Source organism: Perissodus microlepis, chromosome 7 (assembly GCF_051167445.1).
Source record: "Perissodus microlepis isolate ML-2025 ecotype Zambia chromosome 7, ASM5116744v1, whole genome shotgun sequence".
Classification (NCBI taxonomy): Eukaryota; Metazoa; Chordata; class Actinopteri; order Cichliformes; family Cichlidae; genus Perissodus; species Perissodus microlepis.
This window is the reverse complement of record NC_140467.1, coordinates 5,884,436-5,956,524: the sequence shown is the minus strand read 5'-3', so window position 1 is coordinate 5,956,524 and position 72,089 is coordinate 5,884,436. Positions and strand designations below refer to the sequence as shown.

The 72,089-nt window shown below is 39.7% G+C and overlaps 2 protein-coding genes across 2 annotated transcripts in view; both read left to right on the top strand.

Moving 5' to 3' along the window:
- fjx1 (four-jointed box kinase 1) overlaps positions 1–1,846 on the top strand; it is a 4,878-nt gene extending 3,032 nt beyond the window's left edge. Inside the window, exon 1 of the mRNA XM_084933001.1 lies at positions 1–1,846. This exon is cut by the window's left edge and continues 3,032 nt beyond it. The gene's annotated coding sequence lies outside the window, so the exon portion shown is untranslated.
- A 20,830-nt stretch (positions 1,847–22,676) lies between these two features.
- On the top strand, positions 22,677–67,597 carry trim44 (tripartite motif containing 44). Its single transcript, XM_084933000.1, has 6 exons — positions 22,677–22,929; positions 23,688–24,369; positions 26,506–26,583; positions 33,397–33,693; positions 38,917–38,939; positions 66,206–67,597. Exons 2-6 carry the CDS (start codon positions 23,725–23,727, stop codon positions 66,288–66,290), a joined length of 1,128 nt encoding a protein of 375 aa, XP_084789126.1. The 5' UTR covers positions 22,677–22,929; positions 23,688–23,724; the 3' UTR covers positions 66,291–67,597.
- Positions 67,598–72,089: the final 4,492 nt, after the last annotated feature.

The window sequence follows — 72,089 nt, the reverse complement described above, 5'->3', positions numbered from 1 at the left end:
ACAGGCCTACTTCTGTGTCTGATCTCTGGTTCCAGACTTATGAGCACATCTAAGGGAAAGACAGTGATCAAACTTTTGACAGACTAATTCTTTCCAGCCTTTTGCTATCCTACAGCCCATCTGGTTTCTTTTAAAATTTCTTTATATATGTTCAACTCCAGGACACGCCACAAACTGTTTGCGCGACTCCACGAAGAGAGATGAATGCACCTTGTAAAATAGTGGCTCGATTTTTGTACTTATACTTTATTTCATGGTTTATGGCATGTTTCAGTGAATTGTTCTTCTGCCTGCTAGGTCACTGCATAAAGGGAGACAGGCAGCAAAGGTGTAAATAGGTGTAACTGGAGGCATTCTGCTGTGCTTCAGCTGTAATAGGGACTTGGGGATCAATATGTGCACTGACTGGTGTGTAGGCAAAAGAAGGTCATGTTAATGTGCTGCCTTTTCAGTTAAAATAGGAACATGTGTTTCAAGGCCCTTGCAAAATCTACACTTGCAGCTGGGTATGGTGCCCCAGGCATGTCTGTTAATACCAAACTCTGCAAAGAGATTTACAACCGGCTGCAGGCTCTGGGGATTAAAAACAATGCAAAGCTAAGGTCTGCATGTCGAAGACAGACTTGTGACCTTTCCTCCTTTCTTGCCTCGCATGATTTCCCCTTCCGTATTCCATCCACACCATGCCCATCTTTTTGTGCATCTGTCTTTGCTCTTAACATCACTGTCAGCTTCATTTATGACCTAAATTGAAAATGAAAGTTTCATTTTCCTAATTAGTTTTTTTGTGGATTCCTTTGCACAAGAAAGTCATTTTTTAACCCGGGTTTCCTGCCAGCTGTAATCACACTAATGGGGTATTTCAAAGAGGTTGTTGAAACACCCTTAACTGTTCACATATGTTGTTCCTTCACTCTTACCGCCTTGCTTATTTCAGATAACCACACAGACTTCATGAGGTCTTTTTTTTCCCCACCCAACACCAACAAAATCTTCATACAGATAAGTTTGTGTAGTTGTGTAATGAATGCAACCCATCCTAGCTTGTGGCATCAGTGCAGCAGATTATTTTACTTACAAGTTAATACGTGTCAGTTTTCTTCTGTTTCCTGCAGATGTGTTCGTTTTTTTTCTGTGTAAGTACAGACAGCCGGGGGCTAACAGCAGGCCTGAGCACAGACCCCAGGTACTCGAGCCAATCTTGTTCTTCTTTGTGCAAATTGCAAACATTCCTGAGGAGCTGAGGGAGGATCATCTCCACGGACACACCAGCACACACAGACACTTCTCAGGCACTGAAGCGTCCCAGCTGTGTACACAAACCGCTGTCAACGTTGACTCAGATCCTTTTTCATCTTTTTAAAAAAAAAATAAATTACAGCATGCTACATTTTATTAGGAACAGAAAGACATTTCAGTAGATGCTAGTTATTGTTGCTTTCTTGCTGTAAGGTAAGTGAGAGTACCAGTCTAGTCGGTTTGGTGCCAGGAGGCTATACAGCCACAATCTTATTAACTAAAAGGAAAATCTACTCATCAGCTCTTCTAAATCTCACAAATAAACCTTTTACTGTATCTTGTCTGCTGAGTCCATATACATTAAAGAAAGAGTAAAATGATGTGACTGTGCTGGTTTAATAAGATTTAAGATTAAATTTTTCTTTTGGCCAAGAGGAGTGACTCCTCCAAATTCTCAGCCAACTGCCTGGCAAACCTATGGCGACAACAAGACTATGACAACACCTGCCAAGAAATATTCTGGCACACACTACCCTGTAAATTTGCTTGTTGTTTCTACACTTGTTGGTCTGTGCATTTAAGAGTAAAAACGAGGCGTAACATATCAGTTACTGAGTTCTGGAGTTATTTAATAGACTTTAGATATTTTTTCTATTTCATTTATTTCAAGAAAACAGGACTGCTTTTGTCAGACCGTGCCAAAAAAGAAGAGCATTTTCCCAGACACTAGGTGACAAACTGACTGGTGGCCCGTGAGTGGAAGAACACAACTTGCATTGTTTCACAGCTACACAGTACAAGGAACTTCCTGCGCATGACTGAATGATTTCATTATGAAACTCAGGAAGAGTCACTTAGTCACAGCTGAGTGGATTCGGGCCATGATGGTTAAACTGGGGGGGTTGGGGCAACGACTCGAGGGCCTTTGACAATGCAAGCACTGGACATGCAGGCTGTGGTGTGCCTGAAGAGCTGGCACAAAGACTGAATTTGTCCAATCCAGGGCTGGAAGTGCGAGGCCAAAGGCTTTGTGCATTCTTGTACAGCAGAAAGTAATGAGAAACAAACTAAGGCGAGAAGGGGAATGCACATGCATCATGTGATAAATGGAGAAAAAATATGTCAACTATCTGAGAACGTGCAAATTAACTGAAGTAAAAGTTAAATATTATTTTGTGTTATGTTGAACATTTGCTAGTTTTATCACTAGTTAAAAATGTCTTAATTTGCTCTATGATTTTGAAGTTCTTTGGGTAACAATTCATGAGACCTCAGATCCAAGCTATAACCCCTCTGTCCAGGTTTTCCCACCATTAAAACCATGCTAGGTTAATTTCTTCTGCCACTGTGCCCTTGACCAAGGCACTGACTTACAATTTGAGGTGATCCCTGGTGTCTCCATGGTGGCTGCACACTGCTACTACTACTACTTACTAAAGTTTGCTGATCCTGCTTGTTGTTTTTCCACACTTTTAAAATACATTACCACTGCCATTGACCGCTATTGAGCTTTAGGCTCCCAGGTGCTGAAAGACAAGGATTCTTTGTCCCTTTCCAGTCATCTCTGTACTCTCCCGCAGCTGCCACCCTTGCAGATTGTCGAAGAGATTACAGCGAACTTGTTTTTCAATCACAGAAGTGTGTTACCGCTATTGCAAACATCTTTTTCCCCCTCAATCTGTGATGACAAACCCTAAGTCAAATCTTTGATCTCAATAGTTTACGTAGACAGAAATATAGACAAGTCACTGTCTATATATAATGATAGTATAAGGCTTGGAGCAATGTTGTAGCCTACAGAACACAGATGCAGATCTGCAAATAATCCGTTAACAGTTTTAGAAACAAGACCTGTTTAGCCTCAATTTGGTTTCTCTCTATTTTCCCTTAATGCGATTTGCTTCACGCTAGTCATAGGATACATAAAAATAAATCCTGATTAATTTCAGCACTTAAATCCATCCTGTTTGTCATGCTGCGCTCATCAAGCTCTGTCTCCAGAATGTCACACCGTAGCCTGCAGACAGTCATAAGCTTGAGTTGATTTCATGTTCAACATTTATATTTGATATCATAAACACTATGTCTACAGATATGAGAACAGGCAGGAAAGTCTACTGCCCAACATATCTACAGCACATTTATCATAAACGTTTCTTCCCTTCTTCACTTAGCAGATGTGCAAAATGGGAAAAAAGCAATTAAACTAGTTTCACCGTGATGCTTTATGCCAGCATTTTAGCGAGTTTTGTTTTAATTTCAAACCAGGAAGTGAAACTTAAGATTTCTAATCTCTTTCGTTTACTTTGGCATGACATTGGCTCCCTTGTAGGGGGCCTTGTTGTGTTGAACTGTTTTGCTTCTCCCCTCTTGCATAGCATTTGATCAACATCCTTGATAAAGGTCGATATTAATCTAGGTGAAGCTTGTCAGTACAGAAAGCGGACCAGTTTTAAGTAACATGCAGCTTTTCTCATTTGCATCTGGATTAATCTCTATCTCTATGTAAATGTGAATTAGTATGCTCATGGAAATGACTTTTTTCCACCCCAATCTCTTGCTGGGAAGGAATAACTGATCATATCCATGGGGTGATAATCTATCATTTTGTTAGTGAATGTGCATTTCTCATCGCCACCTGCACCTAGCTCAGGCTTTGACCATAATTAAGATATTTCTGTGCAAATGCTATAAATGGGGAGGCTATGAATCAACCCCAGCACCGGACTAATTAGCAAGCTGGACATATGTTTTGAATGGGAGGGATGACTTTTTCTAATTCTGCAAAGCTGTATGTAAATGCTGAAACACGTCAAACAAACTTTGTATCTTATTGTTCAGACTTTAAAGCGCATACTTACTCCTAAAGTAGCCGTTTCTTTTTTACTTGTGTACTTTTTGTCAGTTGAGTATTTTAATGTGTTGTGACCTTGCCATAAGGGCTTTACAGTTGCCATGCCTGAAGCACAGGGAGAATCGATACGCAGAAGGGCACGAGGACGTGTGATACTTGATGACAAAATACCCACAACCTGCTGAAACAACACATTCCTTCCTGCTTGCTGACCACTTGCTCTCTGAATGTTAGTGTTAGCTGGAGGCTATACCCTGTCGGAGATCTGAACTTGGCTACTCACAGTAGTCATTTTGAATTATAGCACTTATTGCCTGTGCTGGGCTCAGTAATCTGGCCATTTCTATGTAAATTGGGCTTTGTGCCACCATAGTGGGCTTTTCTGTTCGCTTATGCAGCGGCTTGCCTCATCCCATAAGGGTCCACCGTTACAATGAAATGATTAAAGCTAACTGTGAGAAAATGTCATGACAGTCAATCAGCTGAGTAGATAGGTCAACATAAGTATAGAAAGAAGAGGAAAGCACTCAGCCATGTGCCGTTGAAGACAGGTATAAGATTCAAGCAGCCATTTTTGGGTTGCATCCAGGTGCTTGCGTGTCTCTTTACATGGGGGAAGAGGGAAGAGCTCACTGGAGACAAACATTAGGGGAGGTTTATGGCTGACTCTGCGGTATCATTGTCATTTGCACAAGATTGGACATGCCTGAACGAAAGAAAAATTACACTGTAGGTTACGTAGTGCTCCTGGCCATCTGGTACAGCCAGATCAGCTGTGAGAACATTTCACTCTCTTATTCTATGCTTATTATCACTTCTAGTTTTGCTCTTATAACTGCCTGGGGACGATTTTCTTTCAGAAAGTTTTTATGTTTTTCGCATAAATTCTGATTTTTTACTCTTTAATACCACCAAACACTCTTTACGCAAGCAAAGCAATCATGTCTCTTACAGATATTATCTTCTCTGTGTCCTTGACAGCAGTATCACTTAAAGGCATCACTATATTGAATTATCCAAAGAAAATTAGGTTTCTTTAAACTTTTTCTCTTTTCAAATCAAACACAATGTAAATGAATTGTGAAACTTTTTTTGTCTCCTCTTTTTCATTGTCACTACTCAGTTCTCCTACCTGTATCACACTCTACTAAAGCAGATCTTTTCAACATCGTGTTGCTCTGACAGACAATTTCAAGAACTGCCTCATACACTAACAGCTTCCTATTGAAGATGATTTATTAATATTTTTATGTGAACATGTGGATCGTGTGGTTTGACTTTAACGGCAGCAAGTTAGAGTAGATTTGCTGCTGTTATTGCCTCTTGTGTCATAAAACTTTAATTTAAAAAGCCAATACAGTTCCATGCAACTACACCGTGATCACCCTGTCTTCCTCAGATATGCAGCTTTACTGATAGATTTTTGAGAAGTGTCAAACAGCCGCTGCCTGCAAAGGTGACTTCTTGCATTTGCTTGTGTAACAACATGAAACCAACAACCATTAATGCTAACATCCACATCCGCTGTGAGGCGACGGAGCTAACTGCTGCACTGCTGTATCATAACAGCCAATATAAGAATCATGAAGCAGCTGGAAAAGTGGACAAAATCAAGAGAATGGATGATATATGTATGTATATGAGCACTGAGAAATTTTTGTGTCTCTCAGAGATGTTTCTTTTCTTTCACACCTGTAATCTGACTCATCTCAGATAACAAGACGAAGGCATTCAGGCCTCCCACACATGCCGCAACAGCAATTATACTCTGACACAACTACAGGGTGAGGCTTGGTGTCTAGCATTCCACGACACCCTCAAATTACCCAAACCAGAGGGGAAACAATACAGGGTGTAGTGGTTCATGTTGATCCATGCTAAGAGGCAGTTCAAGTAGCAAACCTTTGTTTTAGCCTTACATTGTGCTATTCTGCATAAAATCAATCAGAACTGAAATCTGGAAAGCGGGAGGTTTCATATATGAAAAAGAGCACTTGACAGAAAAGATGCGGTTATGTGAAATTCAGACAGACATACAGGGAGTGCAGAATTATTAGGCAAATGAGTATTTTGTCCACATCATCCTCTTCATGCATGTTGTCTTACCCCCAGCTGTATAGGCTCGAAAGCCTACTACCAATTGAGCATATTAGGTGATGTGCATCTCTGTAATGAGAAGGGGTGTGGTCTAATGACATCAACACCCTATATCAGGTGTGCATAATTATTAGGCAACTTCCTTTCCTTTGGCAAAGTGGGTCAAAAGAAGGACTTGACAGGCTCAGAAAAGTCAAAAATAGTGAGATATCTTGCAGAGGGATGCAGCAGTCTCAAAATTGCAAAGCTTCTGAAGCGTGATCTTCGAACAATCAAGCGTTTCATTCAAAATAGTCAACAGGGTCGCAAGAAGCGTGTGGAAAAACCAAGGTGCAAAATAACTGCCCATGAACTGAGAAAAGTCAAGCGTGCAGCTGCCAAGATGCCACTTGTCACCAGTTTGGCCATATTTCAGAGCTGCAACATCACTGGAGTGCCCAAAAGCACAAGGTGTGCAATACTCAGAGACATGGCCAAGGTAAGAAAGGCTGAAAGACGACCACCACTGAACAAGACACACAAGCTGAAACGTCAAGACTGGGCCAAGAAATATCTCAAGACTGGTTTTTCTAAGGTTTTATGGACTGATGAAATGAGAGTGAGTCTTGATGGGCCAGATGGATGGGCCCGTGGCTGGATTGGTAAAGGGCAGAGAGCTCCAGTCCGACTCAGACGCCAGCAAGGTGGAGGTGGAGTACTGGTTTGGGCTGGTATCATCAAAGATGAGCTTGTGGGGCCTTTTCGGGTTGAGGATGGAGTCAAGCTCAACTCCCAGTCCTACTGCCAGTTTCTGGAAGACACCTTCTTCAAGCAGTGGTACAGGAAGAAGTCTGCATCCTTCAAGAAAAACATGATTTTCATGCAGGACAATGCTCCATCACACGCGTCCAAGTACTCCACAGCGTGGCTGGCAAGAAAGGGTATAAAAGAAGAAAAACTAATGACATGGCCTCCTTGTTCACCTGATCTGAACCCCATTGAGAACCTGTGGTCCATCATCAAATGTGAGATTTACAAGGAGGGAAAACAGTACACCTCTCTGAACAGTGTCTGGGAGGCTGTGGTTGCTGCTGCATGCAATGTTGATGGTGAACAGATCAAAACACTGACAGAATCCATGGATGGCAGGCTTTTGAGTGTCCTTGCAAAGAAAGGTGGCTATATTGGTCGCTGATTTGTTTTTGTTTTGTTTTTGAATGTCAGAAATGTATATTTGTGAATGTGGAGATGTTATATTGGTTTCACTGGTAAAAATAAATAATTGAAATGGGTATATATTTGTTTTTTGTTGAGTTGCCTAATAATTATGCACAGTAATAGTCACCTGCACACACAGACATCCCCCTAAAATAGCTAAAACTCAAAAAAAAAAAAAAAAAAAAAAATAGCTAAAACTAAAAACAAACTAAAAACTACTTCCAAAAACATTCAGCTTTGATATTAATGAGTGTTTTGGGTTCATTGAGAACATGGTTGTTGTTCAATAATAAAATTATTCCTCAAAAATACAACTTGCCTAATAATTCTGCACTCCCTGTATCGATTTTATGAATCAGCAGGTCTGAATTTATGAAAAACACACACAACAAAAGCTTTGATATAGAGATGTGGCTCCTGACCTTGTCCCAGTTTTTTAAGGGCTCTCGCTTTTCAAGTTTTCTTCTTTACCTTTTCCATTAATAACGCTGTTTTCTCATCTCAGTCTATTTCTTCACATCTATTTGGCTCCTGCAAATATTGCCACTGTGAGATCCTCTGAGCATTGACTGACTGTATGTGGGGTCTAATCATCTGGGTTGGTTACAAAGACATCTTCCCCATAATCAATGCCACTGAAAGGGAAACTAAATCTTCTTAGGTTCCCACAAACCTTTGTAATATAGCACTGTCTACCACAGGGGGAATATCTATTTTCTCACATTTTGACTCTTCTTTTTTTTTCCCCTACAGCTTCGATTTTTGAACCACCTCATTTATTCTATATCATTATCCTTTAAAAAAGAAAGAAGGAGATTTATTGTATACTTGGCATTTGAAATGCATCATCAAAGCATTGTATACTACATATGAATCAATTTTAATGGTACAAATTATGGCTTCCAACCAGGAAATAGAAAGGTACAGAAAACTTCCATCTACAGAGCGCATTCAAATGAATTTGGCAATTAATGTGTTGACTTATCTTCCTCCTGTTTTGCCTTCTTGCATAGACGTAGAGTACACTTGTCATGTCGCCTGCAAGTTGTCGTTCCAGACCCAACAAACAAGGTCATGCATAGTAAAATGATTAGCAGATGAAATGACAATAAACTGACAACACTTTTGCTAATGAATCAATCACTGATGTCCGTTTTGATTTATGCAAATTGATGTGGATTGTTTGTCAGACAAAACAAGCAATTCAGGGATGAGTTCAAGGAAGCTGGCTGTGTGTGGAACCCCTCCCCCAAACAGTGATTATCCATTCATAGGACAGCAGCTGTAACTGGGGCACGGCAGGTCTGTCCAGCTTTGGATCTCTCCATCTGTTGAGGGAGTGTGCGTGATCATGCTGTAATAAGAGAGATATTCAACATTTACACAATTTAAATGATATATAGTCTCATACAGAGTATATTCATATACGAATTTGTATATAAATATATGAGTAAGGCATTTTTTCTACTGACCTTCTCTTTATTAACAAGTATAATCTGCATTCTTCCCAGAACAGTGTTACATGTTATCATGTTTAATGATTACCTCTCATTAATGAAACAAAACTTTGTCCTGAGGAATTACTAACCTATGGCTCAGCATGTTTGTGACACTGAACATAACCTCCTCCTCCTCACGTGCATTAGTTACCATGATAAATAAGCCAAGTTAAAAGAAAGCCATCTTTGTGATATTAAAAATCCTGGCTTTAGGCTCATACATCTCACTAACCCATTAATCTTGCTTCATACTGCACCCTTTCTCCTTCATAATGATTGCGGTTAATTTCCTACAGAGATACATTACCACGGTAATTTAAGCTGTACACGTAATAACTCGCTAAGAAGCAGGTTGCATTTGAGGACAGAGAAATCACAATTCACCACCAAATGAACATTCGCTTTTCAAAGAAAATAAGATCACCATTTTCACCGAGAAGACATCATGGGCATCAGTGCATTAATAATGCGAAGATCACTTAAAAGAAAAGAGCTCTTAGAGACTGTCTTTGGCTTTCCCTGACAAGCATCTGTATAAGTGACATAGATTCTCAGGCGAGGAAGCTGCTGTTTTATTGTTCTATAATCCTTCTCATATAAATATAACCCTAAATCAGAGACTTCTTAAAGCACATTATAAGATTTAAAATGGAGCCAATAAACAAAAAACTAATGAATCATGCACATGCCTTTATGGCAGGCCAGTGATTCTGATTAATTCACTTGCGCATTTGCCCAGTTTGATATTTCTTTCTATCCTTTCTGGCTTGAGCTGGCTTCAGCTTTTAGCTGACATTAAGAATTTAAACCCTTGTTTGCTTAGGGAGCAACATGGTGGTCCAGTTGGTAGCACTGCTGATTCACTACAAAAAGGTTCCTGGTTCAAATTAAACCCACAGGTTGTATAGGGTGCTTTAGGGCATGCCCATTTGTGCCTTGGAAATTTGCGTCAGTTGAAATGTATTACTCTATTAGAGTTGCACAAATTGTAATTGACTAAATTTATATGCAGTTTACATTAGCAGACCTTAAAGGGGCTTAGGCAGAGCAAGAAGGGCAACATTTGCAAAGCAGTAAGAAAGATCACTTTATGAGGAGCAAAGCACAAATAATTAACACTACAGGAATCCTGCTGAGCAGTATGATTATTTGATTTCAAATTTACTGTACTGTCATTATTTGATAAATGAGAAGAACTGATTGTATTTCAGATCATACAGAAGCTGTTATCCACTGATATGCAGATGTGCCTTGAAATTTTAGCTTGCCCTTTGGTGTGCCTTGGGCACCAATTTTTTGAAACTTCTTGGTCTAAAGGTATGCATGCTAGGCTAATTGTTACTCTAAACTGGCTGCACACGTGGGTGAGGATGGGTGTATGCTCTTTGAGGAACATGCAACCTTCTCAGGGTGTACTGAGACCCAAAGCTGGACAATCAAATAAATAAATGGATGGATTGGAGTTTCTGTCTGCTATTCTCATGAGAAATATGCAAAAATTTGTGCTTTGATAATTTCGGTATGTTGAACTTGTTTCGCAGTACTGGCCCCAGGGCTAATTAGTTCTGTGTTGAATAACAAGAATGTTCCTATTTTCATGTCTTTTCCATTGATTTTTGGCCAGAGAGGGATTTGTAACTGTAGTCTAAATCTTCAGAATGCTGTTAAAAGTACAATAAATGTTCTCACATTTTAAAATGAGCTAGCATTGTCAGGGAATTTATGAATTAATGTTAGCTTACTTTACTGGCAATAACAACTGCCGAAACTAAAGTTCACAGAGATGAGCCTTTTTGGATACCTGAAATGAGATGATTTCATACATGTTTATCATCATCATTCTAAATTGCCCATAGAGAATGAAAATTTGACAGGAATAAAAATTTAATTGAATAAGCATTTTTTTTCTCTACCAGAGGGGGGAAAGGTAGGTAATGGTGGAGAAATCCTGGCTAAAAAAATAAACACAGATTCCTCAGTAATGCAAAAGATCAGCAGTGGTTCTAGACAAACAAATTCAAATTGTATTTGGTCACATATTATAGTATACCAAGGGAGACCTAAAGGCAACACATCTGGTACATAGATTCAAACAAATTGCTGCTCACATTGACACAAATGGAGTGCACTGTAGCGTCTCTGCTGGTAGACACATGGGTAACTCAGCTTCCAGCACAAGAACAACAGTTAGGCCAGGTCCCACGACCCCGGCCACGTTTCGTTTTTATAACCCTCAGCCTTTTCCAAAACAGCCCACTGTCATCATTTATTTCCCTGCAACTTCTTTCCGTAAAAGGTTGCCGCTGGACGTGGAAGCCTGTATCACACGCCGTTGTTGTCATCTTGTAAAAACAGTAGCTGTGTGCATGGGTACAAATGTGCATGCTTTCAGCAGGCTGTTTTCCATGCTTAATCCAGTCTTCAAAGGCATATTACTTTACATATAACACCTAAGATCCGCCAGAACTAATGCATTAGCTTTGTTAGCTGTCAACACGTTGGCCCTCATAGGTAAGCATGCATGAAACCCCCCCCTTCCTGCTCCCCTTTACCCCTCCCAGGTGTTCCCATAACTCACCCGGGCTCAAATCCTATACGGGCATTCCAGAACTTCAGAGGCACACCGGCAGATGAGAGCCTGGATTTATGGCTTGCTGATGGACATTGGAGGGGGAGGCAGACTTGCTGCTGGGAGGGTGACAGGGTCCACTTCAAAGAGGAGGAAGCTTTTGTTGTTTTACTCCGCGGTGCTCAGTGGTGCACATGTATGAGCACTCTCTCCCTCTGAACGTCAGACAGCCGGAGTGTTCAATCACTAGTTTACACATTGTTATCTGTTCAGATAGCTTTCATTTAATTTTTTTGATTCCTGTATGAAGAGAGATGTCAGCTTGCACCTTTTGAAGTCCGCCTTTCTCATCCCCACACATCGATAGGCACACAGAGCTCTGATTTAGCCTGTTATTTTTCATATCAAAAGTCACCCTTCAAAGATTGCTTCAAATCTTTTTTTAGTGCACTTGCATATAATATCTTGCACTTAAAAGCCACCTTGTTCTGCGCTATTAGAGTTTGCTTGTGTGCCTTTGATATAATACGATGGGTCACAGACTAATGGGTGTGTTTGTATTTGCGCGTGAGCACGCTGTCGTTCCCATCCAGCCAGTGTTACATCGCAGGGGCCCACGTGAGTGAAGTTGATGGATGTGTGGAATACTGTCGTTTCTCTGAGCAGATGTGTAATGAACCCTGCTTTGCTTCCGTAACATTTGGGTTGACTGATTACAAACAAATGCCATTTAATATGCAGGGGTGCTGTCTCTTAACAATGCAACATAGCTTCATAGATGAGATTATACATAAAATATGAGTAAAGACGCCCTGCTTTTGTCCACAGCGTGCAGCTTTTTAAATTAAAGCTGTGCCATTATCAAGTTTTCTCTCCACCCGCATGAAAGCACCACCCAGGATGAAAATGAAGCTGTGTGATGATTCATGCACAATTTTCCCATCTTATGTATTTCTTCAAAGCCACTTTTCACTTTTTATGGAAGAAAGCATTTCCAAGTATATTTATTGTTTCAACTTTAAAGGCTCACATTGTTGCTTCTTTTTCTCATTCCCTCTGACTTTGCTTTTCAATTTTTCTTCTTTGAGCATTCCAGTTCTATCCATTGTTAAGGTAGAAAAGCTGCAGTAAATTGTGGCTGTTATTCCCAGTAACCAGGGTGACTCAAAAGGCTCCAATCCTCCCGCTGCTTAATCAGACCACTGTTTGTTCAATCTCCTTTTTCTCATGGTCCTGCCTGCCAACTAAAACTAATCAGGTATTATAAGAAATTAAAAACAGGCTCTTTATCCTCTCTCACACATGTGAATTTCAGACACTTCTACACACCCAGTATTCATTCCTATAGAGCCATATCATATATCCTGCTCCACTTTTGTCTCTGCACATGCTCTCAAATCATTTTTCATCTCTACCCCATGCTGGGAGCCTCTCTTACCTGCCTCATCTGAGTCAGTAAGGGGATCTGCAAAAGCCTCATACTAGATGTGTGCACATTGTGAGTGTGATGCTGGCCCTGAAGTGACACGGAGAGGGTATAAATAGAGCAGGCCCACAGATCACTGTGCCAGACAGAATGTGGCATCTGCTGTGCTGGGAGTGCAAAGTGTTTGAGAGCCTGTAAACTCCCCACCATTTCTCTTCCCTCCCCTCTTCCTCTCATCTTTCTTCCTCCTCTATATCTCTGTCTGTCAATTCCCTTCCCCCTCTCTCCTTTTTCCGTTACTTTCTTACATCTTCTATGTCTCACCCTCCTTCTGTCTTATATTCCCTTTGCCCTCACACTCTCCTCACATATTGCTACACATCTGCTGCCATGTGTTGAGTGTTACGAAGCAGTCCCACTTTCAGGCTATAAGATCCTATTTCTAAACACAGGGAGGAAACGAGAGAGGGGGGCAAAGAGAGATAAACACAGAGGAAGCATGAAAAAAAGCAGTGGCCCTGCAGTGGTTCACATCAAAGCCTCGATTTCATCTTTAACATGGTTTAAAGATTCCTCTGATGCCGTGCTACACATGTTCCTTAAAAAAAAACAGTTAAAATAAAAAATAATCCCATGGGATTATGTGGTATATTCGCGAGGAAATTTTAAGCAAGACACGCAACTCTGTAAGCACAGGAGATAAAAGCAAAATCTCTGCAGGTTACTTCATTTCAAAAGTCGTCATCAATGCTTTGATTTATCAGTTTATGTCCCTGTTCTCAGTAAAGCTTTTATAAAGTGAAGTTAACCTGCACGGCCCTCTCTTTGTCAGAACATAATGTGTGAATATGACAGTAATGCATAGCCGCTTCCAATGTCAGTCATACTTTACTCCTACGTTCCTCCTTTTACATCAACGCATCACACACAAAAAATCAATTAAGAAGAAATTTCTTGTAGTGCTATTGTAGGCTACTTGCTATATTCATTCACATACATCTTTTTTTATTATTATTTATTTATTTCCCAGCAGCACACCACTTAATCTCATAATCTGCTTTTACTGTGACTTAAGTTGTATTCCCTCAAAGGACAAACAGACAGCACAAGCGAGCACACATGCGCACGCACACATCTGCAGCGTCAGCCAAATTATTAAGCGGCTTAACTGTCTTTAGAGTTCCATTTCTAAAATGATTCATCCATTCTTCCTTCCTTGCGTCTTTTTTTCCCTTTCCTTCCTCTTTCCCTCCCCTGCACCATTTTCCTGGACCCTCTCCACGGTCTGTGACAGGTAGTCTTCCACAACTGTTTGCTGACTCAGCACAGGAGTTCATATTGCACAGTGGCAATAGGACATTTGCAGCAACAAAGAGAGTTAAAGGGAGGAGCTGACATCAGGAAGATGGGGGACTATCCAACTGTCAGTCTGAGAACAACGGCGGGTCATCTTTTCATCCTTTTGTTTGCTCGCAGACAGTGTTCTCGCCTGTGAAGACGAAATTCAATCTTCATCCTTTCACTCACTGCTTTTCTGTCCCCTCTTCACATCATCCCGCCCTTTTGCTAAAACTATTCTCTGCTTCTGCCCTCCCTCTTAAACTGTTTCCCCTTCCTTCTCTCGCTCTTCTTTCCCATATCTTTCTTATTCTTTCCCACCATTCTGTCAGTCACAGCAGCAGCACACACACACTCATACACACATATTACACACACAAAAACCGCTTCTTCGTTTCACTGGCCTCGGGCACAGTTGTTTGAGTGAATCTCTTTTCGTCTTTAAATCTGTAATTACCTCAGTGATTGAGCCAAATGCAGTCTCACTCCCCAATTTTCCTCTCTGTCAGAGAAAGAAATAATAAGGTTTGTGTTGCCACCTTTTGACTGGCAGGTGTAGTGTTACTGTACGTGGGGAGCAATGCTAGAATTTGATCAGAGGGTACAAAAAATAATGGGATGTGCTTTAAAGATTTATTTATTTTTGGTAAGGTTTCTTTGGGAAATACATTTCCTGTTTCCTTCTCCAAGCAAGAAGTGTGTAAAAACCATTTCAGTCATTATCAGCCCAATTTATCTACAAAATTATGCATTTCAGAGTAGACTTACCTTTGCTTGTTGCAAGATGGCACTTTTTAACTATTCAAAGGTGTTTCTTTCTTTTCCTCACTTGCTTTGTCTATCTCACTAAACACACTTACCTTAAAGCAGTTTTTCTTTCAGTATTTTTGTAAGCTGAATCCCAGACAATCAAGCATGAGTCCCAGAGGATACCATCTAGGGATTTGGAAGGTTTGAATGCATTTGGCACGAATATTCATCCCAAGAGCCTTCCAGGGCCACAACGATGCCAGGATGCCATACTTCAGGGGGCACAGAGGAGCATTGTCAATTGGCGCCCACATTTAGGGGCCTGCTGAGGGAAAAACACTGAATGTCATTGTTATGTACCGCCAACGATCTGTTCTGTGTCCTCAGCTATGATGTCATGGCAGACACTAATCCAGCTGTGGCCAAGCACGCTTGACTATTGAAAAAGGTCATTAATCTTAGCACTCTATGATTATGCACTTGAATATTCTTGCATGCAAGCTACTTAATCAGATGTCAACTTTACTTTGCAACCATATTTGTATTCACACAACTTCTTTCTAAGTTCTAGAGTTTGGAAAGTAATCAAAGTTGAAAAGATGCAAGTGGCGTGTGCTCTACTTTGCAGAGTGTGACTCAGTGGCAAGCACACACTTGTTTGCTATTGATGAAGCACAGATGCAGCACAAAAATGAGCATGTTGTGAGTAAAGCCAAGACATAACAACCTCAGACAAAGCACCCGTTGTGTATGACACACTGTTTTCTTACATTTTGGTCTGAGCAAAGAGACAGAATGAGTGTAAGCACAGATAGGTAGGTCTACTTTATTAACCGCAGACTTTTCTATTAAGTACAGATAATTCTAACACATAGTAGGGAACCATCTAAATAAGAAAATGTAGCAACATTTCATATGATATAATTTTTTTTCCTTGTTGTTGCTTCACGGCGGAGGTCTGACTGCTTCCACAAAGTAAACATCACTGAGCATCTGTGCTTTCTGCTATTTTTGAGGCAGCTTGTGGAAAAGGCCAAATCAAACATTATGACACACGGAAAATAACCCTCAGAATTTTCCTTCAAGAACATAAATGAGTTCAAACTAAGATATAAATGAAATATGACAATTTATTTGCGCTCTCATGCACATGACGATTCATGCACGTCACTGCAAAGCTGTTGTGATCACCTTTTCCTGGTTGTGAAACCCTTTTACCCTGATGGGGTAATGCTCCTATCTGTAGGGCAAAGGGGAGGCTGTGAATAATGACACTTTGGTTTTTGCCTGAGCCAGATCCCAGCCAAGCTACACCTTTGGAAAATGCAGCTCTGTACTAACATCTTCAAAACACCACAAGCTGGGCGATCGTGGCTCAAGATTTGGGAGTTTGCCTTGTAATTGGAAGGTTGTCGATTCGAGCCCCGGCTTGGACAGTCTCGGTCGTTGCGTCCTTGGGCAAGACACTTCACCCGTTGCCTACTGGTGGTGGTCAGAGGGCCCGGTGGCGCCAGTGTCTGGCAGCCTCGCCTCTGTCAGTGCGCCCCAGGGTGGCTGTGGCTACAATGTAGCTTGCCATCACCAGTGTGTGAATGGGTGGATGACTGGATATGTAAAGCGCTTTGGGGTCCTTAGGGACTAGTAAAGCGCTATATAAATACAGGCCATTTATCTTTTTGAAGAACTGAGTTTCAGAGATGTGTAGATCCAATGTCCATTGAAGCCGTTCTGGTACCTCACAAGGATGATTTGGTTTGTTTTTTTTTCCTTTAATTTGTCACCAGGCTCTGTCTTCTATGCCAGGCCTCCTCCACTGTATGTTCACACTTGTGATTTCTTGACAAAAAAAACCCTTTCTTAATACATGCATTTCTGTTCTCACAGTCCATTACCAAAATCCCTCTTTTGGGCATGAATCCAATAATAACTTCAAGGATGGTCTCCTCCTAAGATATCAGTCTCTACACAAATCACCTTTTCAGCCTTGCAGATTAAGTTTCTCTTGGAAGTTTCTTTTTCTCTGGAGCCCAGACAACTTCAGCACTATTGCTTGTCATCAAATATATAGTTCCGTAAAATAAATACTGATGTACTGATATACCATTCAGCCATAAGCGTTGTAGCTGTTTCTATGAATGTATACAGGGGAATCGTCTGATAACATAAACATTAAAGATGAGGTCCTAGATGTTTCTGCAACATAAAATGAATGTATAGTATTGTAAGGTCAAACTCTTGCAGTGGAATAATTATGCTGACCAAATGAAAAAATACAAGGGCCCAGTGCTTTGGGAATGCAGCCGACACACAAGAGTGGACCAGCTGCTGACATATTTTATTCAGAGTTTTTTATTTTGAGTCTGAGAAAACTTTTATTTTTTCTAAACAACCAGAACACAACTGTATCTGTTGATTTATTTTAAAGACAAAGACATCTAATATTTCACGTGTGACCATCACGAAAAGTTAAATTAGTCATATACCAAAAAAAAAACAAAAAAAAAAAACTATGTAAAATACTTAATCAAGACCATTTGGCATAAACATGCACCACCTAAATTACCCAATTAATTACAATAGTTACTACCTCTTTTTTTCTCTGTTCTTCAAGAGTATAATTTATTTTTCCTCTTCTTATTTTATTTTCACATTTATTATATTAATTCAACTTGGATTAAACAAATACAAAAGCGTGCATTACTCTCATGAAAGACAACGAAAGAAAAGTACAAAAACAGACTTCATCAAATATAAATGTTGTTTTATATATATACCCTATACCATGTAACCTTCATGAGTCATGCTCATTATGTCACTCTAATTAAAAGAGGCTGATCAGGTGCAGGTGCATGGGGTTGCTGAGCTCTTTAGAGGTCCCAGCTGACACTCAAGCTGCTATAGAAACAAAACAAATTAAGAAAAACTAAATCCCTCTATACTTTCTGAAATGTTCTCCCACACATAGCAAATAAAGGACTAGTGATGTATGATACATTTCAAATTGCTTTAGTAATACAAGCTTAAACTTAATTGCTTCCACACACTAAACTGTGCATTGAGAATTCAGTGTCATCATATTAGCTGAGCTGGATGTTTGAGTCTATACAACATTATTACCATCACCGTCCAGAGCAAAAGCAGACCTGGTTGCGCATGACTGCGCCGCTTCTATTGGTGTAAGACAGTAACTTTAGTCACAGAGCGTGTGTAAGAGGCTGATAAGAGCCAGGCACTGACAGTGCTTTGCTAGTTCAATTGCTTTGTGTGTACATTGCATAAAAAGGCAAGGAAAAAAAGAATGAAAGCAGTTGCTGACTTAAGTGTAAAATAATTTCCTTAGATTATTTAATAAGGCTCTGTGATTTTTTCATGAAAAAGCCATATTCTTCTTTAAGAAGTTAAGCACTACTAATGCATTACAGGGGAATAATCAAGTAGTGTTGTTTTATTGCTAATGTATAATAATACAAAGACTCCCAATTCAGTACTTGATATAACCCATTGCTCTAATTCTGTCCATCTGCACCCAGTAATCTCGTCCAAGACAGGAAACAGGCTTGAAAAGGAAATACGAGGCAGGAGTCCCATGCGATTATTGAATAAATGACGTATTAATGTGAGGCCGCAGTCTTGTAATTTTAACTATTTTAGGTAAAGTACTTGCATCCAGCTGGAGGAAATGCTGGCGCTCTTCCTCACTAACTAAAATATTTCCACTTTCAGGAGGGAGCCTTCAAAATATGTTTTTCTCCTTCCTCTTGAAATGAAATGTTAGTGAAAGTAGACAAAATATCTCTACCCTCTGTCTAAAAAGGATAAGGGGGGGGGGAGACAAAAATCAATGTAACACGTCCAATAAAACCTCAAAATTAATTATAAAGGCAAATAAACACCTCTGTAAAACAACCTCTACAAAACTAAATACTGAAGCCTGTTTAAATGTTTTCTTGTGGGGCTGATTTATTCAGCTCAGTCTGTTTTAGATAATGCTGTGTGAATGTTGTGTATTTTCACTGGCTTTAGAGAATGTGGTGTTTATAGTACCATATTAAGATAATGTAGTTTTCCTTTAAACTGAAGCACATCGACAAGTTGAATGTTGGAATTGAGGGCATTTTGTATTCATGGCAAATGCTGTGAGCTCTTGACTGCACAATATTTAGGATGACAACACTTTTGAAAAATGCCGCCCGTTATCTCAGTCCTTCATACATATATGCGCTCTACTTGCACAAATTGTGCTTATTTTCATGCATGCAACACGCAGATGCACATACAGAAAATAAACATTAAAGAGTTCCTCCAATGGGGCATATCTCATAAAGCCGAAATACTAATTTAGCTGAAAAACTCCACTCGAATGAAAATAAAACTCCAATACGTCTCTTTTCACAGCAGTCCGTGTTCCAGATCAGCGTCGAAGGGGTTAGAGGTTTTATTCATGAACATTTAGCTGTCCTTCTTAATAAGACAGTTTACAGGGATGTACAGACAACCTCACAAAACAGCTTATTGACTCTCTTTCATGTTTTCCACCTATGACAGGTGGAAAGAGTTGTGGCAAAGTCAGGAGCATCTAGGGAATGATCCAGAGGGCAAATGAGGAGCAGGGTGACAGAATGAAATATTAGCGAATAAGAGGGGAGCCATGGGGGAGGGGGTGCTGTTGAGGAGCGCTAACTCATTTTAAGAGTTCCTCCTCTGACAGACCAGTGCTGTTGCACTGAAGGACATTTAATCTTAAGACCCAAGGCTGACCTCGTGCCAATAAAACAATGTTAAAACTGAGGCATTAGGTAAGTGTTTTCTGTCTGCTCTGCTTGTCTGCCAAAGCTCCTTCCTTCACTCTTGGCTGGCATTTCTGAGAGCTCAATGTGCCTTGTGTTTCCAGCATCCATGTGCAGGCTTTTCTGAGCTGCACAAGCCCATTTTAGGTAAATAATTTTAGCTCCTATCGCGTGTCACATTTTGTTTCACTACAGTTCCTGGGTAGAGAAAAAACAGAACAGATCTCTCTACCACAGACCCATATTGTAGTTATATTGAGTGCTTATTCTAATGAATTGCAAGTCAATGAGCCCTTTAATTGTTCTCAGTTTTATGCAGAATGCAAGATGATGCTGTCTTTTGCTGTGCTGCAAGACAGTAATGACGCCATTAAACTTCCCACTGACGATGCAGCGAGGCTCAGTCATATAAGATAATACAAAGCTGAATGTGATTTTGCTGTGACGTCTGTGCTAACAGTTACAAGCCTTCAACAAATCTAATCCCGATTATGATTAAATGGCCTCTGAAACACAGCTTCACTTTCAATCCTTATGTCAAGATGCCAAGGCAAATATGATTTTGCCAGTTAAATATTTTTTCATTGAGACGAAATCTTTTCTGGTAACAAGATATATGGGACAAGAGCTCTCCTCGACAAAGCAGCTCACAAACTTTGGCAAAAACAGCAGCAGGATCCATACTGAGTGGATGCAGAAGGCTTTTTTGGAACACGGTTTATGGCTATTTATGACATGCCATTCAAATCAGACTAACAGTCAACAATTATTTGCCAAATATTGCTTGTGTGAAACCCAGCTCAATAGCCTTTTTAGCTCTCTCTGCAGAGAACAGCTTGTTTTGCATCATCTCTCTGTGTCTCTCTCCAGACCTCTAATCCGGTTCCATTGTCTTTCAGTGCAGTTTTATGGATGGTAAGGACATGAACAGAAGGGTAAAGCAGACATCATAATTAGAAACTCCCCATTAACACCCATGCTAAAATTCTCAATTTGTCTACTCTTCCAGCTGAACCTTTTCCTGTATTGTATAATGAATACATTGGAGTTTATAGCTTCCACTCACTTTGTTGTAATTTTTTTTTTTTTACAAATGTATGCATCAGCTGTAAAGAACCCTTCCTTTACTGCCCTTTAGATGAACACGGATGGCATCCATTCGTTCTGTTAACTACAAAATTAACTATAGCAATGTCTTCTCATCCTCACACCCTATTTTGAGCCACTGCAAAGGATTACAATAGGAGCCAACTAAACACATAAAAATATAAGGTTGCTTTCAGGGTTTTTTTTTTTGCATTCAATTCATAATGAAAATGCTCAGTTTTAATTAACACCTTAAACAATGTGTTTTACTTGTTGGAAAAATGACTTATATGCAAATGTGTGCTTAGGCTTTCTTATCTTAGTATAACAATACTATATTTTGGTAAATATTTGTCATTTTAAACCTACTGCACCCAGTTAATTTTAGATACAATTATTTATGTGTTTAACTGATTTAACGGCTGAACTTTCTTGTGAACTAGAAGATTTTTGTGCAGCTTTAAGTTAGCATGTGGAGATGCTTAAAAGAGTCAAAGTTGTGTTAGCAGTATAATATGGTTGCTTCTATCATAGATGGAGTGTACCTGTACCATCATGCTTGTCATTTAATGCAAAAAAGAAATAAATAAACATGTGAACATCGCTACTCCTCTAAAGTTGTACACATCCCACCATTTCTCCTTGAACACAAACTAACATCAGCTGTTTGTAGAGCGTAGGAAGAAAACAGCATGTTTGTGATTTCTCTTTCCCTTTCCATTCGTCCTACGTTCAGGTAACTGAATCTATGTAATGCAAGTAATGACAGTGTGATGATTAAATTTAGTACAGTAACACATTACATTACTGAAAAATGTAATGGGATTACAGTAATGCATTACAATGTCATGCATTACACGTAACCCAGAATTTGGGGCTTTTAAGTTTAAGTTCATATGAATTGGTTGGGTTCCTGGCACAGACCTTGCTTTTAAGTATAGTCCACAAATTTTCAATACAGTTTATGTTGGGACGTCCAAGAGATTTATTGTCAGCCTGTGCAGCAATGTAAAACTCTCTTCAATGTGGACATTGATGTTGGGGTTCTTGCAGTTTCCAGTTTATGGCAGACTTGAGTATTGGTGGTTGCTGAGCTGTTCCTGAACATCCTAACCAACTTCTCATTTAAAGGTGACAGTCTCTGTCTTCTTCCAGCCCTTGGCAGTGGTGACACACCCAAATAAGTTGTACTTACCGGTACATACAATTGTTTGAACTGATGAAGGCTCCAAGATAACTTCCCAACTTGTGCAAATCTCCCCCTCAGATCTTCCGTGAGTTCCTTTGACTTTCCCATTGTTCTGAGTTCACTTCAGTCCAGTGAGCGCTGTTAAACAAATCCTTTTGATGCTGGCAAACAGAAACTGCCAGTTGTTGTCAATTATGATCTCTACCAAGAAGTTAATGGGCCATGGCTTTGTGAAGTCATCACAACCACTTATTAAAATATTTACATTAACGTATACATACATTTCAGCACATGTGTATATTTTTGACTCTGTGTGAAAGTCCACGTAGATCTTGTTTTGAAACCCCTTAAAGATGTATGCTGTGCAAAGATTTCACCACAAAACAGTATGCCCCTGAAGACCTCATCTAACCTCTTGACCGGTGATATATTAGCTACATGACAAGGTCATTGGCTTTTGGTGCATTTGTAAAGTAAAAATAAATAGATAAAATATTTATATGAATAAATAAAACACGGAAAAATGTTAACCCAAACACAAAAAATGCGAGGCTTCGGGTCAGAGTTTCTCTGTCTTGGTTTTACTCGTCAAACGAGTTTTCTCTCTCCCGCCTCTGTGTGTCTCTACCGTTCCCAAACACACAGAAGACTACTAGCAGGAAGTAGAAAAAAAGAAGACAGCAGCTGACAAAAATAAGGAAGTAAACGTTGTCGGTTTAGAGCAGGAGCTCCCTTTGTGCTGTAAAGTAAAAGTAGATAAGTCGACAGCTCAGCAGCAGAATTCAAAGTACGACGGCTGCGCTAAGGAAGTTAGCCGTCAAGCTAATTCTTCACAGACTCCACATTAGCTCAGAACAAGCCCTGGAGAGAAAACACGAGGGAAGAGGAAGACAGACGAGTAAGTACACTCTGCAGACTGCTGCAAACTGCCCTGCAGGATGAGGGAGAAAATGTCTGTGTGTTTGTGTGAGGAGGCACTGTGTGAATGTGAGTAAGAGACAGAGAACTGGCAGAGAGGGGCGGTGGAAGAGCGAAAGAGGGGGAGTTTTCTCTCCATTACAGCACTTTTTCTATCGGTTGTTTGTGTCAGCAGTGGAGAGAGTACACAAACAGAGCTCAAGAGAGGAAGGCTTCGAGGAGAAAGAGAAAGGAGACAAAAAAGTGTGTACCAGCCAGGCATGCATCTGTGCTCTCTTCATTCTGTTCAGCTTCACTCCTGCAGAGTGGTCTGAAAAGGGGGTGGTGGTGAGTGCACATAAAGACAAAAAAGAACAAGATATGAAAAGGTCAAGGCCTGACGACATAACCAGGGAGGTGAAGGAAGGAGAGCAGGGGAGTGTTTGGTCATGCCGAGGGCACAGGAATACACACTCAGCACTTTCTATTTGTGAGTCAGTAAACAAAGTGAGTGTGTTTGCACACAAAGGCAGTTCAGTGACTGCAGATGTGGTGTGTGTATGTGTGGGGTTTGTGCTGTAATGTGGCACTCGATGGCATTTCGTCTAGATGCCTGACAACATCTGTTTCGGGAATATTAAATCAGAGGGGATTAGTCCTGAGAATCTTGGACTTTCCCTTGTGCAAAGATGAGATGTGTTTACAGAAGGTCACAGCTATTTATAACCCGTCTTCTTCTCACTGTTTCTCTCCTGTCAGACTTGGCTATCTGATACCTTGAATTTTTTCAGCCACCATGGAGCACAACGGAGAACCTGAGACAGGTTCTAATGAACTGAAACAAGAAGAGTTGCCGCAGATGGACGGTTCATGTGATGCGTGCGAGCCTGATGAGGCCCAGCCAGCGACACAAGTGTGCCCCATCTGCAGTTTTGCCTTCTGCCCCATCCATGCAGACAGACACTCCAGTAGCACGCATCATGTGCTATTGCCCTATAACCCTGAAGGCACCCAGGCTAATGGTCTTGGCACAAACAGGGACTCCAGAGTTGGAGGCGCAGCTGAGGATGAAGCTGTGGGAGAGATGGCAGCTGAAATGGGTGCAAATCGTGGGATGGCACCTCTTGGAGTGGCAGTAGTTAATGGCAATGAGAGGGTTGATCTTGAGGAAGGAGAAGGAGCCCATAACTCTCCACCTGTGGAAGCAGAGCTCGGCGAGGGAGCTGAGGGTGCAGAAGCAGGGCCGGAGGCTGGGGCTGCTGAAGACAATGGGAAGAGAAACACCGTGACAGTAGAGAGATTGCGTTGCAAGGAGCATGGCCAGGAGGGCTCCCTCTACTGTAAACCTGATGAGAAGATCATCTGTGTGGTGTGTGCTGTGCAAGGTGAGCACAAGGAACATGAGATCATAACTCTGCATGAAGCCTACGTTTGGCAGAAGGTGAGATGCACACTTATGTAAGGTTTATTTTTATTTATATATATATATATATATATATATATATATATTAGGGCTGCACGATTAATCGTTAGAAAATCGTTAGAAAATCGCGATCTCGATTCATACTTATGTGCGATCTCATTTCCAAATGACAACGATTTAAAAAAAAAAAAAAAAAAGACGACGACGACGATTGTACCGCATTTTGATCCGGGACGTAATCTGCATGAAAACAAGCGCTCACTCTTCCTGCTCAACAAATGACAAGGGCGGAGCCTTATACCACGTGATACAGAAGCTGTGCCGTGTGATGCTAAAATTAGCAGGGAAAAAACAACGGAGAGCACGTCAGGGATGACGAGAAAGTGACAGGAGAAAATCCGTCCCGGTCAACCACCCAAACATCAATAACGGGAACCTTATACAGCGCTTCCCTATACCCGTCGAACTCCCGCAGGCACAAAGAAATTGCGGAGGCTATCACTTATCACCTGACCAAAGATATGGCTCCCATCAACACTGTGCAAAACGAGGGATTTAGGAAAATGATCAACACCCTAGACAAACGCTACACAGTGCCGTCCCGCAACTATTTTTCTATTGTTGCACTACCTGCTCTATACACGCAGTGTCGAGCAACGGTGGAGACGGAATTTCAAGCAGTACAACATTTTGCAGCAACGACAAAACGTGAGACATTTGTTGTTTTTATGTTTATTTATTGTTTTTATGTTCAGTCTCAACTGTTACGAAGTTGATGTGCAGTTAATAAGTGCAATAAATATTTATACTGGAAAAGAAAATCGTGAGAGAATCGTGATCTCAATTCTAAGCCAAAAAATCGTGATTCTCATTTTATGCAAAATCGTGCAGCCCTACATACATATATATATATATATATATATATACACACACACACACATACACATAGTGCACCTAATCTTTATGGCATGCCCCCCAACAATATCTGCTATGAAACATACAGTGTCACATGTCTAGTTTGCATTTCTAATTTTGTATTAGGTAGTGTGCCAATCATTGTCTTCAAGTTAATTTGAGAGGGCTATGTGCTCTATTTTAAATATAACAATGTCCCATGATAACCTGCAGTTCTTCATCAATAAATTAATTCTTACAGACACTTTTATTCCTGTGAAAGCTGTGAAAGAGAAATGAAACATTAAGAATACACCCCGATGTCCCTTTTGGTTTGGTGCCAATTATGGCTTCACCCTTACTCCGTTTTCCCAGCTGGCCTTTTCTCTTCAGGCATATTAAATAGAGCCACTGAGTCACAAGTTGTTTAGTGAAGCACTGCATTTGGTCCAGTAAGTCATGTTAATCTGTTGGATTTGTGGGAAAAAAAGGTCCATCAAATCTGGGTTCATTTATGCAGAGCTTGGTGTTTCTGATTATTACAGTTTCATTTCAGGTCAGATGTTCAGCACACTGATCACATTTGGGCTGTGCTATTGCACAGAAGATGTTTTAACAAGGTGATATGATCAGAAACAAGGGCTTAGTTTTGAATTAATGTTATGAGCATAAGAGGTTTTTGTTTGTGAGCGGTGAAATAAACTGATTTAGAAAGTCTGAGCAGAAGCCTTATTTTAAAATGGTCATGCAAAGTCAGTGAAACATAACTGTCTAGAACTGCAGTGTTGTCTTTGGTGGTACAAACAAAAGTAGAGCAACACACTTAACTGACTTACATTTACAGACACATATGGATTGATTACAGACAAAGAGGGTCAGACATACAGCCCAAGGCCACAGTGTTTATTCTAAACACCCCTTAGCTTTAATCCTGCTTCCTGTGTTAATGTACTCTTGTAGAGAAACGTTAACACCTTGTATGTTGCATATCAAAATATGTAATATTGTAGTCTGTAGTCTCCTCAAAATGTTGTCATACTACCAGAAGAGGTTTGTTTTGGCACTGTCCTTGTGTAGAGTTATAAACTAAAATGTAAACTCAGTGGTGCTCTTTTGAATGAGTGCAAGATTAAGGTAAAAAAATAATTATCCTGCTGCATGTCTTGTTTGACTTGCACAAAAAGAATATCTGTGTTTGTGCTGTTTTTATAGTGGCCTACTGTGCTGTGTTTACCGCTTGTTTGTCTGTTGTATCTGCAGAGCAGGCAGGGTTATGACCTGCTGGGCTGTACACAACAGATGGCTGAGAAGATCAAGACCAAGTGGACCAACCCTGAGGTGAGTGCTAACTCCTGTGTACAGAACCATTTTTAGAAAACCTCTCCCATAAAAGGTGCACGCATCTGTTCTTAATTATTGAGCTCATACCGGCACTTATTTAAATGAAGTTTGAATATATTTGTGGTGATAAAAGGTGGTTTTAAATTCCATGCAAGGGGTGACAGGGCACCATTTGTATATTAATTTGGATTTTAGTGAGATTGTGCCATGTGTTTTGAGTTTGAATATGAAGATTATTTTTGAAGCTTACATTTAAGAGACCGCTGAACAACCAGTGTATTTAACATTAAGTGTCCAAGTGTTACAGAATATAGATATAAGAGGTTTGAGTTAGAGATCAAACAATAGTGTAGTTATACAAATAACCAGTTGCTTGAAGGTTTTTTACTTACTTGGGAGTGACTCCAGAGTCAAGAAAATGATGGTCGATTTTAAGTCATATCCATGGACGTATTTAGGGCAAGCAGTGTCAGTCATCCTAACAAACTGAAGCTGCAGGCACTGGGCATTTCTATATTTTAAATGCAAATGCATATTTATGCTGGTACAGTTGGGATGTCACTGATATGAAGTCCCTGTATGCATTATTTCTTTGTCATGGCTTCTTTAAAAAAAAAAAAAAAAAGATGAATAGCGATTTAAAAAAAAAAAAAAAAAATCAACTAGGTTATATCTGTAGCAGCAACTTGTTTGATTTTGTAGGTTCTGTAGCTACGATCGAACATTATTTGAAGCCCTAACAAGGCAAAAGACAAAAAGATATTAGTCTGTTACATTTTTTTGTGTGCAGTTATAAATATGATATAGACAGTGTAGTATCAGAAACGGCAGTCTAAAATAGAAGTAGATTATGCCGTAAAGGGATTCAGCATTGTGTATATTCATTGTGCTGCTCCATGCACAGACCACAGATATTCCCTATTGTGTTAGGTTTCTGCAGATAGAAGTCAGCTTGAAGCGTGGCTTCATTGTGTGATTACTGAGTCATGACGTTTTTAGACTTCGGTTGATTTCACTTTTTTGACTCAGCACTTCTGTGCCAAGTCAGAGGTTGTATTTTTCAAAGTGACTGTGATGTAGGCATTGTCATGTAAAAAAATAAAGAGTGCTGAATACTGAATGCCCCGTAGCTGTTGTTAAACCCTTTTTGAACTGGGTAAGCTGACAAAAAGAAAAAATCAAGTGTTCAGTCTTCGACTCAGAATATGCATATGGTGTAAAATACAATGTTGCATTGCAATGAATTTTTATTATTTTATAATTCATAATTAAGGCAATAAGGGGGACGAATTATCCAATATAATAATGAAGATCGTATCTTTACAGGACTGTTGTGCTATTCCACTACTTTTGTTTACTTGTTAAATCCAGTCAAATTCTATGCAGGGCTGGCTTTGTGTACCAGCATCTTACTGTCGGTAGTGCCTTCTGCAAAGGCACCTGCTGGTGTAAGCATTGAGAGGCGGGATATGTGACATAGATTTGTTTCTTCTTCTCAGATTGTCTCAATCATCATGACACAGCTGTAACCTTACTTTACCATTTTCATCAAATCTTTTCCAGGTTGCCCTCCAAAAACAAACATGGTAACCTTTTTCTTAATGTCAGCCTAAACAAAAGCTATTCAAACTGAATTTTCATGACAAGTCAACCTTGAAAGCAGTTGCTGTATTTCCATTACAGATGCTATAGCGGGGGCATGTTCTGCCACTGAAAATAAAACCTGACCACATATACCTAGGAGTTGTGCACTGAGAGGTGTGACAAACAAAGGCAGGATTGGGAATGTGCGTCCGCGGTCTCGGCTATTTACCATTTAAAGCGGCAGTACCTTTTCTCTCTCTCAACCACCTCTGCAGCCCTTGTTCTGCTGTATGCTCTGCTTTTATAACTGTGTCAGAACCCATCGGTGAGCCGTGGCACACGAGAGCATTGTTGAATACATGCAGAGATGTGACCCAAGCACAGTGGCGTAGTGTTAATTAGAGTAGCCTGTGAGAGAGAACACGTTTTCTGGCAGCCAACACCCCACCCAAGTTCATGTGTATTATCATAGTAAAATATCAGTTCCACCCCAAGGACTTCCTGAACATTTAGTCTGGGGTTGTTTCGCTGTGGATGTGCAGTGTGCTTACTGAAAACCTCTTACCTGCTTGCTCACAGGGCACTGTGTTAGAGACTATTATGTGGTATGTCGGCATGTCCTCTCGGCTCTCTCAAATGTCAGCGTCACTTATTATGCATGACAGGCAAGTCAGAATGACTACCTGTGCTGAGAAAAGTTTGTGTGTGTGTGTGTGTGTGTGTGTGCATGTATAAAATAGAGGGTAAAGAAAAAGAGGAGCTGGAGGAGGTTAAATTGCATGGTATTGACATCTTAAAACACTTCAGAGAGAAAGAGGGTCTGAGTGGCTCTCTGTGTGTAGGTGAGAGGTGGATGAAAGATTTAACCCTTGGCTTGCATTTGCTTATTAATTCTAATCTGCTTATGTACTTTGCCACAGGCTTGGGGATTTTAATCTCTGAGCTCATATTGTAATTCTCCACAGGGGACTAGAATATAAGGGGGGAAACAGTGATAAAGCTGCATACATATTAATAGAGGGCCAGAGGCGTAACATAATTTGAGGAGTAAAGATGGCCGTCTGTCAGTCAGCCAGTCACCTGAAGTTAACTATAGTAAGAGTGCAGGTGAAGCATGTTGGGGTTTCAAACGACAGCAGTACGTAGTCAGCATATTTACCTCGTCTCATGTTTTATCTACTTTTTACTTGTTTCTGCCAACCAGGATGCCGTCTAGGGCACATGCAGTCCACAGAGCCTCTCAGCTACAGAGAGAAGAGTCCATTAGCAGCACAGCAGTATCAGTCCAGTCACAACTGTGTATGTGTGTGCAGTGGCTACATCCATTTTCCCTGCCTCATAAAATCTACAAGAGCAGCAGACACATTAAAGGTGTCTTAGGAAGCTGAGGTTGAGGAATAGACAGGAGAGACATGAAAAGACTTGGCAGACTTGGTAGTGTTAGGTAGGGCTGGGCTATATCATACCGTTCACGGTAATACCGGTGTAATTTTGGGCAATGATAGGAAAATGAAATATCGCGATAGAATATGGGTAAAGCGCGCACGCGCAGTGCCTATGTTTACATACGCACATGGCGGCGACGCAGAATGAGAAGAGCGAAAGCGGATCGTTAAATGAAACGGATGAACCAGAATTGGTTTGTAAAAATGCTGCAACTTCAGTGGTGTGGCACTGGTTTAGCTTTCGTCCGTCAGATACACAACAAAGCACTATTTTTGGTAGAGCATGCTAGCGGGTCGTCGTTATTACCATGTTGTTTGGAAAATACGGCACACTTAAAATCAATCCTTTGATTTCTCTGAAAATCGACAGTGCCCCTTATAATCCCGTGTGCCTTATGTATGAATTTTGGCTGTGTTTACTGACCTCGAAACGATTTTATGTGGTACACGGCGCTCGAAAATCTGTCAAATGTTTTAGTACGACTTTGCTAAGCTACGAACCCGCACCGCTTGATGGATTGTCGGAGCAGCATATTTTTGGTCATATCGCCCTGCTCTAGTGTTAGGTTTATTCACCCCTCTCTACCTTGTCCTATTCTTTCCCTTCCTACCTCCTTTTGCTCTTTAGAGCTGTCACTCCCCTTTTATTAATTGAATTTATCATGTATCATTCCCCAGAAAGTTTCTTGGCTGACATTCCTTTAGTCGAAAACAAATAAAAAGGCGTTGGAAATTGAAACTATGCTATTGTAAAACCAAACACCTCATGTTTCATTTTATAACTTCCGCCAATTCCCTTTTTTCTTATTGTTTTATATGACTATAGCAGAGCTGGTTTTATTCAAATTAATCAAATTATCTGTCCCTTGCTTTGTTGTGTTAGAGGCTAAATTGGAAAATCTAGTTTCTGGGAGAGATAAAGGAGAGCGAGGGAGAGTAGTGTTCACTTGGAACAGGGCCACTGTTGCTAAGGGCAAGGACAGTTCAAATCCATTTAGTCCTAATGTTCTATTAATGCTTTTTAGGCCTTTTTAAAAAAGCATCACACCAAACAGAGCTGTGAATAGGCAGTAGAGTCTGCTGTGATTTGGAACAACAGAGAAACATATCTATCTGAACTCTATCTTAAAATAAATCCCTAAAGCACAAACCTTTTTACCACTCCAATTACAAAAAAAAAAAATGAGATGATTATTTTTCATCCGTTAAAAACAGGGAAAGTTTGAACCTTTGTATCAGTCAGTTAATTTTAGATGTTTTGATCACTGTGCTGATAGACCGTAGCAGTCTTTTGAAACTTTTGGAGTTAACTACAAATTAAAACGGCATTTTATTTTAATTTTTTTATGATGAATTTACTGAAGTTTCATTGTGGTTTAAAATGTTAAGATGAAAAACTCCTTTGATATTGTTGTGAGCTGTATCCATTTTAGTGTGCCCTCATGTCTAATCAAAGTAATAGAAACATGGCAATTATTTTTAAAGTTATGTTGTTCATTTTTCCTTTCAATGGCCTTGGTTCTATTTCTGAATTTTTTTTTCCGTCCCTAATGAATAACACGACCAGTCACAAATTTCAGTCTTAGCAGAAAGTCAAGGCCATTCTCTGTCTTGCTGTGTTATTAACACAGCTGCTGCTTTTATAATTCAGTCACTAATGGTGTAAAACATGGACGTAGCTTATGGGTCACAAAAATCAGCTAATGCGAAAGTCCAATCTTTGGAAGTCTATGGAAAAACAGCTTTTTTTTTCTCTCCCTCTAACTTTGTAAATCTTGGTCATTTTGTTTCAGAATTGAGGGTTATTCATGTAGGTTGCAATTTTACAATCAGTCCCTCTCCTTTTTTCATGTATTTATTTGTTTGTTTGATTTGGATTTTTTTCTAATATCGAGGCTTCAAAATGGCACTTAAGAAACAAATGAATGCTCACGCTTTATCTTTACTCCAGCTAGTTCCCAGTAAGTAGTGGACTGTTGTCCCTCCTGAGGCCTCGTTTTGTGCCTTTAGTTTGCAGCATTGCAAATGAAGATTAGCACGCATGAGTGCTTCTTCCTTCTTCCTTTCCAATCGGGACAAATTCTCAGAGAAGCTTCATTGCTGAGTGAAAGGTCCAATGGCAGAGAGCTCTTGCTTCTCAACAAACAAAGAACTGATCCAGGATCACAGCCTCCATCTGCCTCAAAGGCCATGGGGCCTCACAGAGAACCAATAGAGATGGTTGAGAGAGCGGATGCTTAATTCCGTGTATTCATACCATAGCGTTGGCTTTGGGAAGCTTTGTTCTTTATGGTTCCTCACTGTGGCAAAAAAGACTGTGTACAGTCCTTTTGTGTACAGGCATTTTTCCAGATTATTAGAATGTTTAAAATCGAAATTCTACAGTGAAAAACGTTCATCCGTCCATGTTTTTGCTCACATAGTTGTGAAGCCCTGCCTATTTATAGACCTGAGGCTCTCACTGTCTCAACTTTACTCTGTTGCATCTTTCCTGACATATTAAATATTTTGCCTTGTTAGAATTAACTTCAGAGTGTTTTTTTTTTAATAAAAAGTAATATAGTTTCTCAGTTTCAGCATTGGTGTGTTTCCTTGGTACTATTTTCTATAAACTTTAAATTATTTGAAAACTATTGCATTTTCTTTTTATTTACATTCCACACAGCACACAGTTGTTTTGGCATTTTAGAATAAATGAACTCGGAGAAAGTCATGTAGTCAATGCTGGTCTTTTCTCTCCAGTATTCTACAATGGGGGGCTTTGATACAAGTAGGTCTTGACAATGAATGAAACTTTGTTACTAGTCTAACCCAGTTGTAGTTTTTTGTTCTTTATTTGAGAGAAATATATTCATGGCATTGATTTTGGTGAAGATAAGAGAATGAGCAATGTGCATGTTTTTCTCTCCTCACACAAAGAAAGTAAATTAAAAGTGTTACTTCTTGCGCTTGGTTTAATGGGCAATTTGGAGAATCTGATTGCTTGTGCAGAAATGGCAAATACACGATAAAACTTTGGGCCCCCAGGGGCCATGGCTCTGCCAACCTTAGTAAAGACTGATGATTCTTTGCTTCACTGGAGAGAGGGAGACTGAGGGGAAACAAGATTAAATAGATAGAAAGGAAGAGAGTGAAGTTCTGCTCAAGGGAAAACGGGAGACAGAGCAGCTGATGTTCATAGATTGAAGCAATTATATTCAGGAGCAGAGATCATGACAAGGGATTTTGGGTTATTTTACCTCATGACAGCATCTTCATTGGAGGTGGAGTTTTGTCTAGACAGAAGGACTGCAGGAACGAGTTTGTTTATTGAGGTGTTTTAACGTAATGAGTCAAAGCTAAAGAGAGGCTCGTTGGGGAATGGGCAAAGGAATTAAAAAGGTATCTCAGTGAGCAGTTCTGCTGCCTTGAAAGCCAAACAGATGGCTTGCTGTGGTAGAAGGAGCCTCTGAGATCTCTATCTGCAGATGGGATGCATGGAGTTTGCCTTTGGGGAATCTAATATATGCTATCAATTAGTTAATGCATGACAGACACCTGTAGGCTTGCTGGAATAATGTTCACATTTAAATGTATAAAGTCCCTATCTGACCCTCACATGCATTGCTTTTAATTGCTTTTCCCCCCGCATTCAGATTTTGAGTAGCTCATTGTGGTTTATTCTGGTTAATTTGTGGCGGCTGTATATCTCTGTTTTGTGGTGAGTTAAATTTGCCCTGTTTATTCTTTCTTTCTCATTGTTTCCTTCTTTGTCTCTTTGAACTCTTTCTACATATCTTAGATGTCTACTGAGGAACTTGAGGAGTATGTGAACAGTCAGTTTGAGGAGCTCCGCAAATTGGTGCTACTGGAAGAGAAGAGGACCCTTCACCTGGTAGACCTTAAAGAAGCATTCCTCACAGCATCTGCTGCTGAGAAAATCGCAGAGATCACTGTTGAGACTGAAAAGCTTCAGGAAGAAATGGCCAACATAACACACCAGCTATGCCTGCTGGAGCAGGCTGAGGCGCAGGCAATAGCTCCTGTAGTGGCAGTAGAGGCCCTTTTAGCAGGGCCTGGAGCAGCTCACAGAGTGCCGGTAAGAGTAGCATTCATAACATTTTCTTTTTATGAGGGATGTTTACCTTCTTAAACCTTTTAAATGCAATGGGGAATATAATTGTTTCCTCTAAGTTGGTGCCTTTTAAACAAAATCTGATTTTTGTTAATTTATTTATTTAATTAATTATTTTTATAGCTATTTTCTTTATGTTCTTAGACTTTTACGCTACCTATTTGTTTGACCAGTTAAGCAGGAACTATAGTGTTGCAGAGACTATATAAAAGCAGTCATTCCAGACGAGTCCACACAGTCTCAGACACTAACATCTACCTAGAGCGTTAAGCTTACCGTCAAAATGTACGTCGTGAATCGAAGCATGCCAGCAGGCTCGCAGCCACAGAAACTATACCGTATCCAGTACACTGGAGCCTTTCCATTTGCATATTTAAACAAGCTTGTTTACTAACTAGACCTAAAAATGTCATTTACATACCAGTCTTAGAACATTAACCAAGTGCTCAAGAAATTTAATGAAAAGCCAGTGTCTTACTTGCATGTTTGATTGAACTTGGCACCCTAATTAGCAACATCACAACACAAGGTCTGTTGAGAGGATTTTGAAAGAATGATTAACTCATGTAACAGGAGAATATGCTTGTAAAATCAGTGCTATTGCTCTTATCTAAAAAAGGTTATAGGTAGTTTTAAGGTAGGATGAATAGAGAACAAGAACCGCAACACAGAACAGTTATCAGCGTTACATAAAGCTGTGTTTATTTGCTCTAATTAGGCCTGAAAATGGTTTTGCGCTTGAGGTCTTTGTTTAAAGATGAATGCTGTCAGCCATGGGTGCTTGATCCCAGGTCGTCCACTTGAAAGGATTTTCTTCCAAGTACTTAAGAAACCTTCTGCAAACAGCAACATTTATAAGGAGAACAGGTGCCATCATACACAGCTTTGTTCCAAGTGAAAAGAGACACTGGATCTACAGTATTTATTCATTATACATTATACTTATATATATTGAAATTATGTTTTCAGAATGTTCTCTCCTCTGTTAATGTGATGCATGTAGATAGATGCAGATAAAGCCTAAGCTTTTGGCTGCAATGTAAGGCCAAATGCCCTTTTGCTATAGTAATGGCAGTTATAAACACATTTAGTCTTTTTACATCTTGGCCCCTTGGTGAAAGTTTACACCTTGTGCCAAAGAACTGCACACACCTGCACATGTGTGCAACTACACTATATGTTATAGAGGTTTGCATGTATGTGAACTCTTGCACAGTAAAGGGTTGCAACCCATCTCCTCACATGTGCATCAAACTCTGTGGCGCTTCACTGCGTGTCTCATTTGAAAATTGAAGAGAAGGCTTTTACTGCTCATGGCCCCAAATTAAAATATCGCATTGGTCCATTTGTCACTCTCTATATTGCAGTCACTGCAGTTAAGAGAGGAGGCTTGAGTGTTCCCTGGAGGTTCTGTGCACAACTAAGTAGGTTGTAGTAATAGCGGTAGCTGATGTGTAGATTGCTTTATGGCCCTAAATGAATGTTGATGGGTAAGCTGTTTGTTGTCACGTGTTAGTTATTAATGGAGTAACTAAAAAGCAGCGTTATTCGTTCACTGGAGATTCGTGTCGGTACAGAAAGAGAAGTTAAGTAGCTGCTCACTTATTACGTATCTTGCTGTGTACTCAAGCAAATATACACTGACGCTATCACTCACTTGTTTATCTACAACATTTTGGTGCTCCCACAGCACGTGTAACTGTTGCATGTTTCATGTAGTCCTCCTGCAGTGTGTTGGGTAACAACCTTTCATGTTGTCATGGATGAAACTAACATTTATGATGACTCCACCAATTATTGATAGGACTGGATGTTTAGGCAAATTTGGGATCAGTCTTTTTAAAGTTTTATCTAGGCTGGTTGGGAGCCTTAGTACACAACCATTTAAGGTCCGTCTATGATGGTAGATGATAAATGGTATGTTGGTTGCTGGTCAGAATCTGGTTGGGTCACACTATGAATTTCATAGAATTTACCCAAAACCACACTTGTGTTTACTTGGTGCCTTAGGTAGTTTGTTAGATGTTGTGCTTTGGATCCATTATTTTCCTCCTTTTTTGGGACTAGTTTCCACACCATGATGCTGCAACCACAGTTTTCAATTGTGTGGATTATACTAATGAAGTGAGGCTCAGTGCCTGGTTTCATGTGGTTGGGAAATGTGGCCAAATGGTTCATTTCAGATGCTTTATAGCACTCCATCCCTCTATAAAAATCTTATTGGTGAAGTGCCGTGCTACTGATTGTGCTTCTGTAAAGATTTCCCGTGATGAATTAACAATATATTTCCATAGCCTTCCTTTGGTTCGACATTGTGGAGAATTACATCCAGACTTATATGGAAGAAAATGTGTTGAATCCATTTTAACAAGATTTGGAAAATTAGAAAGGGGTCTGAAAAGTTTTCACATGCTGTAGGCGGTCCCTGTTTGCTTTTTTGGATTACTGTTTATTTCTCTTCTTGTAAAGCTCAATCTAATCCTGCTAGCCCGGGAGCTACAGTTCACCCTCCAGCCCTTTTGGAATTGGTGCTCTGAGTCAAACTTTTTACAAGAAAAGAAGGATTTACTTTTTCAGACAATTGCTGCTTTGTATGCATATCAAGGCCAAATACTGTGGCCATGTAACTGCAAGTCTGTGGGATATATAAGCTAGGATGTAAAATATATCTTGCACCCATCCTTTTAACATTCTTTGGAGAAAATTAAACAATTGGAAGGAGTTAGACAAAAATATTAAAAGTTACAGTCTGTTTGTTATCACATTGCTCAATTTCCATCTTTTCATTAAAAAGTGGCTGTAGGTACTCATTTATATAATCATTAAATTTGTGTTTACTTAAACAATTACTGATGATAGTACAGTAATTAAAAAAACACACATGCCCCGGGGTAGGAGTCTTACAGCTAAAAGGGCGATATGTGTCAGCTAAAATATCCATACAGATACACAGAGAGCACAGCAAACACTGTAACTGAACATGCACACTAAAACGACAGGACTGTAGAAGATGGTACACAACAGGTGCATGACTGTAGACTAAACACGGTTAATACTGTGTAGACAGAGTTTATGTGAAATGCTTAGCGTATAAGTACTGAATTGGATTTCGAAGTTCTCAGAAATATATCTTCGAAAAACAGACACAGAGCCTCACTAAGCTATAAAGAAGATGCAGCATGAACAGAAAGCTAAGAAGCCTCATTATTCAGGCAATCTGAGTCAGAACAAGTGACCTAACCCTCACTTAGTTCTGACCCAAGTCTGCTTTGTTCGGTTGTAATATTTTATACATGTTAGCAGGATTTTGGTTTAAACCATTTGAAAATGATAAGAAATAATATTTTAACAATAATTTTTCTTTTTTTCTCTTCATTTTTTCTATATCTATTATTTATGACTGTACAAATGGGGTGTCAAATGAAATATATATTTTTTGCTTCAGATCATTTTTTACACTTTTCAGTTGATGCTTAAAGCTTCAAATACGATTAAGTTGTTATTTGAAAAACAGATCATTCTTTTAGGATATTTTCGTTTTAAATTCTCTGACTGTGGTTTCTTTCCAGCTTTGAGAGACCAGTTTTTATGTGTGCACATAATAACTAAGTTGCCCCAGGCCATGTGAATAATGTAGGAAATGTTGAATCTGGGCTTATTCAGACCTTAAGGGATATTTTTGTCTCTACTGAAAAGGTAACCGTAGTCCTATAGCTGAGATCTTCTTTCAAACTGCACATTTCTTTTCATTTTGTTCCATTAAAAACTCTTAATTGGACAAAATAAAAATGATGAACACAGCAGTGTAACACAAGCCTTGTTTGTACTCATAAACTGATCTAGTCAAAACAAAGAAATGCATTATGTGTTATTAATAGACAGTTGGCCTGCAATGAAAAAAAGACTTGCATGATAAGGTGAAATGTGAAACGGACATGAATATGATATATTTTACCTTTAACAGCTAGTATGCATAACCCTATTAGGCCTTTTTAAATAAAACTTCCATTTCATAAAAAAATGAAATGGAAGTTTCTATTAAAATGTGATTTACCTCATTAAAAAGCCATATTTGCTTTAACGGCACAGACAAAACAAGATTACCAGTGATTCATAAGCATCTGCCATCTACAGAGGCAATTTATCATTTTGTATATCACCGCAGTAGATTTTAAATCAGACAACCAAGATTCGATTAAACTGCAACATTTCAACTTTAATTTCAAAAAACACGTTTTGTATTAGCTGTTTAGGAATTACAGCCATTTTTATACACAGTCCCTTATTTTCAGAGGCTAGAAATTAATTGACTTGCAATCAGTTCCAGGCTTGTTCCCTCAGTATTGCATGACAAATTAAGGGGATAAAAGATCTAGAGTTGATTCCAAGTTTTGAAGTTGCAGCTGTTTACTGGAGCTTTCCATATGAGGTCCGAAAAGATGTCGATCATTAGGCTGAAAAATCAAAATAAACCTATCAGAGAGAAAGCAAAACCTTTAGGAGTGGCCAAGTCAGCAATCTGGTGCGTTATTAAACAGAAGGGATATTGGCCAGTTAAGCAACACCAAAATGCATGAAACATCACAGAGGACAACAAAAATGGTTTTGGGGGGAGTCTATACCTTCATCAATGTATAAACAGGAGTGTTCAATATAAGCACGTGTATAACCATGTTAAATTCTGACTGTAAAGATTTCATGTCTACAGTTGAGCAGTAATTTAAATGTGACAGATTTGCTTCAGGAAATAATGAATTTGCATCTTCTAGGATTGGATGAGATTTCATTTACTTTGTTGTTATTCACATAAAAAAGGCATTTTTCTTGCAATGATGATATGAGTGTTCCACGCCGGCAGTGTGACATTGAAAAATCTTTTAAGCTCCAATCAAAATTAAATAGAACAGCCTGCACATGACTAATGTTTGCAGCTTTATTCCAGTTTGTTCCTTTAAAAGCTCATGAATATACATGAGCACAAGTGCAAAATGAAACTAAAAATTAATGGGTCAGATTTTAAGCCACACCAGCTGTGGACTGCACTGATTTAAATTGAGTTATTTTTTTTGTTACTCAAAATGCATGCAAAAAGATGTCAAATGTTTTGTTTTGTTTTTAAATATGTTTTTCTTTCTCCCTCTCTCACTCTTTTCTTTCTCCCCCTTTCCCTCCATTTATTATTTTCAGCACAACATTGAGGCCAGGCCAAGGTAAGACTGCCCGTATGATTCATGTTCAGCTTTTTATAGCAGAATAGTTTAACTGTGACTGAAGACCCCTCTGTACCTCCTCCTTCTCCAACATCATCCACTATGACTCTAACTAGCATTCATCTCACATACAGTCACACACCTTACAACTTTTTTTTCTTTTTTTTACCTTCCCTCTAACAACCTGTCATTTCCTCCCTCAAACATCACCCAAACTCATACACATCAAGCCATTCCATGCCTCCAAACCTATTCAGTCACATGCAAGTCACATCTGTGCCCCAGCAAGGCAATTAGTAGTCCTCTTCTGAGTGTCCCCCTGGAATCAGAAGAGGTGACAGTCTGCCTGGTCCAATAAAAGTGCTCAGAACAGCTGCTGGCAAGATGCGTGTGTGCATGTGTGTGTGTGCATATGTGCATGCATTCCCTCATCTGAGCCATTTCAAAAAGCCCAAAAGTGTCTTTAAAAAAAAACCAAACACACAATCTTTAACATGGTTCCTAACTAATGTCTGGATCCATAGTTAATCCTTGAATACAATATTATCAGTGATAATTTTAGGGCGTATCGGCTTGCATGCATTTCTGACAGGATTGCTGCATCATCAGCAGGATCAAGTCTCACTATCTTATACATCATTGTATTTACATCTCTAATGTCTCAAAGCGGGTAAGGTGTGCCTACAGACGTGTAGAAGGGAGATTTATTTCTCAGCTACTATGTGTTAATTTGCGTGGTGGTTTGTCTATACTTTCTCTTTCACCATTCTGTCTGTGTGTGTCAGACAATCTGAAATGGATAGTCTCACACTTATTGATCTGTTGACATGAAAACCTCTCTACCTTCTTCCACCAGAACAGGAGCACTCCTAACACCATCTGTTGTCTCTGCCTTCCTGCTTAGCTGTCTCTGTGGGCTTTCATCTCAAAAGCACTCTACAGACACAGACAGATACACACAATACACAGATTCAGACAGTTACAGCAAATGCCAGTTGATCTGTCTTTAAAGAAAAATAATTTCTGTATTTATTTAACATAAAGGCTGAATATAAATATAGAAATAGTCATGTGCCGTATAATACACTTTTGATGGACAATATCCTTGTTTCCAGCAAATAGAACTTTAATTTTTGATTAAACTTTGTACCGCTGACATTTGTGCTGCCTGATTGTGGGAAATGTACTTTATTTTCTCCCTGGAGTGTAATGTTCTTTTTAATAAGAAATGAACACATTGGCCAGGGCTGGTGCATGGTGCCAACATGCAGTGTGTTATTGATTGGTCAGCCACTATTATGACCCTGAAGTTCTAGACCAGATGGCGGCAAGCTCGGACTCGAGGGTGAAATGAAGCTAATAGTTTGCCTTTGGTCAAGGTTAACCTCTACATCTCTGTGCACGCACACACACACACACACACACACCCTGATATAATTACTCCGACATATTACACTAAAACGCAGTGTGTGCAGAATTTACCGTGGCTGGTGTAAAATGGCACCAATTTGGAGAGAAATGAAAGGAAAAAAACAGAAAGGTGTGTTTGAAAGAGCTTGATGTAGGACTGTGTTTGTTTGTTTTGGGGTGTTTCGGGGGGGGTGGGGGGGGGGGTACTCATCTTACAACTTGAAGGTGAAGCAAACAAAAAGGTAAGCAGGAAAAAGAGATGAAGTGGAATAGGTGTAGGGAGGAAATAAAGAGAAAGAGAAAATAGATTTTAGAGGATCAAGCATGGAAAGGATGTTTAGGGTTATGTGCAATGGGATCCAGACAGCAAATTGATTATGGAGCAGAAACACTAATCCGCTGTCTGAGCCCCATATCGCTGCCGTAGACAGAGCATTCCCGTAGGACCACAATCCTGCACCCACACACATCTTTCCTGGTCTTGCTCATCAATACAAACCCCTGACTCTCCCCAAGCCGCTTAACATAGGTACTCCATGCCTGCCAAGATTTGTCCTCCTCTGAATATAAATCTTGCTTCGCTCCCTCCTCCTTCTCCCAACCATTTCTCTGCTGGCTCTAATATGATGCATTGCAAATTTCACTCTTATTCCTTAGCTTTAGTCTGAGCGCCTCCATTCCAGCCCTTGTTCCCGACTTTTAAGTTTTTACATATGTTTGTATATTTGTTTGTCTGGTGTGGATTTAAAGTATACAAAGCTTTTTGAGTGTAATGTTTGTATGAATTCAGATTTGCGAATGGGAACATTATTTGTTGTCATTTATCTAATTTATCTCTTAGACTCTCTTCATGAATCATTTTGGTGGTTTTATATGCTGCATGTGCTCATAGATAAATGCTTAAAGGTGGAAATATCTCATGCTTACAGCCTTTGGCATTTAATGTATCTGTTCTATAAATTTAATTTTCAAGTATTTATTAAATTAAAGCTAATAGGCATTTCTCTCCCTTTCATAGCTTATATATATATACAAGCTGGAAGAAAAAGTTTGCAAACCCTGGGCAATTAGCAGAATTTCTGCATTGATTACTTCTGCAAAGAACCGTATCGGTCGTTTGTCTTGCCTGTTGCAGATTTTCATGAAAAGTTGGAGAGCACAGGGAAAGTGAAAGTATATTCATTTGTGCTGTCTGCATTTCCACCATTCTTGCAACACAAAATGGTTGAAGCAGAATGAATGCACAAAATTACAGTGTTTTTGATTTTGTAGAGATTACTGTAAGTGCTTTTTGTCATTACCCTTGCCTACCCAATTTCTTTCATGAGAGCGGCAGCTGTTCTGTATTTCCATCATTTGTTGATTTTGTTTCTCTGTGGATTGATAAAAATCCATGTCTTACAGGGTTTTTTGTAGTGTTTTTTTTTTCTGTAATGCTTCGTCTACATTACTGCAATTGAGGTTCAAAACAACTAGTCATTTTTAGAGAGTAGTCTTTACCAGTAGCCAGTTTTTCTATTACTTCATTTGTAGGTAGTGCATCTCTACAGTCCACTCTCTCCCAGCTCAGCAAGTAGCTGTTGAAGAAGCTATTAGCCCTGAACTTTTTCCAGCTTGTCAGTTTCTTAGTTTTCAGTTTTGAGTTACATTTATGATTAATCAGTGAAGAACTCGAGGTGATTCCAAAGAGTTCAGAAACTTTCTTGCCTACTTGCCAGTGATCATAGACGTGTGTTGCATGCTGTCTGAACACACAAACATGCATCCACAGTCAAGGAAAGGATGGGGAGAAATGGATTTACTAGTATAGCGGATTTTCTGTTACTGAAAGGCACTTTTAAGTTGTCTCCTGAGGTATTGCTTAAGAGAGAAATGGAAGAAAATAAAATAAGACATTAACAGAAAAAGATTTTACGCTAAGGAATTCTACGCACTAGGCTTGCATTTGCCTTTCTGTTAGACTTTTTGGAGGCCTATTTTTAGCAAACGCGTAAACAGATTTAACTGCCTTTTGGCTTGTAAGACTGGATGTGTTTTTGAGTGAGTGGGTTTTGGAGCTCCGCTTGCCAAAAAGAAGTTAGTGGGGCACCGTTCATGGGATTATTTCATTCTGCTCTGTCACATTATCAAGCCTCTAAGCAAGGGCAGAAGTCAGCCTTAATATGACTGTCGCCTGCACATACTTGTGATAGATTTGTTGATGGCTGATGGATGTTTGCCCGGTTTGGCTTTAGTTTTAACTTAGTTGTGTCAGAGATGTGAATATCTAATGAACACACCTCTATACATAACTTGCTAAAATAGGTTCAGGATGGTAACTGGTCCCAACACTAGGCCTAATGGCTATATTTACTCTGTCAGATGTGTTTTTGCTACACTTCTTTAATAAAAAACTTACCCAAGCATTTCTGTAAAGTATTTTTGAAAGCTGGCCCATCTTTAAGTTAGGTCTTGTCAGAGAAGGCAGGTTTCTGTTTTCTTTGCTTTCCACAGTGAGCTGTACCTCTGATTTAGCCTGTCATCCTGGCCATATACTACAGTACAAATACAGAATATGAGATGCCTTTAAGAGAGGTATTTTGGGAAAAATCATGCATCAGTTAGGTTTAAAAGCTTTTCAAGCCACGAAAAGAATTGTACCCTATTCAAACAAATAAATTGAAATCATATCTTAATAACAAAAGTGTTTTAAGTGTGAACTTTAAACATTTGAACTTTGTATTATTACAATGGATATTAATGAACCAGTGGAAATAACGAACGCTTAAAATCATCTATGTGTTAATGTGTCACTTAATCAAATGTAACTAAATTCTGTGTCTATATTATGTGTGAAAATATCATTCCTACTAAACATGTACTTAGATCTTTGGTAATAAGAATTTTGTTATGTATAGAGGTATATTTAAGACTTTGAAACAAAAGTCATTAATACATAAAGTTGCATTTGCATGGGAAGAAAGTCAGATCCAAGGATAAAAGTGCACTGAAAAGCAGCAGAATCCATCAATAATGGACAAAAAGAAGAAATACACACAAATAAGGAAATAGGATTAGGACACTGGAGGCTATAGTTGTCTTTAACTACATCATATTGCTCTGTCATAGCTGCTGATAATTGGGTTTGTTTCTCAGGTCAGTATAGGCAAAGAAAAAAAAAATTTTTTTTAAACTGATCAAGGCCTGTGAGCTTATGATTCTCATTCTCAATTACACAAAAAAGGTAAAACTAGCAGGAGAGCGCAGCACTTCTAATTCCAGTGTAAAATTCCCCCCATTCGTTGCGTTAATCAGTCACGTCTCTCTGTATCTCAGAAGTCCCTTTGCTTTGCCTTGCATCACTTACTTTTTTAATGCATTTCACATAACACACACAGCTGAAAGTAAAGATTATCTCTGGTTCCTTCAGTAATCTTTTTGCTTTTGTCTTACATAAACACAACCATCGCACTGAATAGCTACCATGAATTTACTCTAATGTATCAGTAATGTACTTTCCAATGTTCCGTTCTTTATTTAGTCATTTCTGTACATTTTATTTTTTTTTATAATTTTAGATAGTCTCCGTTTATAATAACATCACACTAGATATAAATGAGCTCAGAAAAATATATGAGAACTTAAAAGATTTAAATGGCCAGAGCAAGGTGGGGATTACTTTTTTTTTTTTTTTTTACTGGTGTGTGGGACTCTTATGGGGGCCATTATCCTCACTGTGTCGTTGGTGTCTCACAGCGATTTTGGCAGCACATTGTTTGTTGCACCGGTCAGTCATGGACCTCTCGGTTTTTGTAACCTGGCACGTTGCACCACAGCCGTCACAGCTGGACTGAAAATACGAGCATACGATCGTGTTGATTTTTACAACCATTATACTTATATTCCAGTACAGAAGCTGAGAGACATACAAACATACAGAGGGAGATGTTGCAAAACAGGAAACTGTTGTTTAGGAGAATACTGCAGCAGCTTCTTGCTCCTTAATGGTGGATATAAATAGACTGTGAGATGAGGGTGTGTCTGTGACTGAAGTTACCATTCTCTACTGCAACATTCATATGTAGGGTCAGAATTTGCCACAACGATAACGATAATGACGATGATAATAATGACCGTATTTATATTCCACTTTTGAAAACACAGCACAAACACAATACAAATTGCTTCACAGTTCAAATAAAGTCTATATTAAGTGTACTTATTAAAGCAGACAGACACAGAATCAGCCATACCAACAGACATGCATGCATGGTTGTAAACTCTGGCCAAAAATAAAAAGGAAGAAGTTAAGAAAACACTAACCTAAAAAAAAGAGTTTTCAGTAGTCACTTAAAACAAATAACAGTCATCTGACCTGATTGACTGGGTAAGGCTGTTCCACAGTTTGAGCACAACAACCTCAAAAACACAATCACCTCTGGTTTTAAAATCACACCAAGGGACAGTTAGAAGACTGTGGTTAGATCATCTGAAGCTCTGCAGAGACCTCTCCTGATAAGTTTATAACAGAATTTTATAGTGGATTTTGAATTTCACTGGAAGCCAGTGAACAAATCAGAAACGGTGTAATGATGTCATGTCATCATGGAGCAAAACCTCTAAGGAATGTTTAAGCTAAGAATGAAGCGAAGAATAAAGGCAAAAGGGCATCCAACCCAGTACGAGGATTGTATACAAGGTGTAAAAGATGAACATAGAAACTGAGGTATACAACTAAAATGACCCTGTTTTATTGGTCTTTTTGATTTCATTTGGAAAGATAATTTGCAAAGTCATTTATTTTTTTAAGAATATATTAGTTAACTAATCAAAAACTGTCAAGAGAGATACAAGATCATTTTTCCTTGGATTTCTGTACAATTTGACTGATTTCTTTGCATTAAAGGTAGTTGCCCCCTGGTGGCTATTAAAAAGAATTCAAGTTTATTGCAAGTTTACTGTTGCTGGGTTAGCTTTAAGCCCAGGAGATTTTTTTATATATACAGTCTATAGGAATGACAAGGCACAGCAGTAAACATAACTGTATGTTTACTGCTGTGCCTACAGACACAGTATGTCTGTTATTTGATTTGGCAGAAATCTGTCCAGTTTCCTGGTATTTTGGACAGTTTCATGAGCAAAAATTTCTATTTTGTTTGACAAAGGAAACATTTAAATACTAAAAGAGACATGTGGTCACCATTTTCAGAGTTTATTTCTATTCTTCTCCTTATTATTATCATTATTGTTGTTGTTGTCGTTGTTGTGGATTTGTATTATTTTCCTGTTTTATACTCCTTTTTTCTGTTTTTGAGTGTTCTTAAAACACTACATCATCTATCATTGCACGTTTGCTGACAGAAGTGTGAGAGAGATGGGGGGGAGAAATCACACTGCCTCACTATGTGAAGGCTGCAGACCACCCAAAATCATGGCATGCATTCACATGAACACACAAATCAAGAAAAGAGGTTGATGTGGAAGCAAAGCGGGTACTTTGGGACACAGCTTATCTGTCTGGGCTGCTTGCCCTTCGCTGGGTCAAATAGATGAGTTGAGTGAAGCAAGAAGGTGTCAGGGGAGCATGGCCGGAGGACACAGGACAGAACCCAGAGATGAAGGCACGGGGAGAGAGAGAGAGCTGCATTTCCTCTAATGAAAAATTTACATTGCTTTCTATAAAAGGAGCGCCTACTGGTTTTATGCCATGTGTGTTTGTGTGCGCATATCAACATGCCCTCATTTAATAATTAAAAATGTTTTAGTTAGATGCATCTGTTTTTCTGCATGTGTGGTTGTGTGTGTGAGGGCTAAGGCTCTGCTCTTTTTTTTTTTATAGTTTCACCAGATCCCTTCTCCCTCTTGCTCTTTCTCTGCATCAGCCTTGCTTTCTCTCTGCCTTCTTGTCCTCTTTCAGTCTGTCTTTAGGCCATCACCATTCCACAGGGGTGGATCTGAGGCCCCCAATGAATGCAAAGCACACACAAACCTTCCTGACAAATGGATAGACATGCATTTAGATGATAAGAGACTATAAGCATGCATAATTCATGCCACAGGCACAATTTTCCTCCAATTTTTAAGATGTCATTCATTTGTGTTTGAGTGTGTGGGCACATGAATACTGTCAGCATAGCATGACTCACATCAAACAGTTTTTGGAAAGCAAAGGGAGAGAGGTGTATGTGTGCATGTGTGTACATCTGTTACAGGTTAGTCTGTTATAGGAGCTAATGACTCTTTGTTTTTCCTGAATAATTTTTCTTTTATATAAAATTAGTTGATATACCTAGGGGAAAAACACCTCTGATGATGCCCATGTAGTTAGATTAGATTAGATGAAACTTTATTAATCCCTCGGGTGGGTTCCTCCGGGAAATTCAGTTTCCAGTAGCAAAGCACCGAAAGAAGTTGCATGTTACAGATATATTAAGGGGAATGAGAGTAAGGATATAAGCATAAATACACCATATATACACATATACACATATATAGATACAGAATATACAATATGGATAAATAGGATTGCTCATTTGAGTGAGTATATTGCACAGTGATTATTGCACAGTCAAATATAAGAAAAAAGACAAAACAAAAAACAAATATTGCAAATATTGCACAGTGTAGAAAAGCACCTACAACTCAGTTGTTCCCGGCCTCCCTTGTCCCCCTGTTTCTCCTCCCTCTCCCCTCCAGTGAGGAGTTAAACAGTCTGATGGCGTGTGGGACAAAGGAGTTTTTAAGTCTGTTGGTTTTTGACTTTGGGAGAAGCAGCCTGTCGCTGAATAGGCTCCTCTGATTGTTTACGACCGTGTGCAGAGGATGCCCGGCATTGTTCATAATGTCCATCAGTTTCTTTAAGGTCCTCTTCTCTGCCACTGTCACCAGAGTGTCCAGCTTCATGCCGACCACAGAGCCAGCCTTCCTGATTAGTTTGCTTTTGCCTGTGGACACACATTACAATATGGTGGTTCCAGATCAAGTAGGGAAATAGAAACTGTCTAATTGAATCATCTGTTAGAGTCGCAAGAATCATGACTGTACACCACCTGTCAAAAAAGCAAAAAAGACAGTTAGGAATGTATTTTTGCGAAAACAGACATGACAGCGCTGAAAGTATTTTCCAACAGAAAATCCTTCTTTTGATATTTGACTTGACTGCCATGGGCCTGATAAGTCACCAGATAAGTCTGATCTTACCTCAGGAATTTCTCCAGAACTCTAGGGCACTTCTGCTGGATATTTGTAGTTTTTCACTGCCTATAGCCCTGTAAGGACCAGAAGCACAGCGTGTTTAGGGGTACTTCTAGTATTGATCTGCTGTGTAGATATACACAAGTGCTCTACAGAGTGCTCTGGGATCACAGACAACACACAGAGAGCAAAGAGTCTGCATTAAGTGCTTAGGATTTGTCCAGGGTTAACGTCGGGTTATTGCTCTGTTTGTGTTGATACTGAGCCTGAAGTGTCCATGAATAAAATATTCTTAATCCATGTATGTAAAATACATCCACCTTCCACTCTCCCCTTTGTTCTGTGTGTGCCAAGGTGTGTTTGTAATCTGATATTGTTCTGACTGCTCTGTGTGCATCTGCTTTTCATAAGAGATCCTCATCAGCATACTGGTCTGAGAAAAGGAACGGTTGTCAGTTTTGATTTGCTAACATTGGGTAACTGTAAGAAAGAGATATTTAGCAATTTAAGGAGCACCACTGAACTGTTTAAATATTCATATCTGTTAAACTTTGCCTTGAAGTATAAAAGATTGGATTTAACAGAAAGAAATGGTGCGGGAACCTTTGCAATTTTTCTAAAATAATAAAAGTTTTTTGTTCAAAAAAGGCTAGTGTTGTTCTCCAGAGCATCTTTATGAAATTTGAAAGTTAACATCAGTCTAATATGTCTAATAGAAAAACACGTGCATTGACCAAAGCTCTATTATAAGCCAATTGTAAAATGCCGTTTGTATTGGTACATTGTGCAAATGAAATTTAGCTGTGGTAGTGTGTAACCAGGCAGAGATGAGCAGAAGGTGAAGTCTGTAGAGATCTATTTCCACTCTATCAGGGAAGATGTGGAGCGACTACTGAAGAGGAAAAGGGAAAAAGAGAGGGCGTTGAAAACGGCAGAATTACTGTAAGACTCCTGAGCAGGTTGGTTCTACAGAAGGAAAAGATGGGGAAAATGAAAGAAAGTATGGCAAATCATATTTCAGAAGGCTCTGTTGCACAAGTCTGCAACAGTAGGTTAGTTCAGTAAACTTCACTGACCTTCGTAGCACAAAGCATTTTTATCTCTTCCAGTGGATCATATTTTGGCGTATCTGCTTCACCAACTACCCTTCCTGATAACCTTGCACTACCTACTGTAGCTCTGTACTGAAGATCAAAATGAGTCACTTACACTAAGGAACCACTTTCAGTTTCTTCAGGTCTCACCTTCCTTTACAGTTGCTGTGGCTGTAAATTGAGCCAGGACATGTCATCTTTATGTCACGTCATAAAGTGTGTTGATGTGTTATTATGTACTTCATTATTTAGGAGTACAGAACAGTGTTTCTATATGCTGCTTTTCCCTTTTTCATAGCCTGCTGCCTCCCACCGTATCTGCTCATTAAATTACTCGTCGAGACATCTGTAGCTATTTTGTCTGATAGATGTCATAGATGCCACACAAACTCGGGGAAAGACCATGAGGAATTGGTATCAGAAATATTTTTTAAAAAAGAACGAAATCCAATCGTGTTAATTGCAGCTTACTTTCTCCCATGAAACTAGATACTTGTTGAGTGATTGTCTGTCTATTCTGCAGAGTGTGAATCTTGGTGTGTATCTCTGCATGCATGTAATTATTTGAATAGGAGAAAGCAAAAACAACAAAGAAGAAGTGAGGAAGGTGATTGACGATGCACATCTGCATATTCTCCTTGTTCGTCCATCACATGCCGCAGTGGTATAGAAATAACCTTCTGTTTTGGATGTTGTTGTTGTTGAGGAATATTTTATTGTCTGGTAGATGTTATAGGGTTTTTTTTTAAGCTCATGCTTTACAGTACAGTGGTCCCTCGCTATAGCGCGGTTCACTTTTCGCGGCCTCATTGTTTCGCAGATTTATTTATTTTTTTGTGCCATTTTGCATGCTGTTTTTTTTAGTTTGTTTGTTTTTTAACAGCGCATCGTGTTCTGCGTCCTGATTGGCTGTAGACCATTGTCTGTCAATCTCGTGCCGTGTCTCCTGTCCAGTACAGAATGCGTAAAGCTTTTTAAATTTACAAGTGTGAAAATGTTCATGCCTGTCTGAGAAAAGTGTATAAAGTGTGTAGTGAGGGGTTTTACAGCTTTAAAACATCTATAATAATTGTAAAAAAAAAAATTAAGTTGGCTACTTAGCGGATTTCACCTATCGCTTGTTATTTTTGGAACGTAACTCCCGCAATAAATGAGAGACCAGTGTAAAACGTAAGGCAGACAGGAAAGGGATTTTAAATTTTCAACTAGCAAAAAACCAGAAACGCATTAGGTACACCGACCGCCGGTTAAACCATAGGTCATAACCACATGCACATTTGAAACCCTACATTGTAATAGGGCTATGCGATATGACCAAAATCTCATATCCCGATATAAGAATTCTATCGTCCCAATAACAATATAAATCACAAAAATGTAACATTTTCTGTAAATTCTGTGAATCTCGGGCAGCTCGTCTTGCGGGAAGTGTTTCCAGCTGTGCGTCATGTAGCTGGAGTCGAGTGTTTTAACCCAGCGGTCCCCAACCCCCGGGCCTCGGACCGGTACCGGTCCGTGAGTCGTTTAGTATAGGGCCGCGAGAGTTGAGGCTCAGGTATGAAATGTATGGTTTTCAGGGTTTTTATCGGTTTTCAGCGTTATTTTGTTATCGTTTTTATCGTTAACTCGGTTTTCCTGGGTCTTTTCACGTGTGTTATGAATAAATCTTCTTTTTTTCGGTACCGGTACTAGTTTTATTTTGTTGTATTTATCCGCGACACCTTAAAGGCCGGTCCGTGAAAATATTGTCGGGCATAAACCGGTCCGTGGCGCAAAAAAGGTTGGAGACCGCTGTTTTAACCGATGCATGAAACTATACATTTTTAGACATAAGTTGTAAAGGCCGCCGTTTTCTTTGTGAGTATTTATTACACGGCGTGCTGCGGGGAAAAGCCTGTTCTAACGTTTGAGTCTAAGGTTAATTTTTTAGCACCTGGCGGCTCTTTTTTAATTCTCATCTGTAAATAATCTGCTCTTTCACGTGATTCAGTTTATTTTGAAAAGTCTCAACAGGAGCTTGAGCTTTATTGTGAAAGGTTTATGTGGAACATAAACAAGCGGACACGCGATGCTGTTACCGTCGTTGTTGCTAACCACAACGCATAAAAACAGGCGCTTGTCCGTCTTTAGTGTGGTTATATAAAATATAAGAGAAAGAGAGAACTTTTTAAGAAATTAATTAATAATATTCCTGGAGGGACATTAATGAAATTACCAGAAAAGACGTGAGAGAAAGTACAAAGAAGTGCCTATAAAGAAAAAAAAAGGAGCACAACAAAGGGTGGGGATTGAGGAAGGAGCAAAGTCCCACCATTTTATCTGTTTTATGTCTGAGACACAGTAATTAACAGATAATGCACCACACATGCTGGCAACAGCATCAGCCACTTGCACAAGTTACTGTATGTCATAGGCTCCTGGAGATTCACTACACAAGTCTAAATCAATAATAAGGCTGTACTTAGGTATAACCTAAACACTAAGTGCCCTTGTGTGAACGTCCCAATTTTCATTGCAGTGTATTTAATAAACATGTCACACGATGCACGATGACCTCATTAATTAGCATTTGCCATATGGGAACAGTAAATGGCATTACTTTACTGTGGACAACATAAAAGTTATTGGAATCACTAAAATCATTATGTTTATTTCTGTAGTGACTGGGAATTTTACAAAGGGGGGAAAAAAGTAGTCCCAGCTGATGGGCAGACGATTGGCTACACATTAATATCACCCCAACCGGTCACAGCAGATGGCCCCGCCCCTCCCTGAGCCTGGTTCTGCCAGAGGTTTCTTCCTGTTAAAAGGGAGTTTTTCCTTCCTACTGTCACCAAAGCGCTTGCTCATAGGGGGTCAAATGATTGTTGGGTTTTTCTCTGTATGTATTATTACCTTACAATATAAAAAATATTGTAAGGTAGAATACAAAAATACAACATTCAGTACATCCAGGGTTTCTTTGCATTAGCTGGCTTGACAAAACGTAAAACTCCAGCTTCAGTCTCTTATGACTCTTCCACTCAAAATGGTTCCTGCGAGTCCCGCCTACTACAACCACAGATGTTATCAGATAATGATGATAAAATAGGGATTAAAAATCACTACAAATCATGGAACATAAAAATAAATACAATAATGCAAGATTGTTGCAAGTAAGCACAAAGAGTGATAAAATAAACATTTTAATTCAAGTTAATTATTTTAACAATGCGAGCGCTGTGGGTACTGATGAGTATTTCTAACGTGAAGCTCAGAAACTTTAAAATCAATCCCTTTACTAGAGCAGTCTCTGTATCTCTTCCACAACACATGTTTGTTCTATCTTCCTCCACTCACCCCCCAACTGGTCAGGGCAGGGCCACCCCTTCCTGAGCCTGGTTCTGCTGCAGGTTTCTTCGTGTTAAAAGGGAGTTTTGGGGTTTTTTTCCCTTTCCACTGTTGCCAAAGCGGTTGCTCATAGGGGGTCATCTGATTGTTGTTCTTTTTTTCTGTTTTCTTTGTATTTATTGTAGGGGCTTCACCTTACAATATAAAAGGCAACTTTTGTTGTGTTGTGCTATATGTGCTATATAAATAAAATGGAATTAAATCAAAGGTGGCTCAACCACAGTCTTATAAAAGAGATGTGAAAATCACTTTAGTTTGTTGGAAAATGACAGTGAAATTGATTTTATTGATTGAACAGATATTCTTGGTGTGAATTCTGTTCTGCAATTCCAGCAGTGCAAAAGTGGCTTAACGGCAGATTAGAATCAATTATAACAACATTTATGTATTTTCTGCTTCACCAAACACGAACATTCCCATGACAGTGCGATGCACAGTTTGCACTGTGGTTTTAGGTAGTCATTGCTTAACAACTTAGGCATATAAAATCTGTTCCCCAGCAGAGAATCTATAACACACTTTAAACATTTATTGATCCATCTATGCTGTAAATAAAAGAATCAGTAAAAGCTGTCATAACCCGAACAGGTTATGTGTTCAGTATAAGTTACTGCAGTGATTTAGCCAGGTAAAAAGAGAGCCACTTTTGTGACACAGAAATCTCAGAAAACTTTAAGATCGACACGGCTCGCTAAGCCATTAATCTCACTTTATAGTATAGCCCTCTGCACTATAAGGGTTTTGGAAATGTCAGTGAGACTGAGAAATTGACCAGCCAGATAATAATTAGTGGATTGGGCATGTTGCATATTCAGTCTAGTAGTGCTTGGGAGTTTTGTTTGCTCATGAAAATAAAATGATTTGGCCTTGGGAAGGCAGAATTGACATACTGTACAGGAAATGGATTAGGCAATTAGAGTTCCACTTCTCCTGTCTTGTTCTTGTCAAAAAACTTTTCCCATTTACAAATAGGAAAAATAGGTTCTTTGTAATCTATTTGCTTATTCTCTCATGCACACGCACACAAACACACACACACACACACACACACACACACACACACACACACACACACACACACAGTCCCTGTTTGAGGGTTCTGTCCACAAGGCAGATTGTCATATTGGATCTGATAAGACTTGGCCATGCACCCTTTTGTGCATGCAGTGCTCATGCACACACAGTAAAATCTCTCAAAAGGTGTCACACTCTGTATAAACATTCATTATTCATTCTAGAAGCCACACAAACAACACTCAGACACACGCACACACTCACATGGATGAGGTAATTAGGGAAGAGACGAAAAGAATGAGGAAACCATCTCTTCACTCTGTGAAACCATCTCTTCACAGAGTGAAGAGATGGTTTCTTTCACACACAGATGCCTTCCTCGTGCTGTCTGACCCATGTCCACTTTAATCAGAGACACATGTACACATGCGTATCACATCGCGTTACTCTTCGGGTGAAATTACAGGTCTGATTTCAGCTTGGTGAAGATGTAGCAGGGCAACAGCAGCAGGCTCAGCCAAGGGGCTATGAATCAGTGGCTTATCAAACGCCGGCTCTAGGTATGAACTGTCATCGCAGAAAGTGCAGTAACCCATACTCTCACACTTCTGGAAAACATCTCCCTTCCACATTTGGACATAGGAAACAATGTCACATCACACACAAGGCACTGTGCCTCTTCCAGTCCCCACTTTACCCCTCTGATCAGTTATTCTGGCAGTGAGAGGAAGTAGGAGTGTGCGACAGTTGGCATGTTTAATTCAGCAGCCTCACGACAAGCCCTGTCACCATGTAGATTTATAGTATTGGGTAGAGAGGAATGAGGAGATGCTTTGGATTTAACTACCTCAGGATTCTAATGGGAGATTTAGCATGCACTTTACAAAATCACCTTAATCCAGCATTATTCTCTGAGGGGAGGGATGTGAACGAAAAATTAATAGCTTTTTCTGAAGTCAGCCCCATTTGCCCATCCTCATTTCCCCTTCAAACGATTTGTTCATAACTGTTTTTTTGTAGGTAATTAACACGCAGGTTTTTTTTTATGAATGTTGTATATCATATAGAGAATTGTGCATGTAAAGCAGACATTTTTATTCACCTGTGATTACAGATAAAGGTCTAGCTTTCAAAAACAAACAAACAAATAAATAAATAAAGTTAAATAAAAAAGGAAATTGCTTCCCGTTTGCTGATGATGAAGTATGCAATAACAGCATGTGACCTTCAAAAGGCAGATTTTTATGACTGATGTTTTACAGGATGCATTAGTACACATAAAGTTTTATAAGTCAGGGGACACTGGGGAGACTTTAAGCCCCAACACTTTGTATTTCACTGTGTGGAATTTCTGCATCTAACCATGCTGCAGGAGTAAAAACAAAATAATTGTGTCCAGGCTAGTCTTAATTTGTGAAGCACCATCTTTAAAGCTCGATGTTAATCTTAGGCATCGTTGCACCAGGTTTGCATTTGAAATTTGAGCTTTAAAGTCAGTTATGTGGTAGAGATCATAACTGTTAATCTTTTTGTTTGTTGCAAGCGAAAGATCTTCTTGCTGCACTCTGAGGAAGTCCTTTAATTCCACAGTGTGTTTAACATTCAGTGGAGGAAAAGAAAGCGGGGAGGGCCGCATGAGGCATATGAGACTTTTATCTGGCAAGATGAGCGTTGTGACAGTCTGGAGCCCAGGTTTTCTGGGCTGTCTGTCTGGGTGTCCTTCACAGTGAGGGCTTGGATGCAGGGGAGGGGGAGTTTTGAAGCGACAGAAGGCTCTGCCTAATAGCCAGTCTGTTCTCCAACTCTGGCCATGTATCTTGGTCTCATAGACACACAATTTTTTTTCTCCATTGCTTTTTCTGTCCATTTGTGTCCATGACATCACTTCGTATATGAAGGAAGAGATTGCAGCCACTATGATTGCTGCAAATCTAGTGTAAAGAGGATTTAATTTTCAAAATCTCTCCAGATTCCAGGATAGCTCATTGGGGCACCTGAGCTCTCCACTTATTAAGGAGGCGTCAACATTCTGCTGTTAAAGAATGGGGTTGTTTAAAAAGAGGCAACAGAGGGCAGCCGTGCCAGCCTGCCAAATGTGTGGGCGCTGCTTTGACTAGTCAGTCTTCATAATGGCTGTCTGCCTCTGGGATAGAGCCAGCTCACTGGTCATATAACAGACTGTATAAATGAGGCAACCAAGACCTCCCTTCAGAAACCCTGGCTCAATCTTACTGTAGTTCCTTTGGAGTCAGGAACACAGGGTGGAATCTGACATAGGATATAATAAAGGACAGAGATTGGACCAGGAAACATAATTACAGCTATGCTGGAGTCAGAAGCACTAGGGAGAAGAAATGCAAGAAGTTTTAAGTAAAAAGGAGAGTAGGTATATTGTAACCTGTCACTATTCATTACCTGTAAGGTGATGCTGCCTTCTTGAGAAACAGATAAAAGTTTATCTCTTCAGTGTGTTTTCCTCTATTTTCACTCTTGTGAGCTTTAGATTCAAACTTCAAAGGTACTACCGGAATTTCGATTTAAACCAAACACATAGTCTGCATTTAAAATTTGCATACATGTTGATTCCAGAAGTTGCACATCTGTTAGGCTCGCCCATCAGTTAGTCCAGAGCCATGCTGCCAGTGCAGTGGTGCTCTTGCAGGATTGTTTCTTTCACAGTGAAACAGCAAACAGCAGTGTTTGCATTTTATCACAAGACTGTGTAGGTTAGATCACAGTGAGCAATTTATGATAAGTACCCTTAGGGTTTAGAAATGGAACCTAGTTTTTGGTGTTATAAAAATGAATACCGGCATATTTGTAATAATGTAGAAGTGTAGAAAATGGCAAAGTATAATGTCCTCAAGATCAACCCACATCCAGTACAGTTGTCCTCGTATACCGCTCCCTTTGTTACACATTGGAGAACCATTACGGTGATTCTGTTATCTGCTTTTGCGCTCCTCTAAGGGATCTTTTAATGCCATTCATTGCCATTTAATTTGTGACCAAGGGTATAATGGTTGTAGAAAATTGAAAGGAAAAAGCAGGGAGCGATGGATGAGGCATACAAGCCTATAGGGGTGTGCTATTCAAGGTAATTGTTGACAGATTAAAAACCCCATGGTGTAGAAGCGCTTTTAAGAAAGTATCCCTTGTCTGCACACAGCTATTTACCTAGCAAGTGACAAGATGCTTGTCTTCTTGTTGAAGCAGTTTTAATTCACCATTAACACTAATCAACAGTTTTATGTTTGTGGGCTACGGGATTGGATTGCTGCAGTTCTCCTCGATTAATTTCTCAATTGCCCCCTTGGCCACAGAAATTTCAAACTTACCAAGTGAGCCAATGTAAGATAGAGGCTCTACAGTGGTTTAATGCTCTTATCTGAATGGCTCTGCATTAATTCCTCTGTATGATTAACGGCAGGTAGCTGTGTCGAAATGATCAAGAATTTAGTTTATGGGATAATGGTGTTCATCCAACTTCTTATACGTGCTGCAGCACAGACAGACCTGTGTGATTGTTCTGATTGGCTAGGCGTCAGCACACCATTTTATTCTGCTTCACCCACCTTTTCTGTCTCGCTTCGTGCACTCTCTACACAGGAGAAAGCATCCTTGGCAACACATGCATCATGCGGTCCGTTGCTTGCACGCACTCCTTGGTTGGAGTAGTAAGAAGCACACTTCCTGATGTATATTTAAAAAATAATCGCATGCATGAACATGAGTTTGAACGGGTTCTACTTAAGGCGATACATCTGGTGGATGATGAGATGGATTTTATCCTCGCTGCTCCCGTTTTGTTCTGATGAATAAGCTGTGGTGCTCACAGAGGGTCATTTTAAACAGCCCCTAGCTCTCTGTCCCCTGTACCATGATTCATTGCCTGTTATTGTGCCTTGTCTCTTGACTTCCTTTGCGAACTGATTAAGTCTTTGGAGCAGCATGAAAACACCACAGGGTGCTGCAATGTTTATTGGGGACAGACAGTCCCAGCGAACAGTATGAATAGACCAGTGACTCTGAAAGAGGCAGACTGTCATTGTTTATAGCAATTAGTCAGTCTTTTCACAGTTTGCATCATATTAGTCGGTCTTCTCTTTGGTCTACAAGTTTGTTTCACTCTCTTCCAGTGATCACCAGAGTTTAAATATGAATATTTAAAGACTTTATCTCAAAATTTAATTTAATTAGAAAAAGGTTTGTGTGCTTAATTCATAACTGATTGGATAGAAGATGACACATTTCTTGGATTGGAGCCGTTTAAAAATTAAATAATTGTATAACAGTATTTTCTTACAGTTTTGCAGTCTGCTGCTGTCTAAATATTGTGATGGTACCAGTTATATTTCCTGGGGTAACGAATCTTTTCAGCTCAATAAATCACGATGTAAACAAAGCCGAAATTTCTACAAGCATTGTTCGATAAGGGTTAGTGCACACATGCAGGCGGGGTTGCTATGTACGGATTTGTCATTAAACTGCCCGGGGAGTTTTAACAGCCTTGTAGATGATCTCCCATCTCAAGGAGGAATAACAGTGTTGTGGTTATTTTATTTGTCTCAAGGCAAGACTCTAACATCATGAATTTTTTTGCAGAGTATCATAATGTGTTACTGATTTCGATATGGCTGCTAATGTTTTTCTCTGGGAACCCGTCTCGTTGTTGTTGTGCTTAAATCCTCAGTGAATTAGGAAATATAAAGCAAAATGGAATATTTTATGCCAAAATAAATGAAACCATCCAGAGCAGGGGTGTCCAATCCCAGTCCTCGAGAGCTACCGTCCTGCAGGTTTTAGATGCATCCTTGTTTTGACACACCTGAATCAAATGAATGGCTTGTTATCAGGCCTTTGCCAAACTTGATGGCATGCTGAAGAGGTAATCAAACCATTAGGGATGCATCTAAAAACTGCAGGACAGTAGCTCTCGAGGACTAGGATTGGGCACCCCTGATCCAGACCCACCCAGCATGCCACCTATTTGCGTGTCATTATGTTAAAGTGACTCTCAAATAATACAATTGCAAAGTGTATTTATGCTTTTTCGAATATGAAATACAGTGCATCAGTCAGTGGTTTAAAAACAGATGAATTTCCAGCTGTGACTCATCGATTCTGATATCCACCTCTAATGCCTGCACTGCATGTCACACCTTTGCTCAAACAGCAGCCTCTCGATTACTGTTCTCACACTCGGAGGTTTTATTTTTCTGCCATAACAGACAAAAACCTTGTAATATTGTAGGTGTTTTGAATTACAAATAAAATGAAACTGCAGAAAGAACAGTATTGGAGACATAAAAAGGTGGCCAAAAAAATATGCACATAAAATGAATCGTTAAACAGTAGATAAAGGTAAGTACTTTACTGACCTGTATAGCCTGATGTTGGGGTGCGTTGTTCTGAATTTTTAGAGCTCTCAGTGCAGAAAATGGTTAGCTTTTCTCCTCAGCCTACTTGGCCAAATTGGACAGATTTTGTCTGAAGGTCAGAATATAGAAAAATCATTTGTTGTCAAAAGAAGCAGATGCAGTCACACTTTGAAGCTAATCAATGAAGGCATAGAAAATGATAGAAGAGTGAGGGGAAAATGCATCTGTGCCTTTTACCCGGTAGAATCTATATTTGCACACACACACACACACATCATTTAGATATTACTGGGTATACCATCAGAGATGTTTTGGTTGTTTCCCCAGTTTGAATTTCCATCTCGTGCCATTGCCATCAGACCAGAGAGATCTGGGCATCTGATGCTAGTATTTCCTTTCCCTTAGCAGTTGTTTCTTCTTCACTATATAGAGGTGTTTTTAGTTGTACTGCCTCTGCAGTTGCACTATGGTTTTTGGGAACCGGTCATAATTGAGATGCAACTCCTCTGGGTGAGGGTCTCGAGGATCTGTTCTTGGGTCCTTGAATCCATCTTCACCTATTAGAAGTCGGACATGCTTTGTAGTGCACAGTTCCAAACAAGCTGACTTCTTTGTCTTAATCTCATGCTCCCACCACATCCTCCTTTTTTTTTCACCCTTACTCTGTATCCTATATATAAAGGTTTAGTGCTGCTATCTGGGCCAGCCTTTTCACATCCACCAGAACACCATGTCTTACTCATGACCCAGTGCCTCAGAGCTGAATAAAGAATCCTGAATTTTTCAGGCTGTGTGCGAGGGAGCTTCATTTGTTGTTCAGAAGATAAAAAAAACTGCTTAGGAAAGGCTGCAGATAATAGGGCCTGTAATGTTGGTATGTTCAGGGAAGAAACTTACTTTGTAAGCATGATTTGTTCAAACCAGCAAGCCTGCCTTTGATTTGATTCCAGGTCTCTGAAGGTGCAGCAATCACCTCTTTATTTGTTTTGTTTTTTTAGTGCATGGATAATTTCTCTGTGACCTTTCAAGTGATCTTTCCTTTCCTCAGCATCAGGGATTTGAATTTCGCTGGCTTCACTGATTCATCCAGCTCAGGAGGTTTGCTCCTCAAGGCATTTTAGGATGCATCTGCTCCCTGAGATGGATGCCATTCTCACAAGCATTTATCTGGAAAAGAAATTCCTTAAAAAAAAAAGAATCAGTGTATTGAATTAAATTAAATTCAACTCCTAATTAGCCACATGCCAAAAATCATGAAACATCAATGCATCTAGATTTAATCTTAAAGAATAAACCACATAAATTTCTGTCAGTGGTGCTTGCCTTAATCTTAAGTGATCATGTTCTAATTTTACACCTTCGAGACATACTAAACATTTCATTACACAGCCAACAAAACAGTTTGTTGTTGTTCCTTAAGGATATTACAGAGGACATTACAAAGGATATTACAAGAAATGTCTCAGATGCTAAGGATAGTGGAAAATAGCACCGGGCTTAAAGTCCTGAATGGATTGCAGCCAGGACCTTAACAACTGTGTCAGGGCATTTAGAAATGCTCACACTTATTTTGTTCTGCTGATTGCGAAATTAATCCAGCAAATTTTAGGGGACTAAAATCAATAGACTTACTTAATTATGGGCATGCTTTTTCCCTACGCAAGCTTCTTTCTATAGCTTGTGTCCTTGTTCTTGGCAACATTCCTATGAGTGCTTGACTATGCAGATGTAATTTATATGGATACTGTTGCCCGTGTTCTTAAGCCCCTTGATACGTCGCTGTTCTCTTAAATTTATTAAAGGAAACAGCTCTAACACCCTTCACTGTATCTTATTTGAATAGATGTGATGGCCATCAATGGAACATCTTATTTTTTTTTAATAGAAAAAGACATTTTTAATAAAGTATGGTATCATTTATTGACTTAGAAATATTGGATACTGCACTCGAAGAATGCATTATGTTGAATGTAGCACTTTGGATTTCCTTAGGTTAAACAGATTTTTTTTAACCTTGAAACAGTTTTAGCTTATCTTCAGGTACTCTTTTTTTCCTTAACATGTCTGCTGTGCTTATTATATTCCTTTTTTAAATGCACTACCTGTTGAGCTTGTATTATAGCCTGCTAAAAGCTGTTGCCGTTTCGTGTGTAGTAAATAACCTGAAGAATGTGGACTAGTGGAACTTTAAAAGAAACTCTTTAAAATCTGTTATCCACACCTTTCACTCTTATTTATTACCACTTCCTTCCTCATGTCTCAGCAGCACACATTTAAATCAAGATAATATCACTTTTCTTCCATCACTCTGGCTCTCCTTTCTTTGTTCTCTGATATTTAGCGTTCCGAAGCTCGACCGAATGGTCTTCCTTCACCTTTCCGTGTCACTCCTTTTCCCTCCTCTGACTTGCCCTTACATTTCTCCTCATTAGAATACATTCATATCTCAAATTCTAGCTAACAGGATCATCGCAGTGCAAAGTGCTGGGAAGATCACAGGGGTGCTTTTAATGAAAGGTGTGTGTGCATGGGCCATTTCTAAATTACTCATCCGTAGACAAGGTTGTCAGATGAAAGGAAAGAACATAAATCCACGGAGAGAAGATGGATGTTGATGACTTGATGGCAAAAGAGAGAGAAGGATGTAAGCCTCTCTAGGACTATTAGATCAAGCAATAGTGCGTAGATGGTAGATTACTCATAATGCTCGAGAGTCTGTCTTTACTTTTTTACATTATACGTTGCCATTTACATTTTTTTCACCATCTTCCTTCGTTATTTCCTTAATGTTCTGCACTCCTTTCGCTCGTCATCTCTTGTCAGAAATCTGTTTTTAGTGTTAAATCATCCTTCAGAAGCAGCGAATTTTACTTCATTAAATAGTAGCAGAGTGCACTGCTTGACTGGAGAGTAAGGGTAAGAGTCTGTCCTCATGGGCTCTATCAATAACCATTAAGGATCCTCTCTCATTAGACCAAACCTCATAGACCCCCAGGGCTTGAGGAATGGGTTCAGCCATCTTATGTGATGGGGTACGCTTAGATGGCATCACCACTGTTTGGAAATGCAAATTGCAATAGTTATTTCCCCCTCCGGATGATTGTCATGAGGCCTATGTACATAGCCTTACTCTCGTTCAACCTCTTTGCTTAATCAAGGAGAACCTCACTCCCCTATCAGCGACCTGCAGTTTGCTTTTCAGCTCCTCCCTTTTCCGTCTCTCTATTTACACACACACACACCTCGGCCCCATTCAGCATATCCGAGCTACTGCAGTATGATTATTCATATGGCAATGAGGCTGGCTCAAGCTGGCAAGGCTGCCACAGAAGGATGGGACTCTTTCCGGATGATGACTTAGGAGTCTCGCAGCTCCTCTGCCAAGAGCAGGGAATTCAAACTTAATCAGGGCAAGGACCCCTCCCTCCTCCATCTACTAGAGAGCGCCCTAGGCTATGGCCAAAACAAAACAAAAAGAGTAAAAGAGACAAAAGTCAAAGTATAGGGATCATCACATGCTTGCCCCCTCTTCTTTTTTCGTCACAGGGAGACAGAGGTTTTCTCTAGTGAGCAATGGAGTCACTCTGGTTCTATTGGTGAAACTTTTCTTTGTCACTCAGAGAGGAAACATTAGTAAGATTAGCTTTTTCCTACTCGATCAATCCTATCTAAACCCGTATCTCTTTCTCCCTCACACACACACACACACACACAATGCTTATTGTCCATCCATCACCCAGAAGCATCGCCAGCACGTTACACTGAAGACCATGCCTGCTCTGTAGCAGCCCTCTCAGCCTTCAGCTCTACTCTTATCCGCTGGCCATGGTCACATAAAGAGAAGGAGGCAATGATCAGTCGTGATCAATAAAACATCAACTGCATTAAGGCTTATGAATAAGTCATGGATGGAAAGAACTGAGTCGTCAGAAGACATGCACATATACAATCAGCTAAGTGATCTTTTACTTAGGCCAGGGAAGATGAACAGACAGAAAAAGAGAACAAATCAAAGCCTTTGAGTTATGGGGAACTTATCTCCCATCCACTGTATGTTGAAAGCTCTACTGTCTTTTTTTTTTTTGTCCACTACATGTCCCATTCACAGCCTCACTCTCACTCAAGTAATGGCATTTTCCTCTGGGTGGAATAAATAAGTTATAACATCCATGTGTCCTAAAGCTTAGCAAAGACCATCTGAATATAAATAGTTCATTTGCCTCCGTAGTGTAGGCCTCACTTTGTGCCCCTCTTTGTGTGTGTGTGTGTGTGTGTGTGTGTGAGGAGCAGGGTGACTGTTTTGGTTGACTGCAGATGCAAGATGAAATTGCCTTACACAAATAAGTCTGTCAACGTTTTACCCCAAACACCATCTCAGACAGGACAGAGCTTTGTGAGAGCTCAGGGCTCAGCTCAATGTAGACTTTTGTGTGCTATGCTGATGACAATGAATGAACAGCCTGTGTGATGCAGTAGACAGCTTGAATCCTCAGTAAAGTTGGTCTAGTGGATAAAAGCACAAAAGGTAACTTTGCCAAGAATTTGAGTTTACAGAGCTGTGGAATAATTAATTATTTTGACACTTAAGTGAGATTGTACAACTAAATAGAAACTTACCCTGTGCTATTTGTCTTGTTGACTCTAATATCATTACTTTTGGCAGTCAGTAAGTTGGCGCTGGATGCCAAGGTGTGTGTGTGTGTGTGTGTGTGTGTGTGTGTGTTTCTGCATGATTATTATAGCTTCTTGGTTTATAGTGTTGTTTTACAGTTTGACCAATAACTAAACTGGTGTGAACCCACTGAGGTCTGGAAGGCTAATATGGTTCTAATTACAGGTCATACACATAGGGACTACCAGGTATTCTTGCATGTCATAGTGTTCTTTGATCAACTTCCCTGTTTTGAGTTTCTTTTGTGATGATCTGCTCCTTGAGGAGGTGCGGAAAGGGAGAGAAAGCAGTTCTTTGTTTCTGCCAACAAAAGTGTGTCAGACAGGAATATTCAGGGAGCAGTGCTCTGAAAGGTTTTGCTTCCTGGTAACAAAAATTGGGATTTTTTCCCCCCTCAAAGATTGTGCTATAAATGACATGGACAACAAAGATGGAGGAAGAAAGGTGGCAAGGAAGCTTCAGGGAAGCAGAGATCGAAGGAAATGTATCTATAACAGAAAAATGAGGTAACATTCACAAAATAAGGTCTAGAATATATTTATTAGTTTGCTGCTGTCGTCCTGACACTTTTAAACTGAAACTGCTTTGTAGATTACCAGACTGCTTACTGCTCATTTCTTTAAACCGGTTTTGGTTGGTTATTGTGTCCCATCAAAACATCTTAGTGTTAATATCTTTAGTATTCTCTGCGTCAGTGTTTCGGTGGTTAGAATGTAGTAGTAGAACTGAAAATAGCATTTGGGTCAATATCAGGACTCAAGGTTTCCCATAAACACTGCAGCTTATTTCAGTATTCTGTGTTTTAAGATTGTGGCTGGGTGTTGTATAGAGTACTAACTGTAGCTACCCACAGGTAGAATACTACTACGTGATGTAATAGTCTTTCAATAATATATTAAATTAGTCAGTGAGATCCAAGCTCTGGGGAGACCAATCCATGACTGCTAGTGTTCCATTGTATGTTTTTCTATCCAGACATGCTTTTACTAAGAGTGTGTTTGGGATCATTGTCACTGAAAAATGAAACCCAAGATCTGATGGTACTTTTCTGTATAATAATTCCATCAACATTGTCAAGACATCCCTGGCTAAAATGCAGCCCCAAACCATGATATTCACACACATGGGGTTAGATACCAACTTGGAGTTAGTAGCTTGCCCATGGATATTTGTATTTGGCATACAGCCTGGAGCAGCCAGAGGTCGAACCACCAACTTTCAGTTTAGTAGACGACCTGCCCTCCGTCCTCCATCACTCCATAAAACATACTGCCACTGATTTTCAGTCCGTTCTTCTGTAGTTTGGAATACTTCATCCTTGTCTTTCTGGTTCTCTTCCTTAATAATGTCTTCTTGACAGCGACCCTTCTGCTGAGGCCATCTCTGATGCGACTTTTTTAAACAGTAGATGGATCAGCTGAAGGGTCCTGAATGACTGACTTTTGGATGCTGTTCATTTCCTGTAGATCCCTTTTTTTCTCCTCCACTTGTGAGTTTCCTAAAAAAAAAATTAAGAACATCATGTCGAGATACAAGTTTTCTGCTAATAGCTCTTCGGGAATCATCTTGTTGGCTGTCAAACTGTGTTATTGTTGGTACTTTTTGTACATTGAACTAAAAAAATGGGAACACGTTATGTGTGTTTGTGACAGGCTGCTAGTGACACAGTGCCTAAAGGTACAATTTAATACCGATTCTTTGCTAAGCTTTCTGTAATGTATAGATTCATCGCTTGAGTTTAGTGCATAGGTAAAAGGATTTCCACTGAAAATATTCAGGTATAAGCACTAGATTAGCTACGTTTTAAGTCGTTTTCATTGTCTAATGAATGAATAAAGAATAACAAAGAATAGCTCAAGACTGTTGAACAGTCTACCGGTGATTATAACAAATCTTCTTTCCATCACATCTCCTGTACATCAACTTACATACATTTCAAGACATCAGAGAGAATGTTTTATGAAATGACTCGTTTTGCACCCACATCACACTAATATGTTCTACAAACAACTGTTACTCGCATTATAACTGTTTTGCTACTATGTGCAGAAGCTTTCCAATTGTTAGTTCCTGCTCCAAGTGCTTGTCTGGGAATATATTCATTTGTTTTATTAACTATCATTTGTAACCATTTGCGTGGAAGAGATTATTGATTAAAATGTACCTGTTGCTGTTTGCTCGTTATTAAACCTCCAAATGTAAAAACTGAAAGATATGAAAAAAGCAGCACTGTACCAATAGAACATACTATTGAGAGTGATAAAGAAAAGGCATTAAAAGCTTGGCATTCATGTACATCTTTAAGTATACAGGCAATCAAACCTCCATAATAGTTTATTTGTCCTTCTACTGTAGTTTGTGGCCTGCAAAGTAGAAAGTCAGAGGTTTATTTGAACTAAGCTCTTCTTTGCGTATTCATGCTTTGATAGATGAGTGTAAATTCACATATATAAATGCAAACCAACTGCCCAAGGTCATAGAAAGCGATTGCTTTGAATTGATGTATTTGAATGGCGAGATTAAATGGCATAGCCGTAAAGTGCACTGAATCTCTGTGAATTAAACAGCTTCCACATACTGTGAATAAGTGTGTGTGTGTGTGTGTTTAGAAAAAGATGCTGACATGTAGTCTTTTAAAAATGGATGTTGGCCTGTAGATTGAGATGGAAAATCATAATGAGAAAGATGGGGTGGGAGAGAAGTTACAGGAGAGTTGCTTATCTGGCATCACCAGTGCTCCGTCACCCTTGCGACATTGTCCAATTAGAGCATATGATTAGTGTAGACTGTCTCCAGTGAAATTGAATCTATCAGCCAGGCTCAAATTACAACAGGTCCCTGCAATTTAGCTATCACTTTGTCTCTGTCAGCTCAGAGCTGCTGATATAAAACCGACAGAATGGATGATTTCTACTTAAGGCGTAGCTTGATTGAAGCTGATTACATTTCACAAAAGGTTTATTATATTTCCATAATATGCGTGAGTGTTGAACTGTGTGGGTGGCAGGGTACTGTGTGGGTGGCAGGGTGCTGTTTGTGTGACAGCTTTCAGATGTTTGCGGAAAAAGATAAAAGAGAGGAAAAGCTGGAAGACTGGATATGATATAACATGTGTGTTTTTCTGTCATCTAGGCTGCCTGAGCCACGAGCAGAGCCCATGAACCCACGGGACTTTGAAGACAATGATTCTGGACCATCAATGGACCACGCCCCCTGATACAAGAAGATCAGACTCTTATTACGTCCACCTGTCCTTCACTGTCTGCTTCAGCCAGCCATCAGCTCGCTTGAGCTGTCAGGCTGGCCCTCTCTCTGTCAGCCATCTCCCTGGGACCTCCCCCTCCCCTTTCAGTGCCTGCTGGCAGTAAAGTGACCTTGAAGAAAGCTACTGTGACAAATATGGATAGCCACATCTTTTCTACTCAAACTTTTCTAATTCCTCACTAGCTACTAACTTTCTTTAATTGAAGCACGCAAGTTATGTGCAATCAATTACCATCAGGCTCAATTTTCACAGCCAGTCAGATCCTTGGCTTACTGGTGAGCCTGGCTGACTTAGACGGTAGCCTGGGTAGGCAGCCGAGCAAAGCACATGTTAAGCCCAAACTGATGTCAGCAATAGGAAATTCTTTGACACGGTGCACTTCACTCTTCATTTATTTGCAATATCATTTTGGCTCTGCTGTCTTGACAAACCCTCTGGACACTCTCAGATATAAAAAGGGAGCATTTCTCAGATGCCACAATGCCTTAGATTGTCAAGAGAATTTATTGTTCTGGGTGTTTTATGTTGATTGTATAAAAGGGGGGGGAAAGGAAACTGTCATATCTGCTTTATATCATCCTGTTGCTTTCACCTTCTCTTTTCCCCACATCCTCTGCCCTACCCTGTCTCAGAAGGCTTGTAGATTTGTGCCACTTCCTCATGTGCTTGTCAGATTTATTATCAAAGGTGGGGGGACATTTTGACATCTATCGATCGGTGAATGTTGCTGACTCTTTGTTAGGTGAAAATTGAACCACATTTTGCGCAAAACAGCTCTCCAGCAGTTATCACCTTTTATGTACTGTAATGTAAAGGCTCATTACTCCTGGCCAATCTGCACCGAGTGACAGATTACAGTCCAGACAAGTGTATGCACCTCCTTCCTTGACCTGCTCATCCATACCTTTCATTTATGATGTACTGCCATGCGTCTGTCTGTATCAGCAGTTTGTTTTTAATGTGATTGATTCTGTTGCCTTAAATCCACAATTGAAAGCTGTGTCACCCATAATATGTGGGACAAGTTTGACAACAACATGACTTCACCACTGTAGCACTACACTAAGATGCACTGAGCATATACCTTCCCAAGGGAAATGTTGGTGTGTCAACAGTCTATTGAAAAAACTGAAAGCGCTTTTTTTTTTTTTCCTAGTATAACAGCACACAGGAGTCTGGCTATCTGATGTTTTCACTTGTTTTTATTTGTCTATTTTTGTCTTAAATCTATAAATAAACTGCTTGTTTCTTAGATTGGATGCAGATAATGACATTCATATCTCCACTTTAAGAGCCATTGTTTTTATCTCTTGCAAAACTGTAGAAACATATGAAGCTCATCAGTCAACCAAGTCCCCATTATCAGAAAACCTTACAGGCATGTGAGACTTTTCCTTTTTCTGATAGATAGAGACGGGAAACAAGATGAAATGCCCTAAAGAGGGAATTCAGGAAGTGGAGAATTTTTTTCCATTAAAATTCAAAGAAGCAACACATTCAGAAAGTGCTGGGAATGGTAGGTTTGGAGGGGGTGATGGAGCTGGAGAGCTCTTTAGGGTCTCTGCTTCTCCACAAATGCATTTAAATGCACACTAGCTTCATGCCTGTAGTCTCAGATGAGCTAGAACCCACTTTGATCAACTCCTAACCTGAATCTGAAAGGCTTTGTCTCTCCGTCACTCGTGTTCCTTTCTCACATGTGACGCATTTCACTTCACACCCAGTTTCTCCCTGAGCTGCTTCATCAAGCCAAGAATGCTTTCTTAGAGCATAATTGAAATATTGACTCAAACAAAACACTGAGGCATTGACTCTGACAAACTCATTTAGCCTCTCGTTGCTATCTAGATGATAACATCTAGTTTGGTATTCTCTAATTGGTTTAACTTTTGATCTTCCAACATTTACTAAGCCATTGCCTCCTGTCAAAGCCCCAGAGCACTTAAACCCCTTTAGAGATTCTCTTTTGTTGTGAGCGTTTTAGTGTCTGCAGCTAAATTGATTTAAGTTAGTTAGGCGTGGGCATAGTCAGATACAAGCTCCTGTGTTATCAAATGGAGGCTGGTTTTATTATCCCTTCATGTGCGTTGCTTATGTCATGGAGCAATAATGACAAACCTGAGGAGGAAGGGGAGGGGGACAATGTGCCCGTTGTCAGGGGAGAAAATGCAGAGGAAACGATTGTCGGATCTCATTTAGCTGGGAGACCACGAGGTTTCTTTTTTTCCACACCCAATTACACCTGCTCTTCCTCGTACACTTCACCGAGCATGATCACACACCGTCACAAAGGTGTGCAAATAAACAGAAGCTCAGTCTTAAGACCTCCACTTTCCTTATGGGGCAAGAAGAAAAAAAGCTGTTTGTGTATTTGTATTGACATGAATTAATTGCTTCATGGGTTGTGAGATTGAATTAGCTACGTGACAGGCTTGCTAGTGGTGGGGATGAAGCTTTGATTGCCGCCATTAATGGAGCCTGTTTCTCTGCCGTCATTTTAAAAGGCAGTCAGAGTCTGTGGGTTTCCCAGTAATGGAGCAACTCCGCCACTCACCAACCCACCAAAACATGCCCTAATGATTCTGTTTATTAGCGTGCAATAGCGGCAAGAGAAATAGGAAATTTCTCTAATAACAGGCTGCACACTGCGCTGAAATGTATCTTGCACGTGCACACTGTGTGTTTATTTACGTGTGTGCTTTTTTAAGTATTTGTTAGGATGTGCGTTTGCAGAGACCCACACCTCCACCCTCGCCCAGTTGGCATGTATCTTTGAGTAGAATGTATTGCTTCTCTCACAGTAAATGCACTCTCTTATTCATCTTTTCCTCTGGTCTCTTCAGACACACACATGCGCACACATGTGCACCTGCACAAATACAAACAAGCAAACAGGCATCAGTCTGAGGTTGCTAGTTGAGATTTATTTATTTTACATTTTCATCAGTTGGCTGTCGGTTTAAGCACTCTCGCTACAACCAGATATGACTGCTATAACACCTGACGTGGTGGTGAAAATTCAAAGCTAGTGTCACCTTGAAAGCCAACATTTTCATCACCTGTGTCGACTTATAAGGGTTTTCAATCTGCACCCTACAGAGAGGGAGATGAAGAGCAGTGGAAAAATTTGATTAGGTTATTAGGGAATTAGTTAGTTTTTTTTTTCCACTTTGACAGTTGAAGTTTTCAGGACATTTTTAATTCTGTAGCAAAGATTGCAAATTGTTTTGCACATTTAGGCAAATGGGTAAGCATAATTGTCTACAATCTGAGTAATTAGCCTATTATTTCTGTCTTTGATTAAACTATATTTCTTCTCTGTTGAATAGATTTTTTATATCACCAAAGTATGCTCATATTCACACATATAAAAGCCAATTTAGGTGTGAAAATCTACAAAACTCGCAAGCGCACATCATAAAAGTTGTATGAACATATTTATAAGACTTAAATGTACTTTGTAACCATGGAGGAGCCTGTTTCACCATCCATAAAAGAGGCAAAGGATGTGTGGCAATGCAGCAAGAGAACCACAACAGAGCAGAAGATGCAGAAGAGTGCAGCTAATGGTAAAGTCGATGAGAATCAGTGGCCAGACAGGTAAGGATGTGTACTGATTCCAAACACCAGTTTGCTACTGTGGTATCTACACATAGTATTCCACAATCTCAATATGAATTAAAGGGTGGACTTTCACATTAAGATATCTTTACTAATCCCACAGAAGGACTATTTGTTTGCAGCTTACCCAAACAACCTATTATATTTGTTCTACACTGGGGTTCAAGTTAGCAGAAACCTGAGAGCAACTTCCTGAACTCAGATGGCAAAACGTGGTCAGGAATGTTAAGGATGTATTTTGCCTCCTTTATCCTAACCATCCTAAGCATTTTTTATCATCCGAGTTCAGACAGTTGCTCTCAAGAGTACTACTTTATCAGCTAATGCTACAGTAGTTAGCTTGGGTAGAAAGCTAACTATTCATAAACTGTATCAGTAAAACACATGGGCAGGTTAATCAATGCTAATAAAAATTACAGCATTACACTCACAAAAATTGAAGCACATATGTCTCAGATGGTCTGTGCTACAAAGCAAGACCTATTTTCTGCCAGATAATCAATTAAAAATGCTCCAAAGGGCACTGACTGCAAACACACACAAAAAGTATGTTTGGGTCAAAGTGGTGGATGAGGCCTAACAGACCTAAACGTACTGTTTATCTAGGCTGGTGAGTTATTAAAAAACCTCTCAGTCAGAGTCGTTATAAAGGGGAAACTATCCATGGAGACAAATATGCTATAAAGCAGGACTTTGTGGGGACAGACGCCTGTTTGGAGCCATCCTCACTTGGTACCTAGAGGAACTACAGTTTTTGCCTCTTGCCTCTTTTACACTTTTCAGCTGTAAAAGTTGTGCCTTGGTTTCCACACTACATGTCTAGATGGATAGATTGCATAGACATAGACACTCCACAATTTTTGTTGTTTGCATTGCTGTGTGAGTTTTTATTTTTACCTTCATTTACAGAATTGGCTTCAATAGTGTGTCTGTTGCAGTAAAAGTATGGTTCCTTCACATAGCATTTTATAAATGATTTGTTTGTTTACAAAGTAGACATTGTTTCCTCTTTAAATCAGATTCTGAAATATATACATTTAATAATTTTCCGATATATTTGGTGTCATTGAGAGCACTGGACAAAACTAAGACTGTGAGGAAAGTAGAAGATGAGGAACACACTTCTAGAGTCTATTGTCTTTCTGATAAAACACATTTTGGCCTCCTCGTTTTACACCATTGCTTTTCAGACTCTGGGGCACAGAGCAAGTGCAAATTGGTGCAAGCAACCAGGTGAAAATCATTAAGAGTAACTAAGGCAAATTAATATTGAAATGCTATAGTGTTGACCTTCTATGAATTTTTTTAAACGATTTTAGTGTTTGATAAAATTGTGTGGTGGAGTCATGCCAGAAAATGTTTGCAAATCACTGGTTTACACAAATGATCTTTTTTATTATGGTGGGAATGAATCGATTTAAAAAAAAAAAAAAAAACAGTTTAAAACAGCTTTAAAGGTTATTTATGACCTTTGTCTGCATTGGTTGTTAGTATTTTATGTTACAACCTGCACCTAATACCTCTAACTTGTCTCTGCTTCATGTAAAGTGCCTCTGGGAAATAGTAACAGGGAATTAATCAATCTTTTCCCATTCATTGGGGGTTTTTGGGCCTCATATGAGATCCAACTGGAGCGAGAAGGTGATGCAGATCGTGGACCATCCCAGACTGACTGACAGCAGGCATCTGTCACAGGTGGCAGGTACAGACAGCTGTCTGGAAAACCTAGCTCATGAACAATGACTGGGTGGAGACGAGACAGGCCAGAGAATCCATCTCTCCTTTCGACGGTCTCCATCACTCTTTCATCCCAGATTCAGCTAAGACACCTTTAGGGCCCTCAGTCTCCAACCTTTATGCAATATTTTCCTGTCAAAGTTTCCTACCTGGAAGAGTAAATGAATGAAAGAGTAGAAAAGGTTTATACCCAGGTGTGTAATAAGGAATGAAAGTTTCAAATTAGGAAGGCAATTAGGAGTCATAAAACTGGTGGCTGGTGGCTTGCAAGGTAACAGAAATGATGATTGTGATGGGCTGGTTTCCTCTGGCGGATACAGGAATGTGCCCATGAATAAAATGACATTTCACCTAGATAACACCTACTGCCTTTCCTTCTGGGTGCTGTAACAC

What these genes read in the sequence shown, in the direction of transcription:
- trim44 (XM_084933000.1), top strand. Translation starts at nt 23,725, where the DNA reads ATGGAGCACAACGGAGAACCTGAGACAGGTTCTAATGAACTGAAACAA. An exon ending in AAGCCTACGTTTGGCAGAAG is followed by an intron (nt 24,370 to 26,505) that starts GTGAGATGCACA and finishes TTGTATCTGCAG; the next exon opens with AGCAGGCAGGGTTATGACCT. An exon ending in AACATTGAGGCCAGGCCAAG is followed by an intron (nt 38,940 to 66,205) that starts GTAAGACTGCCC and finishes TCTGTCATCTAG; the next exon opens with GCTGCCTGAGCCACGAGCAG.